Source organism: Rhinatrema bivittatum, chromosome 1, assembly GCF_901001135.1.
Source record: "Rhinatrema bivittatum chromosome 1, aRhiBiv1.1, whole genome shotgun sequence".
NCBI classification, from domain to species: Eukaryota; Metazoa; Chordata; class Amphibia; order Gymnophiona; family Rhinatrematidae; genus Rhinatrema; species Rhinatrema bivittatum.
Genome location: NC_042615.1, coordinates 745,132,808 through 745,204,896, shown reverse-complemented (window position 1 = coordinate 745,204,896; position 72,089 = coordinate 745,132,808). Strand labels below are relative to the sequence as shown.

Below are 72,089 nucleotides of genomic sequence, written 5' to 3'. Positions count from 1 at the left end.
TTATTGAAAATTGTTCTGATGTACTGGACTGCTCCACTAAGCATATTTACAAAAAAAACCCACTCATCTAAGACCTATGATGATTATATTAGTTGGCGTATCACCCTACATGCTATCTAGCATTATAATATATGCCTATGTATGAGGTCTGCTAAATGAGAGAAAAAATTATTTCTCACCATTGGTGTTTATGTCTATCCTTTAATCTGTGTAGTTGAACAGTTGTTATTGTGGTTAAATTGCTTTCTTTGACATTTGCTGAAATTGTCATGAAATGTCCTTATGCTGGGCAGACTGTATCTTACAACACACAGGTAGCTACATGAATATGTCTGAGGACTGTGCAGCCCCAGAAGACAGGAACTATTTTTTCTGAATCTGGGTAATATGACTGGAAGACTATGTTTAATTAGGTGCTGGGCTGGGCTTATCTCTGGTAGCATACTGCAGTACACTGTCCAGAAAAAGAATACATTTTAAACTATCTGCAAATACTGGCAAATATTTTAGACTTTTGTATGAGGCTCTAAAAAGGTCATTCAGGAGCAACATCAGGGAATATTACTTCACAGAAAGGATGCATGGTATAGCCTCCTGGGTCAGAATTTAAGAAAGCATGGGACAAGCGCAGAGAATTTCTGGTTATAAAGAAGTGAGGAAAACAAAGATCAACCGGTGTCTATAGCACTACAGCAAGAATTAGGTTGGTCATACCAGACAGAGCTTAAGGTTCTTATGTTCTGTCAAACTCAATGTTTCTAAAATGTGGCATGATATCAGTTGTTTGGCACGTGAGCAGTAGTCTTCCTTCACTCATCTTCAAAAGCACATGATGTTATTGGTATATGGAAGAGCAGATGATGTACCATTAATGAGAGGGGAGGGGGAAACAATGGATCTGATATATACTCCACAAACATACTAAGGCCCAGTAATCTTGTTTTTCTTAATCCATAATGCAAATATCTTTATTGAAGCCAGTACTAAATATCACAACAAATAAAATTACCAGTCACCTTATTTTGAATGCATTAAATCCATAACTAGTATGATCTCACTTTTCTTTCGTAAAGACCTATATGGACCTATATATATGACTATACTTTCATAATTTGAGTTTATCAGAAAATAAACCAGAATGTTTGCCTTAGATAAATGGAAATTTTATTAGGGATTTCTTTTGAGGTAACACGATAATCTTACTGCTGTAACTGATTATTTATCAGGGGTCAGAGATTCATAAAGGATTACAAACAGAAAAATACCTTGCGCTAATAAAACCAGTGACACACTAGCATAGCAAACCAACAGCTACTTGCATGTTAAAGTACCAATGTGGCATTCTGAACTAAACAATGGTAGGAAACAAATACCTATACCTTCCATGCAATATCTGTGTTAAGCTTTTCTGCAAGTAGCTGGAGGATCATCTGTGGCTGTGTTTTGACTGAAGAGGTGCTCATTCCATCGGGTGTTAAACTAGTACATTTGTGAAAATGTTACAGCTCCTGGAGGAGATCTACAACAGCTTTGTCCCATGCTAGAGGCAGGCAGTGAGGTATCAGAGTGTTTGCCAAGGTTCCATGTGGTCTCTGTCTCAGGCAGCAGGTCCTGGCCTCCAAACCTAGACCTTGCATAGGGCCTAGGCCAAGGTCGTGGTGACCTACCATGTCCTAGACTTACGCAAGACTGAGGCTTTGAAACCAGCTGACCCCAACATCTAGTCCTAGGACGAAGCTTTGGCCTTGCATAAGCTAAGGCTGCAGTTGGTCACCATGACCTCAGCTAAAGCTCTGTGCAAGGTAACGTGCAAAGCCCTGGCTTGGGCCGGGGCCTTTGCCTCATCTGCGGATCCCTCATGGACCGGGTAAGTGGCGGCTGTGTAGGATCTTGGCCCCGACATTTTTCCGGGTGGGGGGGATGGGTGGGGGGCATGAGAGGTCCTGGAAGGGCCTGAGAGGTCTTGTTTCTGTTTTGTTTTCTGTTTTGTTTTTTTTGGGGGGGAGAGAGTTTCAATGTTTATTTGTTTGTTTCTTAAAGAAACAAAATAAACATTACACAAAATAAAATTCATGGGAAAAAAGCCCCCCAAAAACAAAATGAAATTATCCCCCTTTCCCATCTGTAATGGGCATTAATTCTGTGAATCCCAGGTAGAAAGGTACCTTGCCAGCTCTGTTTTTGCAGGTACATAATCCTTCCTTTGCTTCCAGGATATCTCTGCAAATAAGTGTTTATGTGGCCTCACACCACGCATTTGTTTGTGTGGTCTGAAAGTTCCAGCTTGTCAGCATATGTGCCGAGAAAAGCAGGTCTAGTGTCCAACTTGTTTCCAGAGACTTCATTTTGTATGCCACATACAAAGTCAGAAGATTTTATAGAGCCTTGCCTCTACAAACCAGAACCTGTCAACTTGGCACACGTTCCTAAGGATATAGACCTATACTTAAAGTTGTTTTGATAGATATTTCTAAGAAAATTTCTACATTCTATTGCATTTAACTGTAGTGGATTTTATAACTTGGAAACTTCTATACTTCAGTAATTTAATAGACCATCATTTAATATTTTCTGCTATTGCAGCTTTTTTCTGTATTATTGGAGATACAATTCAAGATCAGGAGAAATAAAATAATTTCTGGTGGAAAAGCTTTGACAACTACTTCTTGCTGAAAGCCTTCTTTTACCATTGCTTATTGGTATTGGCTGCAGGCTTTGTCAGCAGTTGAGAATAATGCTAGTAATGATTATAGTTCATGAATTCTGTTGTTGGTCGTGCTGTTGCATAAAGCATATTTCCATGAGTATTTAAAATCCATAAGCAGATCAGACATCTTATTAAATTACAATACAGAGACCCATATTCAAGAGGTTTCTAATATGTAAATGATGTCTTGAATTTTGGAAATGTGGCAAAATAAAGTAATTATAGAATGTCAGGAAATGAGGTCATTATAGTAAAACAAATGCATTTGAATGTTTTCTACTAATAAAATCTCTAAAATCTATTCCAGATTCAATACCCTTGATTCAGAATTGACGGGTAGGTGTAAAATTAATTCCCCACTGCTCTGCAAGGGACTGCTTGATGTCATTAATGTTGCTTTAGTATCCTGTTCATCTACACACGAATATGACTATAACTCCACCTACAAAGGATTTGAGGAACAAAGCCAGCTAAACCTACAGCAGCAACTCAATACAGTATAAAAATAGTCTGGGTATAAATGAAAACACCTTTCAAAAGAGAGTCCCATCTACTTTATAAACTTAGTTTCTCTACAGTACTCTTACTTGGTCTGTTCGTACTCTTACTTGGTCTCTTGAGACCTTTGGTTGAACCAAATAGTGAGTGGATCAGAATGCTAGTCACTTCTTCCATTTCATAATCAGAAATATTTGAACTTATCATGTCTGGTCAAATACATTTCCTCAAATGAAAATGTTCATTTTTTTTTAATTCTGCAATCACTAGTTACAATGGAATTTGTTATCAGTTTTATCTCAGCCCATGGGGGTATTTAATGATGAGGAAGGAAGGAATGGTTATGTCGCAAATATGGACATGACATTCCATGTAAATCTAAGTAAGCCTCCCTATTTACAAATACCATGCTATCTTTTCTGTAAATTAGCATGACTCAGTATTTTCCCAGTCAGATATAAATTCCAAATGTGGAACAAGGATTTCTCATCTGCTCATCCATAAAAAAGGTTAATGAACTTTGCAGTCATACAACAAAGCTTCATCTTAAAAATAATTGTATTTAATGAAGTTAGTCATTAACCCAGCCTTTCAAAACCCGGTGTTCTAATGGCACATGCTTGCTAGCACTTGTTTTAAATAAATCATTTCTGGGATTTGCATAGTACACAATAGAAAAGTGATACCCTTCAACTGCAATCCTGACAGTAACAAATAACATGATGTGATGCATACCGATGTGACCAGGAGTTAGTGGTCCTTCTCAGCACTGTCTGAGATAGTTTATCACAAGCTGTCATGTGGAAAATTGTGCTGGTTTTTCCAAACCCTGCTTATCTCTACTCTGTGGAGACGTAAGGGAAAGTGGAAACAACATTTTCAGTCATAGTGATAAATATAGGACGTGCAGAGGCAAAATTTTGTTTCAGTTCATTTATTCATTTTGTAGGTCACCAACATTCATGTGGTTTGTTTCAGCCTAAAAGAAAAATTTTCATTTCTTTCTTTCACTTGTCCATTCATGTCTCATTAAAGTCAATGGGGGAAGCAATACAGCCTATTTTGAGCTCCAGAATTGGGGTTTCCTAATCAAATCAAATGGAAGTTGTGGGAAGACCTTATCAGAAGGGGGAGCAGAATATGTCAAAGTGGCGCCAAAATGGCTCAAATAGCCCAAGGCACCATAAAAGGCCAAAACAGTACCAGCAATGGCAGAAGTTCTTCAAGGCACCATGAAAGGAGCAAAATAGCAGTAATAGTGGCAAGAATACCTCAATACTCCAAAATAGGGGCACTGGGCACCAATAAAAGTGGCATCAACCCTCAAAAGGCAGCACGAGAGGGACAAGGTGGAACCAAAAGTGACATAAACATTCCAAGGTACCATAAAGGAAAAATGAAGCAGGAAAGGTGTCAGAAAACCCAATGCAATGATACAGGGTCAAATTAGGGGCGAAGACCTACAGCAGATACTCAAAGCCCTGGTTCTAAATATCTGAATGGGCTGGTCAGTCAGGACAGTCATTTCCATGATGCATCTCATCACTACTTTTGATGCTGCCTGCCTCTTGCCCTGGGATAGTGATATAGAACACCACCCTCTACTACATGGTGGCTTGCTGCTGCAGACATGTGGCTGGGGCTTCTGGTCTGCCACCTGACTGATTGAAGGAGCTGTGAAGTCAACTTAGGAAAAGTCTTTCCCTTTTCTACAACTTTGCTGCTGCTCCTGTTACGCAAGCCATCAGCAGCAGACCAACGACGCAGCCCTCTCACCTTCTTACACAGACTCCAGCTCCTGGTTCCTCCTTGCTAGTGGTAGTGGGCCACCAGCTCTGATCTCGGGCCGTCCCCGGTGCCTCCGGCTCTACCATGGTCCCCAGTGTTGTAGGTCAGGATGCCATTGCTTGTTGGGCCTCTCCGTGTGGTCTGCGGAGAGACACCACCTCCCACGCCGCGCCCCTCCCTAGGCGCGCGTGTATGCACATCACTGATCCTTATGAAGGGCCCACGGCGGGAACCTGGCCGCAGCCCCAGATGATGACGTCAAACTCTTCAGTGTATTTAAGCTCAGGCCTCGTTCCATAGCATTGCCTTTGCAACAGGTCTCCTCGCTACTTAAGTACTCGTTGCTGCTAGAGAATCCTCTCTACTCATTGTTCCAGACTTTTGTTGTTCCCGGTTCCTGTCTACCTCGTTCCTGCCCTATCTATGTTTTGGACTGACTCTATGGATATTGACTTTGCTTTGCTTGACTATGCTATTGCCTATCTCCAGACCCAGACCTCCGACGCAACAGCTCCTACTTCTGCTTCTGCTTTGAATAGGCAGAGGGGGTCTCCATGCTAATACTGCTACCTCCCCTGGATGTCAATCTAGTACATGGTGTTTCTGTATGTGTTGTTGCAAACCAACATTTGTAACATGCCTCAGTAAATTTCCTCAACTGTTGGCCTTACTATAGTGAATGCACTGAACAAAACACAGATCCTCCCTCATTTTGAAGTGCCTCTACATCACAATGTCTTCCAAGATCTCCTCTCCCTCTCTGGATCTTTGGAAGCTGCTGCCAGGGGCATCATTCACGTTTTCTAATTATACTGTCTGCTCTTCTTAAGTGATGCTCTCAGCCACATCTGTATCATTTGCCTTCTCCATCTCCACACTGAAAGGTAAGATGCCACTGACTAAAGGCACCAAATTCTCTTCGGATACTAGATCTTCAATATGAGATTCAGGAAATCCAACACAAATAATCAATACGGTAGGGCATAAGCCTTCCAATTATACTTATCTTGATATTCAATCCATTATTATTTGGCTTCTTATAGATGTTTTACAGGATATTCCAATCTTTATTTGTGTTCACAATTGTGGTTTGGGCTTTCACAGTACTATATTTTGCCATTCAGGAAATCCAATACGATTCTTCCTCGGAATCATTTTTTGGCAATACCGTCTCCATTACCTGACAAACAATAATCATGGAGGAGCTCAGTGCTAGTGTTGGGTGCTACACTTCTGCTGCCTCTACTTCTGCTCATGCCCCTGCCGCGTCCTATTCAGACTATCTTCCAATAGCTTCTTTACAGCAAGAGAGAGTGAAGCAAGCAATGGTGGCAATGATCTCTCAATGTTAATTTCTTATGTCTTAAGCCTTCCGCTTCTGGCTTTCTGTGGCTAAAAAAAAATCTATTTCTAGCTTAGGGGCAAGACTCCCTTGCTTCTACTGCCAGTGCTTATGCTTCTAGCAGGGTGGGCTGCCTCTACAGGAACACCCATTGCTCTGCCTCTGCCATTCTTCTGTTATAAGGGTTGTCCTGGATTGACCATGATGACTGTGGTATGTGGACCTTATGGGATTGGAAGTGTTGCTCTCCAGTTCACAAAGCTTAAGGTCCTTTACATCAAGATGGATCTTAATTGAGGTTCCAATCTCATTCTATTTTTATGGCTTGGCCATGAAGGGTCACTGTTATGCAGGAACAGATTTCCCTTAGCAGTGATCTCTACTCTGTTGAAGGACTTTAAGAGCTTTACTAAGTTGGCTTTGATTCAGGTTGGACAGTTATTTGAGGCTTTCTGCAGGGGTTGGGAGGTATCATCTTGGTGATTTAATATTTCTATAATTTATCTTTCTACAGAAATGTTTGAATGAGTGGCTATCCCTAAATTCCCTGAAAGTTCAGCTAGCAGCTACCTACTGTTATGGAGCTAAGAGCCAGGGGTAGAAATTGCCTCCTATCCTAATATTTCTTGCTTACTTTGGGGGATAAGAATATAAGAACATAATATTTGCCATACTGGATCAGACCAAAAGTCCATCAAAACTTTACAAACATGGCCAATCCAGGTCACAAGTACCTGGCAAGATCCCAAAATGTTGATAGATTCCATGCTGCTTATCCTAGGGAAAAGCAGTGGATTTTCCCAAGTTCACCTTAATAGTGGTTAATGTATTTTTCTTCCTGGAACTTGTCCAAAATGTTTAAACCCAGCTATGCTTTTATCACATCTTCTGGTAATGAATTCCAGAGTTTAATTATCCATTGAGCTAAAAAATATTTTCTTCTATTTGTTTTAAATGTATTACATAGTTAATTAATTACAAGTCCCCTAGTCTTTGTAATTTTTGAAAAAGTAAACAACCAATTCATATTTACCTGTTGCCTCCACTCATTGGGCCGGATTTTAATACCTATGTGCAGGCGTACATTTGTGCGCGCGACCTGGCGTGCACAAATGTATGCCTGATTTTATAATATGCACGTGCAGCCGTGCGCATGTTATAAAATCTGGGGTCAGCACGCACAAGGGGATGCTGGCTTTCCCCATTCCCTCCAAGGTTGCTCTGAAATTGGAGTGGCCTCAGAGGGAACTTTCCTTCCACCCTCCCCCCCCCACCTTTCCCCACCTTTCCCTCCCTTCCCCTACCTAACCCGCCCCCCAGCCCTACCAAAAAACCCCCCTAACCTTTATTTTATAAGTTGCACCTGCCTCTGGGCAGGCGTAGGTTGCACGTGCTGGCCAACTGTTGGCGCACAATCCCCCAGCGCAGCGGCAAAGGCCTCAACTCCGCTCGTGACCGGATTTATGCACGTAGGGCTTTTAAAATCTGCCCCATTGTTTTTATAGACCGTTGTCATATCTCCCCTCAACAATCTCTTCTTCAATCTGAAGAGCCCTAAACCTTTTAGCCTTTCCTGATAGGGAAATCGTTTCATCACCTTTATTATTTTGATCACCCTTCTCTGTACCTTTACTAATTTCACTATATCTTTTTTTGAGATGCGATGTCCAGAATTGTACACACTACTCAAGGGGCAGTTATACCATGGAGTGATATGGAGGCATTATGCTATTCTCTGTTTTATTTTCCATTGCTTTCTAAAAATTCCTAGCATTCTATTTGTTTTCTTGGCTGACACAGACTGACTGAGCAGAGGATTTCACCATATTAACCACAATGTTATCTAGATCCTTTCCTTGGCAGTGACTTCTAATGTAGAACTTTAATTTGGGTTGTTCTTCCCTTGATGTCTCACTTTGCATTTGTCTACATTAAATGTCCTTTGCAATTTGGATGCCTGGTCTTTCAGTCTTACAATTTCTTTAAATCATCTTTTGATTTAACAACTTTGAATAATTTTGTATCATCATCAAATATGATCATCTCAATTGTTCCCATGTCTGGGTCATTTATAAATATGTTAAAAGCAGTGGTCACAGTACAGATCCTTGGGGCACTCCACTATTCACCTTTCTCCATCAAGAAAAATGACCATTTATCCCTGCTATCTGGTTTCTCTCTTTTAACCAGTTTTGTCCCATTAAATTATGAAAAGCTCCATGCTCATTAATTTTGTTCTTTATAATAGTTTCATCCAATTTGTCTGGCACTAACATCAGGTTTACTGGTCTGTAGTTTCCCTAGATCACCCCAGAGCCCTTTTTAAGTTATACTTTTAGTAGGTATTAAATTTTATTTTTCAGTTTTTTCAGCATTCTGGGATGTATACCCGCTGGTCTAGATGATTTGCTACTCTTTAGTTTGTCAATTTGCCATATTACAGGTTCACTGAGATTTGTTTCAGCTCCTCTGAATCTTCTCCTTAAATATCACTTCTGGCATAGGTATTGGCCTTATATCTTCCTCAGAAAAAGACCGAAGCAAAGAATTCATTTAGTCTCTCTGTTATGGCCTTGTGTTCCCTTAGTGCCCCTTTTACCCCTCAATCATCTAATGGTCCAAATGACTACCTTGCAGGCGTTTTGCTTCAAATGGACCTAAAAACGTTTTTATTATGAGTTTTTGCTTTTGCAGCAAGCTTCTTTACAAATTCTCTCTTTGTCTTCCTTATCAATGCTTTGCATCTAACTTGCCAGCGCTTATGCTATTTCCTGTTTTCTTCATTCAGATACTTTTTCCAATTTTTGAAAGGTGTTATTTTGGCTAGAATAGCCTCTCTCACCTTACCTTTTAACCATACAGGCAGTCATTTGGCCTTCCTTCCAATTTTTTTAATACATCTTTCCTTAGCTTCCAAGAAGGTATTTTTAAACAACGCCTATGGCTGATGTATACTCTTAAATTTTGCACCTGTTCCTTTCAGTTTTATCCTATTTTCCCCATTTTATCATAGCCATCCTTCTGAAAGTTAAATGCTATTGCAGTAAATTTCCTTAGTGTGCTCCTTCCATTTATCAAGTCAAATTAGATCATGTTATGATCACTAATGCCAAGTGGCCCAAACACTGTTACCTCGTGCACCAAATCATGTGTTTCACTAAAGATTAGGTCTAAAATAGCTTCCTCTCTTGTTGGTTTTTGTACCAGCTGTTCCATAAAGCAGTCATTTATTTCATCTAGAAGCTTTATCTCATTAGCATGTCCTAATGTGACATTTACCCAGTCAATTCTGGGATAATTGAAATGACCCATTATTATTGTATTGCTAATTTTGGCCTAGATTCATAAAAATGCTATAAATATAGTGGAAATAGCACCCATGATAAAAAAAAAATATGTGTGTGATTAGGCAAATTGTAGAGTTACCGCATAGATAAATATTGCAACGTTATCACATATTATTTGTTTTTTACACATGTGGTATATTATCACAGGTCATAACACAAAAACACACACCTGCAGCTGTTATTGCAGAGAGAGAGCGAGAGAGAGAGACTCTCTATAGGGCGGGTTGGGGAGGGGGTGTTTTTACATACACGGTTGGAAGAATGAACTGCAAATTACATTTGACTGATGAATTTGAATCAATGAAAGGTACCAACAAGAGGAGCTGATTACAACAAAGTGGTCTCCTCTGCATTGTACAAATCAACTCCTCTCTCTCTCCCTTTCACAAACTTTTTCCCTGCTAATGTGGGTATAATGCACAGAACAAAGGTGTAGTTAAATTGTGTGTTACTCTATCGCATTCCACACTACCAGATCCTCATTTCCATTATCTCCTCCCACTTGCACACTCAATGTAGCATTTGCATTGCGATCTTTATTACACGCGTTAGGGACTTATCACAACGTGAAAAATGATCCTGTTTGTTAGCTCCCCTAATTTCTGTTAGCATTTCATTACCTGTCTCTTTATTCTGGCAAGGTGGATGTTATTATACCCCCACTGCTATTCTATTCCTTTTCTCACATGAAATTTCTATCCATAAAGATTCTTAGTGCATTTTGTTTCCTGCAGAACATTTATCCAGTTCGACTCGGTGACGTGTAAGGCATCAAGTGTTTGGCTTGCTGACACCCTTTATTCAAATTGTCATAAGAATTATGGTGTGTTAAAAACTGTATATGTGGGGCTCTTTGTATTTGTGTGTTCAGTTTGAGCCACATTTTGTGCCCTTTTGCTAGCTGCAAGTCAAAGAAGGTGCAGCCTTGGACAGACTTTCTCAAAGCAGCCCTGCCATCTTTCCACCTGTATTGGTAGAGGCCTGGGCATTCTCCATAAGTCTAGATTGGTGTAGCAGAATGAGGAGGCAGAAGAAATTGTCTTACCTGTTAATTTCCTTTCCTTGAGTGCTAAAACACCAGTCCAGCACCCTCCAAGGAAGTCAGGGCCTATGCTCTTCTCCCAGATGTGAAGCCACTTGTTTTGGCAGAAGTTGCTGTTCTCACTCTGCAAGAAAAACCTAACGTTCTGTCTACTTCTGCTTTTCTGTTCTTATCTCAATCATATTTTTTCTTTCTCCCTACATGGAAATAGAGAGGTGATTTTATCACGGAGGTTTGCTGACTGTTAAAAAAAAAAAAGGGGGAGGAGAGGGAATATTTATTTTCCTTTTATTGCTTTAACATAAAAATACTGGCATATTGCCTCTGCTTCATTTATGTATTTAATGTATTTATAAAAACTTATATCCAGCCACCTCCAATACAATTGTTCGTGGTGTGTTGCAAACAACATTCATAATTAAAATACTAAAATCATAACATAAAATGTACATAAAAGCTTTCTAAAACAATAAAGTTTTCAGGCTTTTCCTAAATTCTTTTAAGTCAGTTTCTAATCTTAGCATAACCAGGAGTGTATTCCACATAACAAAAAGAGCTCTCATGCGAGTTGATTATAAACAATACTCACTATTTGGAGGCAGGGCAAGCATCCCTCTCCCTTTTGATTTCAATGGTCTCGGGTACATAACTACTGCAGTCTCACCAATCAGACCCTTTGGGGTAGTGACTCTCCTGCTTCGGTGGCTGTGGTGAAAACTGCAACTACTGGGGTTTCAGGTGTCAATAAGAGAGTCACTATTAGATGTTTCCAAAGTACCAGTTGAGAGAGGAGAAATAATATTGCTCTTCTTCCTGCTGGGTATTCTCCAAGGAAATATGAGGCAGAATCCACCCAGATAGAATCCACTCAGGAGGAGAGAGGGAAGACAGAGACTTAAGAAATATATTCAGATGGAATCAATATGATTCTTAAACTTAATTATCAAAAATTATGAATTTATTGAAACAATTGCAAGTTAGGAAAAAAAAACAGCAATCTGGTTTTGTTTTGGGGTTTGTTTTTTTTTGCTTAGATAATGAATTAACAACACTGTTGAGAACTGGTTCTCCTAACTCTATAATAAACCAATCAAATATGTATATTTTGTTATTATCTGTAGAATTTTCTCTATAAAGAATATATTATCTAGCTTTATGTAAAGAAATGTGAGTCTGTGTTTCAATTATGTTTTCAGGTACAACAGAACAAGATCACCATTCCCAGGTTGTAGGTAGGTAAAGGAAAAGTGGTGGTTTTTTTCTTCTCTGTATGTCTATGTTTAATCTTGTCTTTTTTCACTGGCTCTTTCTGTAAACTTTCCAATCTCTGTAAGCCATAAATTTCCTGTATTGTGTGCTCGTTTCTTATATCTTTGAAACAATTGTTTATGTTTGCTCCTTTAGTGTTTCTTTACTCTCTCTCTTTTTCTCTTTCTCTGTCTCTCTGTAATATTGTTAGTTCCAGTCTAGCTAGACATTTGCAGTGAGTGTACACTTAGGGGTAGATGTTAAAAGGTTGCGCGCGGGCGTACATGTGTATGCGCTACCCGGCGCGCACTCATGTACACCTGATTTTATAACTTGCGGCTGCAGACACATGCAAGTTATATAATCCAGGGTCAGTGCGCGCAAGGGGGTGCACAATTGTGCACCTTGCGCGCGCCGAGCCATGCTGCCTTCCCCAGTTTCCTTCCCCCTATCCTGACCTTTCCACCCCTTCCCCTAACCTTTCCTCCCTCTAGTCCTACTTTAACACCCCCCAAAATTTTTATTTTACTTTTTGCGCCTGCTTCCGGGCAGGTGCAAGTTGCCTGCGCCAGCAGCCTGCTGGCATGCGATCCTCCAACACAGTGGCAATGGCCGCTCTGTCAGAGGCCACTGGCCCCATCCCGCCCCATCCCTGCCCCATCCCTGCCCCGCCCCAGGTTTGCCCCTCCCCACCCCAGGACTGCCCCTTTTGTAAAGCCCCGGCACTTACATGCATCCTGGGGCTTTATGCGCGTCGCCGGACCTTTTCAAAATAGGCCCTGTGCGCGCAACCTTTTAAAAATCCGGCCCTTAGCTTGAACTTAGTGGAAAGGAATCTTCATCCCCTCAATTGCTAGTAGCATGCATAGTTAGACAGAGCAGAGGTGGCTAGAGTGATTAGAAGGCCTCTGATTGACACTTCCTGAAGAACTACAACCAGTCTGTTTTGAGAGCATTGTCTCCTGGCACAAACTGAATTGCCTCTCTATTCTTTAATTAAAACAATAATGTGTTCCTTCACTACACTGAACCCACTTCTCTTCTGAGAGTGTACTATAGATATTCCCTTAAGGCCAAATTTTAAAAGCCCAGCGTGCACAAAGCTGGGGGATATGAGTGTGGCTGGGCCATGCGTACACCGAGTGCATTTTAAAAACGGCCCAGCCATGCACATATCTCCCGATGTGCGTGGAAGTGCCGAGCTCGATAAAAAGGGCAGGCTGGGGGCGGGGTCTTAGCGGAGCAGGGTGGGGCGGGGGCCGGCCAGGACAGCAGCCATTAGACCCTCTCCTGGGGAAGTGTGCACGGCAGCTGGCCAGGTAAGTTAAAAAAAAAATAGGGTAGGTTTAGAGGTCAGGGAGGAAAGGGGAAAAGGGAGGAAGAATAGGTAGAGGGATAGGAACGTTCCCTCCCAGTTCACTCCTTAATTGGAGCGGACTGGAAGGGAACTGGGGTAGGCTCAATTGTGTCGCCATGCATTTTATACTAAAATTCCCCCCCTTGAGTGTGTGAATAGTGACCTGCCCACACATGCGCACACCAATATAAAAATCAGGCACACACGTATGCATGGGTATTGTATTTTATAACATGCACATGGTGACATGCATGTTATAAAATCGCCATGTCCATGTGCGTGTGCTGGAAACTGCATGCCCATGGACGTCTGCGTACATGTTTAAAAATCTACCCTTGAGTGTATGTCCTTATAAACTTATTGGAACTAGGCTAGCTATTTGTGTAAAAGAAAAAATAATTGAATCTCCCTACTCTAGAGTTCAGAGGAATTAAAAAACTTCATGTGAGAGAAAAAAAAACCTCTCATACACTCTTCCCTCTTACAGGCCGATACAGTACAGGGCGCTCAGCCGAGCGCACCATTTAGCATCCATTTGGCCACGCATTTTCAATATGCGTCTATTATCCCTAATACTGTAAGGGGTAATAGCGCCTCAAAAACGCGCAACCAACCTCGCAAAAACTAATAACACTCATCACATGTAAATACATGTTGATGAGCTTGTTAGTTAGTCACCCGGGATACTGAAAGTAAAATGTGAGGCCAAGTTGCATATTTTACTCTCAGAAATTAATGCCTGTCCAAGCAACCTGGAAAAGTGTACAGAAAAGCAGAAAATACTGCTCTGACTTACTATCCTAGTGATATTAAGTTGGAGGAACCAAAAATAAAAAAAATAAAAAATAAATCTGTCTGTTTTCCTAACCCGTGGCTGTTAGTGGGTTTGAAAACCGCTGCCGATAAAATTGATAGACGGTTGTCGGACCCGCTGACAGCCACCTCTACCACTAATAAGGAGATGCTAGGGATGAGCTGTCATCCCTAGTGCCTCCTTATTAGCGCGACACCTAATTTAAATAGAGAATCACGCACCTAGGAGAGGTGCCTGGGCGTGCGTTGGGAGAGCAGGCACTCATCACGGAGTGCAGGTTCTCCCACACTTTTTTCAGAATTGACCTGTTAGTCATGAGTATGCTAGGTATGTGCAGAGGGACGCCATACGTTGCATTCGGGATACGTATTCGTCGGGGGGCAGATACGTTGCATATGTCCGTATGGTGCCCCGATACGGTTATACGTCTAATCCTATTCATTGCCCGGCTAAAATTAAAATTTACTACAACCCCCCACCCTCCTGACCCCCCCAAGACTTACCAAAACTCCCCGGTGGTCCAGCGGGGGGTCCGGGACCCATCCCCTGCAATCTCACACCCTCGATACAAAATGGCGCCGGATAGCCTTTGACCTACTATGTCACAGGGGCTACCGGTGCCATTGGTCAGCCCCTGTCACATGGCCATCACCGCCATCTTGTGCTCCTACCATGTGACAGGGGCTGACCAATGGCACCGGTAGCCCCTGTGACATAGTAAGGGCAAGGCTATCGTTGCCATTTTGATTCCTGGCACCTGACGGCACGAGTGCAGGAGATCGCTCCCGGACCCCCGTTGGACCCCCAGGGACTTTTGGCCAGCTTGGGGGGGGCCTACTGACCCCCACAAGACTTGCCAAAAGTCCAGCGGGGGTCCGGGAGCGACCTCCTGCAATTGGGCTGTTTTGCTAGTATTCAAAATGGCGCCGACGCTACCTTTGCCCTCACTATGTCACAGGGGCTGACAGTCAGTGACATTATGAGGGCAAAGGCTAGCGGCTGCCAGTACTCAAAATGGCGCCGGTGCTAGCCTTTGCCCTCACTATGTCACAGGGGCCGACCGTCAGCCCCTGTGACAAAGTGAGGGCAAAGGTAGTGCCGGCGCCATTTTGAATACTGGCAAAACGGCCCGATTGCAGGAGGTCGCTCCCGGACACCCGCTGGACTTTTGGCAAGTCTTGTGGGGGTCAGGAGGCCCCCCCCAAGCTGGCCAAAAGTCCCTGGGGGTCCAGCGGGGGTCTGGGAGCAATCTCCTGCACTCGTGCCATCGGGTGCCAGGAATCAAAATGGCGCTGATAGCCTTGCCCTTACTATGTCACATGGGCTACCGGTGCCATTGGTCAGCCCCTGTCACATGGTAGGAGCACAAGATGGTGCCGATGGCCATGTGACAGGGGCTGACCAATGGCACCAGTAGCCCCTGTGACAAAGGCTATCGGCCCATGATGAAACTGGCACCAAGGGTGTGAGTGCAGGGGATGGGTCCCGGACCCCCCGCTGGACCACCAGGGAGTTTTGGTAAGTCTTGGGAGGGTTCAGGATGGTGGGGGGGTTGTTTAAATTGTTATTTAGGTGGCCGTATAATTCGGCGAATATTCGTGTATTCGTGGGGAATCGCTATACGTTTCGCTTCCCCATGAATACTACGAATAGTGCAGTATATGTTGCGGATAGCCAATATGGCGAAAACGAATGCACACCCCTAGAGTATGCACATTTTTACTTTGCTCACTGAAGTGGATGATGGTAAGTATTCCACGTGTATGGTCTTTTGGTAATATCCCTCTGTCACCAGTTCCTTTATGCTGAATTTGTTTTTACCTTACTACCACCATAAGTCACAATTTCAAGCTCAGTCAGTATTCTATTGCTCTTCACTGCCAATTGTGAACTTTCATTGGTGTCCTCAAGGATTTTCTCTTAGATTAAGAAAAATTCTCAGTTTCACACTGTACTTTAATACTCCAGAGTATTTTAAATTAGATAATCCCATATTTCTTCCTGACATAAATTTAACCTGACAAGCTATGCAGATTACTTTAAAGATGAAGTCACCTTTTTAGTTTAAAGCCCAAGGTTGATACACCTTAATTTAATATATTATTAATACCTTAGAAATGATTATATCTGATCACAGTTAGCATCAGTAATCAATTTGGATTCTCTGTTTATCTGGGCTAAGGAATTTATCATCTGAAAAAGGTGTTTACCTTCTCAGATAATTTTTTTCCCTTATTTAATATTTCTTTATTTGTTCTTTTCCAGGGAAAAATTGTTCCTTTCACCCTGAGCTGTCATTTATTTAAATCAGGGTTACGTCTCAGTTTCACCCCGGCGAGAATGGGAGCTTTGCAAATATGATACGTTTCACTCGCACTTTCTCTCACTCAGTGTCAATTCTATAAAGATTGACATCTATTCATGTGGGTCAATCATCATTTAGAAATTAACTGTCCTATCCTGAGCCTAAACCTTACCTTTGGTTCAGTTCTCTGTACACATTTTCACTAAATCACTCAAATTGATTCTCATATGATCATGTGCCTGACCTCTCTATGCTTAACTTGGTGTTTTTGCTGACATTTTAGAGCAGTGTCAGCATAGAGATCAGGTATGACACCTTCTGCTCTCTCACTGGGTTCTAATTGACACAAATGTCCAGTCAGCTTAGCATGAAGCACAATTTCCAGAGCTCCTAGGTTCCAGAATGGGCTATAACAACAACCCCAATTAGCTGACAACTTTTACTGAAAGCTGGGGCTGGAAACCCTGAAACCCTATACTTTGATAGCAAATTTTACCATAACTTTTAATTTTAACGCATTTTCTCATCTATTATATTTAACAAAAATAAAATGTTACCCTCCCCCCTTCTTTATTTTAACCACTGTGTTACAGTAGTTTATTTGTAACACCAAAGATTCTCTAAATGTAACAAAATATGTACAATAACCATCATTTTAAACTGACCCCGAAATTTCATCAGTAACTAGTGAAGGTCGTTCAGTATGGGGGTTAAGAACATAAGAACAAAAGAACATGCCTTACTGGGTCAGACCAAGGGTCCATCAAGCCCAGCATCCTGTTTCCAACAGTGGCCAATCCAGGCCATAAGAACCTGGCAAGTACCCAAAAACTAAGTCATACCTTCTATTCCCACTAATTACCCTTGCTACAGCATGTTGCACCATGCATATGACTGGTCTTATCGAGCAAACCAATAAATAGACCAATGCAGTAATCTATGTGATTCAAAACAAGTATCTGTGCTACTACCCTAAACAAGGATAAAGGCAACAGGGCCTTTACAGGCTTCACCAAGTAAAGTTTATAAATGCTGTTTGTGCCACATTTTTATAAGGAGGACCAGAGATAACTCAGAATCCAAAATAACACTCAAATTCTGAATCTCTTCCAAGACAGGCATAGAATTACATTATAACTTAACTGTCAATCATCGGGTAGGAAATTCCTATCTACCCATAGCAGCTTTGTCTTAGCAACATTTAAAGCAAAATATTTATTTGCCAACCAAACTCTAATATTATTTAGACACTGTTGAAACTGAATCAAAGAAAAAAAAACAATCCTTTCCCTAGGGAGAAAAAGCTGGCAATCATCAGTTTAGATATAATATGACAGTCCCCTTGCCTTAAGAAAAGCACCAATAAGTTAAAAAATACCAGTGAAAGGGCTGACTGCTGAACTCAAAGATTACCTGCCTGACTGCTGAACTCAAAGATTACCAAAACAAAAAAGCATCATCTAATTGTACCATTTGTTTCCTCTCTTGCAAAAAAGATCCAAACCATTTTAGCATTACTCCATCTACGTATTTATGTACTTACCTGAGGGCCAGATTCATTAAGGCTTTTCTCCCATTTTGTGACTATGGGAAAAACCCTTAGGGGCAGATATTAAAAGTTACGTGCGGGCGTAGATTTGTGCATTCAACCCGGCACGCACAAATCTATGCACGATTTTATAACATGTGATATCTCAGATTGAATGTCGGTATAAAAATTAAAAATAAAAACATTGTATTAGTTGCTCCTGTCTCAGGGCAGGCATAGGTTGCGCACGCCACGTACGTACGAGCATAACCCTTTTAAAATCCGACCCAAAGTGAATCAGGTACTGAGTGAAGAGTTATCACAACACACCATAGCAAATATGACAGACACATCCAACTGCACTATTAACCCACCTACCCCACATTCAAACTGGGAGTACAATTCACCAGAAAGAGAGAGTAGTACAATTCTTAGTACCAGTGATGATGACATGGAGAATGGGTATGTCCTCTGTCTCCATTTGCTGGTAGACTGAGTAAACCCATATATCTGGACTGATGTAGGAAGACTCAAGGAAAGGAAATTAACAAGTAAGATCATTTCTCCTTCCAAGGTATTGAGTACAGTTTTGACTTCCAACTGGGCATGTGTGGATTTTTTGACTGCCAACAACAGGAGTGGGGACTGGGGACATTGAGGCCAGTGGATTATAAACTGTACCCTGAAAATAATTATTTCTTGCTTATGTGGAATAAGGTCCCTAGAACATTCATATTTTCTCCCCATTTTGAGAACCCATAAATACACAATACTTTATGGACTATTGTTTTCTTCTTATGCTGATCCCACCTTCAAACCAGACTTCTTTCACATTCCAAGAGGGAATTAGACATAAATGAAAACTCACCATTCAGGCTCAACAGTAGGAACTGAGCTTCTCCCAGACTCTGCTTGTTTTTATCTCACTTGACATTTGGGATATGGATAACTCCAAAAGGACTACCAATGTTTCTGCCTATTAAGAAATGAAATGAAGCCTAAAACTAAGATAAGTAGTAGTAGTAGCAGAAGCAGCAAGTCCAACTTGAGTGCCCACTCATGAACTGGCATAGATGAACCCCCTTCTCAGTCCTACAGCTAGATAATGATTTGTGTTTTGCGCATGGCAGATTATCCCTTGGCAAGCTCACCCAGTTGAAATCATTTTTCCCAACTCTGTTGATTCAATTTTGACGTCTATGCAAATTTTTTTTATTTTATTTTTATTAAACTTTAATCAAATTACATTGAAAACAATGTCTTCCAGAAAAATACAGAAATGAAATCATGCTAATCATTACATCATGTAGGAAATACCCTTATTATCCAAATATTATAAGAATAAATGGGAGAACTCAATTATTAAAGCAGATCCAAGGAAATCTTAATCATTAATACTTAGTTACAGCAATGTGACATGCACCTAATTTCAATTTGCCCAACCCCCTTGGAGTTATATTAGGAGTGAGAATCTAAATACAACCGTAATTGCTCAGGCTCTGACAAAATATATCTATATTTTGATATATTAGAATACATCTACATGAAAATCTTAGGTAAAATTTAGCTCCTCTTGTGGTTGCTTCGTTCTTCATCTTCAGGAAAGATTTCCTTTTCTCTTGAATTTTCTTTGTGTCATGTCAGGAAATACTCAAATTTGTTGTCCGTAGAAAAGCTGACTCTGGTTGCAAAAAGATAAACGCAATATAGTGACTCTATCTGATAATTTTATAAAAGACTCTAACAATGTTGCAATAGACTCTATCTTAGTCTCTTAAGATCCTTCTAGTATATCTCTTAAATTATCAGAAGATGTTTGGTCTTGATCTTGTTTTCTCCTTTCTTCCTCTTTTGATGGGAGATAAAGTATTTTAGAGATTACCGGAAGAGAAGTTTCCGAAAATCCCAAAATATTAATTAAGTAGCTTTTAAGAAGGTCCTTAGGTGTCAACCATCTGGACTTGGGGAAATCCAATAACCTTAAATTGGTTCGGAGTGGAGGTAAGGTTTTCTTGAATTCTTGCCTTTCTTTTAGTATGAGGCATTGTAAAATTGTAGAAAATCTTTCAAGGAAAAAAGAAGAGAAAGGATTTTCCAGAAATTTCCTCGGAGCCGAATTGCTTTCATGTTCACAGTGCAGCAGCCAATGTACGCACATTTTAATATGAAATGTTGAATGACCTAGTGAAAATTCAGGCAACTGTGTGGCCAGATTTATCTGGCAGGTTGTGATGGTGGAATCAACTAGCTGCTGGTTTTGTTTGACAGGCTTCAAGTAATAAAGTAACTAGAAGGCCTAATGGAAATATTTACATTTACATAGCAGGGTCTGTCTAGCAGGTTATGCAGGGGGCCTATGAAGCTGGATGTTTCGGCAACAACTATCATTGTTGATTATCACAGAGCTTTGAGGTTAGTCATGAGAAAGGCAGGATGTTGGAGGGAATTACATGGAGATCTTGTATACTACTCTACAAAGATGGTGACATACAAATGAAGAAGAGAAAAAAAAATTGTTCTGAATAAGGAGAAATATTGTGCCAGTAGTCACGTTCTGTGACTGGAAGCTAGGATGTACCCAAGCAGTGTAGCCAGAATAACTAGGCAGACCAAATGGACTAGATAGTCTTTTTCTGGCATCATTTACAAAATGTTACTATGTTACAATCTCAGTTACATGTTTTGAAACTTTACTTTGCTCATCAATCAACAAACAATTCTTGCTAAGGTTTCACTTAGATGGATCAGTCAGCAAGAAAAAGACTTCTTGAACAAGGGATGTCTCAGAGGCCAAAGGATTTACAAACAATTCATAACTTGCACAGAATACTCTGCATTAACAGCTAGTGTTTATGTATGACCTTTGCTCTAATTAAAAGATAAACATTTTTTAGCACAAAAAGTGTTATATTCCTGCACATCCCCACTGGGATACAGTCAGTGATTTCTGCCAGTAGATGGGAGTAAAGAGAGTCCTGTAGGAAATATCAGTTTTGATTAGAGATTGAGTTTGGGTGGATCTTGGACCTGGTCTGTCCCCTAGGGGAGCAGAGAAATGCTGCCCCAAACTCCTAGAGGAAAGAAGAAAAACTCAACTCTTCATCCGCATGTCTGAATATTTCAGATGATCTCATGTGTACCTTTGGAATAAACTCAACAAAGCTCTTGACATATCTAACTGAAGACATATGAGCAAACTTCATGTAGGAAATCAAATTCTATGAACTCAGTAATCATATTGGCTTGGGAAAGGAGCACAGTGTTGTGTAGAAGACCATATCCTACTTGAAGTAACAAACCGGGTAGGATATCAGTGGAAATTATGTTGGAGGAAAAGAAGGATTTTCCTATCCAAGTCATACCGTCATTGAAAAAAAGTCAGCTTCTATCAAAGAGAAGCAGAATGGCTATATACTCCATTGTAAATATTGATCTACTATCTACTTTCAAGTAAAAGAAGAAATCTTGGGGTACATAAATCCTGGGTGCTGCATTTTAGATTTTATATCTAGAGTTAACTGTTAGTGTCTCCCCTCTTGGTAGGGCCCTGAAGATTATTCTCCCCCTTTCCCACAAAGGATAGGAACTTTTAAGCCTATTTCATGTGAAAGAGTGAACCAAAGCTACATTTGTATTGCCTTTTCCTTCTTCTGCTTCACCCCTTCAGTATCTTCTTTATTACAAAACCGTAGAGTTGCCCTGTCCCATCAAACTAGAAAATATTGCCACCTCAACAGATAAAATGCCAGTACACTCCAATGAATCCTGACTGATCAACGTGTTATTCCATAAACACAGAATTGGAAAAAGCCTTAGAGAAGAACTTTTATACAACAAACATGGCAACATATACATGTGTATGTGGCCATACGTAGATCTACGATAGTATTTTATAACCCACATGTATCACATATGCGAGTACTATAAAATATGCATATCTCTACACCACAATAAAAGGTTAATTTTAAAAGCCCGATTCACCAAAATTAGGGGACGCATGAATTATATCAGGCTCGTGCGTGCCAAGCGGATTTTAAAAGTTGCCCAGATATGTGTGTAAATGCCATAAGGCACAAATCTCAGAACTTCTCAATAAGGGGCAGGGGTATGGGCATAGTATGGGTGGGGCATGGGAGGTACATGGGCACTTCAGGACCTTCACCAGAAATTTGTGCGGAAAAACGTAATACAGCACGCGCCGAGGCCCCCTGCCGTGTAACTTTACTTCCGCTATGGATGGTGTATCAGTCCGAAAAACTAAAAATAACGAGCCATTTCGGAGTGGTTTCAAGGGTCTGGGGTAACTGGGGGATGGAGAACCTATTTGTTAACCTTATGAACTGGGAATAAACTGGTAGAACTGGAAAACACATCAGAAAGCGTCCCCTTTAAAATCCCCTACTTACGAAGCAGGATTTACGCGTATAGGTGCACGCCCACTTAAAATTCTGGGCACATGTTTGCATGGCCAGGCTATTTTATATCATGTGTGTATATACATGCATAAGTTATAAAATATTCACGTCCCCGGGTACAGGTCGGCGAACGTGCACACATGTGTGCCTATGCGTGCCCATGCACCAGTTTAAAAGTTACTGTCCCTATGCACATGTGTGTACTTACAAATGAATACATGCAATGCACTGAAAATGAGTATTTCAATGCATTAAACATACATATTATTCCTCCCTATTTTAAAAATATATGTGCATATTTTTTACACACTAAAATAAAGTAAGATTTACTCATTTAAAATCTGATTTACACGTATAAAGCGGTGCATTTCAAATATGAACTGGTAAATTAAATTACTAATTTACCAAACACTCCAACAAAAATTACAGGGGGAGAGAGAGAGAGAGAGAGAGAGAGAGAGAGAGAGAGAGAGAGAGAGAGAGAGAGAGAGAGAGAGAGAGAGAGAGAGAGAGAGAGAGAGAGAGAGAGCACCTTGCTATAGTGCTGCCTCCCTAGACAGGTATTTGTATCCCTATGGGGGGCCCACCTAGTAACTCGAGGTGAGGGTTAAGTATTAGTGTAGGGGGGTAGGGGCCACTTTGACATTCAATGTGAGATGTACGAACAGAACAGTGGTCTCTTGTGAAGATTTGGTGGCTTTCGGAGTGAGGAAACTCACTCCAAGATGAGATTTGGGCAAGGTTATCTCAACCTAGCTTGAGGGACTCTCTACCTGGGTGACATCAAGCTAGGTTGAGAGAACCTTGCCCAAATCTCATCTTGGAGTGAGTTTCCTCACTCCGAAAGCCACCAAATCTTCACAAGAGACCACTGTTCTGTTCCTGGTCTTTGTTGCTCAGTTCCTGGTTTTCGTCTTTGTCCTGTGGTCAATTTTCAGCTTTGTCACATCTTCGTCTTATGGTCAGTCTTCAGTTCTTCAGTGTCTTCCGTGTCTTGACTGCCCTCCTGTGCTGCTCCTCGTTTCTCTGCCTGCCTATCCATCCTGCCTCCCTTAGGACAGGTCTCTGGTTCTGACTTTGGCCTGTTGACACTTGACTACACTTGAAATCCGCCTGCCATTGACCACTTCCTGACTCACAACTACACTTGAACTCCACCTGCCACAGACCAGTACCTGACTAGAAATCACGTCTGAACACTTCCTGCCTTGACCACCACCTATTTCCGATTATGCCTGAACCTCATCTGCCTCAAACCCTGGCTGTGACCCGACCATTTCCACAGACATCTAGCTTGTCAGCAGAGGCTCCCACCTAAGGCCTGCTGGCCCCTGGCACCTGAGGGCTCAATCTAAAGGGTATAAGGGCTGGTATATGTGAAGCTCCAGTTGGGCCTCTACCACAACTAGCTCTACCAGCCAACAATTGGGACATGCTGGGCTCCTCCCTACAGGTAGCACCAACTCTACCTCGGTCCAAGAGTCCACACCTGCAACAGTTTGCCGAGGCCATGGCCTCGGCAGATGCCACCTCTCTCCAGGCCTTTCCGGGTCTCATGCACAGGCTCCAAGATCAGCAGTGGTTCCTGGAACTCCTGGCAGCTTCCATGGAGCGACTCACCACATGCCTGGATGTAGCCTCGGTTTCAGCTGCACCATTACTGGCTGCACCATCTGCATCTGCTGCAATGAATCATCCTATTCCACAGTTGCCAGCTCCCCTGGTATGTCGTGGATCCCAGACAGTGCTGTGGATTCCTAAATCAGTGCTACATGCACTTTATGCTCCAAGCAGCATTCTTTTCCAATGACACCATGAAGGCCACATCCAACCTTCCACATCCCCGACTGGGGCTGGCTTCTTCTTTGTGATCAAAAAAGATGGCTCACTTATTAATCCATAGTATTGACTACCACGGATTAAATTCTATCAACAAAAAGAAGCCATTATTTTCTGAACTTTTTGACCAGCTCCAAGGGGCTAGGATCTTGACCTCTGAGGAGCCTACAATCTGGTCTGGATCAAACCTGGAGACAAATGGAAGACAGAGTTTAATACATGTAATGGACATTCTGAGTATTTAGTAATGCCCTTTTGGCTGTGTAAGACCCCCTCATCTTCCAAAAAATGATGAATGAAATCTTCTGGATTTACTTTTCTGTATATCTTGATGACATGCTAATGTTCTCCTGGGATCTCAGCACCCACTTTTGGAATGTACAACTAGCTCTACAGTGACTTCAAGAATGCCAGTTATTCAATAAACTTGAGAAATGCCTGTTTGAATGAGAGAGACTACCCTTCCTGGGGTATATCGTATCCAGAGAAGACATCCACATGGACCCTGTGAGGCAGTTCCCTATGTTCCTCCTTAAACCAGTGCAGGACTAGGCTAGGTGCCTGGTCCCCTTTAATTCCCTTTGTGAGAGAGAGCTCTATGGGCAGGGCCCAACAGGGGAGAACTAAGAGCTGTGACCCAGGTGAGTTAGTCAGACTAGGCCTAGGTCTCCAAGAGGAAGGCAGTTCCTGTAGAAAATTGCTGTTCAAGTACTGAGCTGTTACGAAGCTGTATGAGTACTGAGGGAAGCGGTATTAACTGTGAGTAATTGGAGTACACTGTCCTGAAGGTAAAGGCAGTCTATTAATGTGTATGTGTTAAAGTGGCAAATAAAGATAAATGTGAAAAAGAGGATGTGCATTCAGACAACAACCAACAAGGACTGAACTACACAGTCTGGGTAAACAAATAAGTGTGGGGGTAGCTTGCTTACTGCAGTAGTTACTACCCTAAACCAATTAAGCCTGATACTTCACTTTGAATGCATATACTGCATTACTCTCTGCTTCAATGGCAGGGGGAAATATGGAAAAGAGGGTTTACTTTCAGACAACATCCAACAAGGTATTGATCTGTGCAGTCTGGGTAAACAAGCATCGGGGTAACTTGCTTGATGTGGCGGCACTGGCGGTTACTACCCTTAACCATAAAACCTTATGATTTACTTTTGGTGCAACTTCAACATTACTCTCTTTATCAACGGCAGGGGTGGCAGGAAATTCGAATCAAACAGTTACCAACAAGGGCCCTGAACTTGGTGGTCGGTGAAACAGATAAATATGGGAAAATAAGTGTGGGAGCTTGCTGGGCAGACTGGATGGCCTTTTTCTGCTGTCATTTCCATGTTTCTATATTTCTATATATGTTTTAAGCAAGGCTGGAGTCAATCCAGGTTTATGACAGGAAATCACTGCTCGGTCCCACATATGGTGTTAGAGTGGGATTTGTTTTCTCTAAACCTAGTACAGAGGAAAACCCAGTCTCTCAATAAAGTTTGGTGTATGTGTGGCCTGCCAGAAGCAGTTTGGAGGCCAAACAGCTTGCAGAAGAGAGAGGGAAGTGTTTGTTTGGAATACAGAAAGTTGTGAAGAGGACATGTGGCTCTAAAACAAAGTATAGAGGGCAGGATTGCACAAAGCATTGTGGCTTGTGAAAGGATGTGGCTCAGAATCTGCACTAAAGAAAAAAAAAGTTTCATATAGAAAGGAAACTGTGAGTGGGTCTGGTTTCAGGGACAGCGATAAAGTACTAAGTTTGAACCAGCTACAGATAGAAGCTCTGCTGGAGGTAGATAAGGACTTAAAGTGATTAAGTTATTAGTGGTTATGCGGACTTTTTTTTTTTTTTTAATCTTTTTTTGCCTTGAAAAAGAAAAGAGGAAGAAACACTAGTGCAGTAAGGATGCGCTGAGCAGGATGTAGCCTTGGAAAAACAGCCAGAGTGGGCTGTGAGTGTGGTGAATGGGAACACGGTGAGGCCCTCTTCCAGCAAGCAAGCTACTCTGCATTTCAAGGTCTGCAGCCAGAAAGAAGACCTGGAGTGGAGCAGCCAGGGTATTGCAGCACCAGAATGCAGCAGTCTGAGAGCAAGATTGAAGATAGTTGGCAAGCATTATTCCAGAGAGCCCTGGAATGACGGAGGAAGTTACAAGAGAGCCTCATAAAGCACCAGCTTGCCTTAGCCAGAGGAAAAAAGAGCCTGGAAACAGGCTGGGCTGTTGTTGAATCCTGTTTAGAGACGAGCTTACATGGCCAGGGAGCTGAGGAAGCTACTGCAGAGAACTCAGGAGAGGACCAGTAGCAGAGTGGCGCTACAGAGGGTCCAGATGAAGATACAGTAGTGTGTCCAAACACTACCAGGAATCCAGAGACTACTCCTGTGAGAAGCACTGAGAAGGGGACTGTGAAGAACCTTGAGGGAGTGGTCATAAGAGCCCTGTGGAGGGCGAGGGAGACTGCCCAGGGGGAGGCAGTATTAGAAAATTGGAAGTCAGCACTACAGGAGGTCCTGAGGAAGACCCTGTAGAGTGCCCAAACACTACCAGGAATTCAGAGACAACTCCAGTGAGAAGCCCAGAAAGGAAGGGTATGAAAGGTCCAGTGACATAGGAGATGAAGTGCCAAGAGGGTGGTGCTGTGGAGACCCCAATGAGTAAGGCTGCAGAGAAGAACCCTGAGGAAGGAACCACAGAAAGCCCAGAAGGTGGCTCTGTGGAGACCCCAGCAAGTGAGGCTGTGGAGGAGCCAGTGACTGGCGCAGTCAAGTGGCCAGAGAACCTTGAGGGGATATCAGGGTAATCACTGATCAAGGCACTACAGCCAGTCCAAGAAGTTCTGCTGGGGTAGAATTTGAACCCAGAACCATCAAGAGATTTGGTTAAAGGACTGGGGGTGCAGGTGGTACATTGGGTGGTGGTAGGGTGGTCTAGGGTTACCCTTGGAGGTGGGGGTGAGCATAACCCTAGAACCCTAACCCCAAGCCGAATTGGTGGGTGGCCAGATAAGAGGGGTTGGGGAAGTGAGGCACTCCCCTGGATGGGATCCAGGGGGAGTAAAAATGCTCAATCCAACAGGACCAAGCTGAGGGGAGTATGTGAGCAGTGTTCCTATATTCCCCCTTAAATCAATGCAGGATCAGGCTAGGTACCTGGTCCCCTTTAATTCCCTTTGTGAGAGAAACTCTGTGGGCAGGGCCTAACAGGGGAGGAATAAGAGCTGGAACCCAGATGGGTTAGTCAGACCAGGCCCAGGTTTCCAGGAGGAAGGTAGCTCTTGTAGAATATTGCTGTCCAAATACTGAGCTGTAATGAGGCCGTATGAGTACTGAGGGAAGCGGTACTATGTGTAATTGAAGACACTGTCCTGAAGATAAAGGTATTTGTCACTTTAACACATGTGTATGTGTTTAAAGTGGCAAATAGAAATAAAGTGTTTCAAGGAAGGCGGAAGTCAGTCCAGGTTTGTGTCAGGGGATCACCACTCGGTCCCACAGACCCCAAGAAGGTTAAAAGCATTCAGGACTGGCCCCATCCTGTAAGACTGCAAGCCCTACAGAGGTTTCTGGGGTTTGTCAAATATACTGCCACTTCATTTTGAATTACTCAGCTATTATGGCTCCTATGCTAACACAAAAGTTTGGCCTCCAAAGATTTACCAGCCTTCCAGGAACTAAAAGATGCCTTCTTAATGAAGCCCTGACTTCATCATCTGGACCCTACACATCCATTCATCATGGAGGTGGATGCCTCCACCTTGGGTGTATGGGCTGTACTAAGCCAGTACTCAACTAAGAGAGTCCTTCATCCCTGTTTGTTCTTCTCAAAGAAGTTTTTGCCCACAGAACGTAACTACAGCATCGGAGTTAGAGATCTCCTTGAGGTCAAACTAGCCCTAGAAGGGGGCCTAACATAGTATCTCCATTATATAAGACCTTAAAAATCTTGAACATCTCCACCATCTCCACCATCTCCACCATCTCCACCATGCCCAATGGTTAAATGCAAGACAAGCTCACTGGTCTCTGTTCTTTGCATGCTTTGATTTTGAACTTAGATATCATCCAGCTCTGAAAAACCTATGGGTGAATGCTCTCTCACTCTGCTTCGATCCAGGATGTCCCACAGCCTCCTAGACACATCATCGACTTATCCAGGATTCTATTAGCTGCTTCCATGACCATCCTTCCAGGGAAGATGGTCATCCTTATCTGAATCTATGAAAAGGTTTTGAAATGGTCCCATGACTCTCATGTTGGAGGTCACCCTGGATGGGCCCAAACCCTTACACTGCTTCAACAATTTTATTGATAGCCTCAAATGAAGCAAGATGTTAAAGCATATGTGGATTCATGCCCTACCTGTACACAGCATTAAACTCTGTCTGGGTGACTCTAGGGACTGTTACAGCTATTGCTAGCCCTCAAAGAACCTTGGCCCCACTTATCGACCAATTTTATAGTGGATCTCTCCCTTTCAGATGATGCCACTGTAATCGGGGTAGTTATTGATCGCTTCTTAAAGATGGCCCACTTTGTCCCACTTCTACCCTGGAGCTAGCACTGCTTTTTACTCTCCATGTGTTTTGCTTACACAGCCTACCCACACACATCTTGTCCGACTGGGGAGTTCAGTTCATGGCAAAATATTGACGTTCACTGTGTAAAACTTTTGATATTCCCCTGGACTTCATAACAGCTTATCATCCACAGGGAAATGGACAGTCTGAATGCACAAATCATATGCTCAAAACTATGCTCCAGTCCTACATCAATGAGCATCAGGATAATTGGGCTTCCCTTTTACCCTGGGCAGAATTTTCACATAACTCCCACGTCTGGGCCACTATAAGTTCTTCACTATTTCAATTGGATTATGGGAGACAGCCCTCACCACCTCTGCTACTCCCCATGGCAGTACCCTTTCTGGCAGCCTAGTTATCGACTCAGGAACTCCAGAACCTCTAGTCCCGCACCACCATCCTTATTGAAAAAGTAGCAGAAAAGGCAAAGAAAACCAAAGATGCTCACAGGAGGCCCGGACCTCAATTTAAGGCAGGCAAGATTGTCTGGCTGAGCACCCGTCACATATACCTGAGGGTGCCTTCTATGCGCCTCACCCCACAATACAATGGATCCTTTAACATAACTCGCCAGTTAGGGCTAGTGACCTATCAGCTAAGACGTCCGCCCACATTGGGCATACACAGTATCTTCCATGTATCATTGCTAAAGTCACTAATACTTTCCCAGTTCTCCAGTCATCTCCCAAACCTCAAGAATTATCCACAGAAGACTGCATAATCTATAGAAGATATTAGAAGTAGAAGAAATTCTGGATTTAAGACAGAGGGAAAAAGTGGGAATACCTTCTCTCCTGAAAAGGGTATGGGCCCGAGAAGTACTTGGTAATCTACTTCCAACATTCTGGATCCCAATCTACTAAGGGAATTTCACACCTTGCATCCCAAGAAACTAGGGCCCTTAGGGAGGAGGCTTAAGAGAGGGGGTACTGTTGTGTTTGACAGTCTGCGGGCCTACCCCATGGACCTACGCACTTACCTCCAGCCCCGAGTCCAATGGGAAGAAGGCCAACACTGGGGACGGCCCCTGAAAGGATGCACGGCAGGCCCTCATGCTCAAACTGCTTTTGCTCCCTGCGATGCCAGCCCTCACGCGCTGTGACTTTCCTAGACGTGCATGCACGACACTTGGCCAGATGTAAAGGAACCGCAGTGGGAAAGTCTATGTGATCCCTATGGATGACATCATCAATGCTGCCTCATAAAGGGAAATTTCCCTGCATCAAGACGCCTCAGCAGTAGGTCTACTATTGCAAAGTAAAGTACGTTGCCTCAGCATTCTACCTGTGTTCCTGGTCTTTGTTCCTATGTTCGTAGTCTTCATCTCTTCAATTCCTGGTCCTTGTTCCTCAGTTCCTGGTTTTCATCTTTGTCCTATTGTCAGTTTTCAGCTCTTTACCAGGTCTTCATCTTGTGGTCAGTGTGCTGTTCTTCAATGTCTTCCATGTCTTGCCTGCCCACCTGTACTGCTTCTTGCCTCCCTGCCTGCCAACCATCCTGCCTTCCTTCAGACAGATCTCAGGTTCTGACTTCGGCCTGTTGACACTCGACTACACTTGAACTCCACCTGCCATGGACCACTGCCTAACTCCAGACCACATCCAAACGCTACCTGCCTGTCTCCAATTACGCCTGAACCTCACCTGCCCTGGTCTCTAGCCTGTGACCTGACTATTTCCACAGACATCCAGCTCATCAATAGAGACCCCCACCTAAGACCTGCCAGCCCCGAACACCCAAGGGCTAGGGATGTGCAGAGCAAAATTTTATGTTCATATTTTTTATGTCCGAAAGGGGGTCCCACTTGCGGCCAATATGGACATAAAAAAAATCCAATGAGTTGGGTATATGTACATATGTGCAAAAAAAAAATTTAAACCCCCTCACCCTCCTTAATCCCCCCCCCAGACTTACCACAACTCCCTGGTGATCGAGCGAGGAGTGAGGACGTCATTTCTGCAATCCTTGGCGAGAAGCATGTGACGTCGGTGGCACGTCGAGTGACGCGGCGTCACGTGATTCCCGGCGAGTTCGCGCCGGACGGCTCGTTCGGCCCAAAAAGAACTTTTGGCCAGCTTGGGGGGGCCTCCTGACCCCAAGCTGGCCAAAAGTTCTTTTTGGGCCGAACGAGCCGTCCGGCGCGAACGAGCCGGGAATCACGTGACGCCGGCGTCACTCGACGTGCCGCCGACGTCACATGCTTCTCGCCAAGGATTGCAGAAATGGCGTCCTCACTCCTCGCTCCACCACCAGGGAGTTGTGGTAAGTCGGGGGGGGGGGGGGGTTAAGGAGGGTGAGGGGGTTTATATTTTTATTTTGGCTCAACAATCGCGATTTCCCACATATCGAACATATCTATGTTCGATATGTGGGAAATCCGATCGTTTATGTCGAATCAATTTTTTAAGTAAAAAAAAAATATGAGTTGCGTTTTACTAATGCGGTCAATCCGAATGCACACCCCTACCAAGGGCTCTACCTAAGGAGAAGAAGGACTGGAATATGTGAAGTTCCAGTTGGGCCCCTGCCAAAGTCAGCTCCACCAGCTGCCAATGGAGACCTGCAGGGCTCCTTCCTACAAGTAGTACCAACTCCACCTTGGTCCAAGTTTCCACGCCTGTAACACCTGTAAACTTGTCCTAGCCAGATAAACTTATCAAATACATTTAAGATAGCCGTATATATTTAGTAGCACAGCTGCACCAGTAAGTTAGCCAGAAAAGTGTATCCTGCTGACTAGCCGAGCTCTGCAGAAGCTGAATATGGACTTCCAATTTCTCATCCTCACAGGAATAAGTGAAGATTCATTTCTTCAATAAGCTTCACAGGTCAGCAAGGATCTCTGGATCAGAGGCTCCTACTTTCCTTTTAGATGGTAGCATTAAGTCCATGGATCCTTGGGAACTCAGGCAAAGGATAAAAATAAACCAATTTCCAAAAGGTAACTCATAATGAGAAAGAAGGGTGGCTAGAACATCTCCTCCAAACAAAAGGGTTAAAAGCTGGACTCAATTTGTTTTTAATTTTTTTGTTTTTTTTAGAGTTGTAATGATTCATTGTGGTTATCTATTTGTATTAATGTCATGTTGCATTATTTGTTGTTTGTTTATACTAATGTCATGCTGCTTGTTATGTTATTATGTATGTTTCTTTTTGCCTCCCCTAGGAATTTTGATAGGTGGGTTATAAAGTTTATAAATAAATGACTGAGAAAAAGCCATCTTTTCTTCTAGTCCATACCGCAAGTTTCTTTCCAAGAACTCTAAAAGTCTTTTTCCAAAAAACAAAATAGAAATCAGGAGCAAGCATGATGGCATGCTGCTTCTGGAAAGGGCAACTCAAAATCCACACCTATAAAATGGTGCCTGGAGTTGTTATAACCCAGGATTCCATCATTACATTCTCCCTCATGGGGGAGCTATAACCCAACTAAACCTAATTCATTTCCCTACCCACTTAATTAATTGGTATGCTCTTTTACAGGAGACTCAGAGTTCTCTACACTTATGAATCTTTTTTTTTTTTCCTTTGGGGTGTGGTTTTTGGGGTTTTTTTTAAAGAAAATTGTTAACTTTGCATTAACATTTAAAGATAACATGCTAATCCCCATATCTTAAATACCCTCAGTTTACAATAAAATACAAAATCTGATTTCAAATCTTGAATCACCACCTTTCAGTAGTCTATAGAGCAGATGAAATTCTAAATCTCATTATTTCCACTTTTCAGTTTATAATCCCAAATTCTACCTCTTCTCTACGCATATGCACAGTGTCACACTGTGCTCTAAATGGGGGATGAAATCATATACTTTTGCTTTTTCTCAAAGTTTCAGGCTTTATCATACAAAAATCATTTACAGCAATTCTTGATCAAAATGAATGCATTGTGAAAAATAATATAAAAACATAAGAACATAAGAAATTGCCATACTGGGTCAGACCAAGGGTCCCATCAAGCCCAGCATCCTGTTTCCAACAGTGGCCAATCCAGGCTACAAGTACCTGGCAAGTACCCAACATATATTTATATATATAAACAGGGAGGTATTTTAAAAAGCACAATAGATATGAGAAGATCAGAGGGCTTATCACATGCTGATTTACATCAAAGTTTTAATCAAATTTATACCTGAATTCTAATTAGAAATCACAACATGATCCAACTGGTATGGAAATAGAGTACTGAATAAAGACCCAGCAATGAGCTATAGCCATTTATGTGACTAAAATGTGTGAAGATCCTAATGTACGGAGTGTACCGCAACCTAATGCCAGTCAGGAAGTTGGGAAATGAACAATCATGGCATTTGCTGAGTTCTGATGTCATTAAAGTAGTCTTTGGAGATGCGTTAAATGACAGGGAAAGCATTCAGTGGCATTGTTTTAGGAATACTTTCCAGTTTAGATTTGTAGAAGGGATGTATGTTGGAAGGTGTGTAGTTGTGAGATGCAGATGAGTTGTAGTGAGGTTATGTTGGAGAGAATGGAGGGTATGACTTTATGAAGGGGTAGAGTGTGTGAGGAGTTGGCTGGGATTGTAGGGGGATGTCTGTGGGTGGGTGGGTGTGAGTGATGGAGATGAGTATTTGGGATTGTTGGGGGGATATATGTGGGAGGTATAGGGCTATGTTTAATGTGTGTGGGGAATATGGAATAGACTTAGTTTTTGGGTACTTGCCAGGTTCTTATGGCCTGGATTGGCCACTGTTGGAAACAGGATGCTGGGCTTGATGGACCCTTGGTCTGACCCAGTATGGCATATTCTTATGTTCTAATATCTATGGGATAGAGAAGTGGGATGTGTATGTATTTATGGGTGGATAGGGGTTGTCTGGAAGGAAGGAATTTGTGGAGGGGTTATATTATATAGGAAGTTGTAGGATATGATTTTGGGGGATATGACTATGTGTTTGAAAATAGTAGATGTGAGAAAATGTGTGTGGGGGGGTTGTGAGAATAGAGGTCTCTGGGGTATGGGTGTGTATGTATATCTGTGTGTACTTGTCAGAGTATGTATTGTAGGGATGTGAATCGTTTTTTGACGATTTAAAATATCGTCCGATATATTTTAAATCGTCAAAAATCGTTAGAGCCGCGATACAATAACAATTCCCCCGATTTATCGTCAAAAAATCGTAAATCGGGGAAGGGGGAGGGGAAGGGGGAGGGCGGGAAAACCGGCACACTAAAGCAACCCTAAAACCCACCCCGACCCTTTAAAATAAATCCCCCACCCTCCCGAACCCCCCCAAAATGCCTTAAATTACCTGGGGTCCAGAGGAAGGGTCCCGGTGTGATCTTTTACTCTCGGACCTCCGGTGCTTGTAGAAATGGCGCCGGCGCTACCTTTGCCTTGTCATATGACAGGTCAAAGGTAGCGCCGGCGCCATTTTGTTTTTGTCCCCCGAGGTCAGGAGCATAGGATATCGCTCCCGGACCCCCGCTGGACCCCCAGGGACTTTTGGCCAGCTTGGTGGGGCCTCCTGACCCCCACAAGACTTGCCAAAAGTCCAGCGGGGGTCCAGGAACGACTTCCTGCATGCGAATCGTTTTTCCGTACGGAAAATGGCGCCGGCCGTAGACAACACGATTCGACTGCAGGAGGTCATTCCGGACCCCTGCTGGACATTTGGCAAGTCTTGTGGGGGTCAGGAGGCCCCCCCAAGCTGGCCAAAAGTCCCTGGGGGTCCAGCGGGGGTCCGGGAGCGATCTCCTGCCGCGAATCATTTTTCCGTACGGAAAAACGATTCGCATGCAGGAAGTCGTTCCCGGACCCCCGCTGGACTTTTGGCAAGTCTTGTGGGGGTCAGGAGGCCCCCCCAAGCTGGCCAAAAGTCCCTGGGGGTCCAGTGGGGGTCCGGGAGCGATCTCCTACACTCCTGACCTCGGGGGACAAAAACAAAATGGCACCGGCGCTACCTTTGACCTGTCATATGACAAGACAAAGGTAGCGCCGGCGCCATTTCTACAAGCACCGGAGGTCCGAGAGTAAAAGATCACACCAGGACCCTTCCTCTGGACCCCAGGCAATTTAAGGCATTTTGGGGGGGTTCGGGAGGGTGGGGGATTTATTTTAAAGGGTCGGGGTGGGTTTTAGGGTTGTTTTAGTGTGCCGGTTTTCCCGCCCTCCCCCCCACTGGACCCCAGGTAATTTAAGGCATTTTGGGGGGGGGTTCGGGAGGGTGGGGGATTTATTTTAAAGGGTCGGGGTGGGTTTTAGGGATGTTTTAGTGTGCCGGTTTTCGATTTACACGATTTTCACGATTTTCACGATATTTAAAAAAACCCAAACGGCGACAATCCAATTCCCTCCCCCTCCCAGCCGAATCGTTAAGACGAGCGATCACACGATTCACATCTCTAATGTATTGTGTGATTAATTTGTATGTGGAGGTTAATGTGTGGCAGAGTACATTGCAAGGACAGTTGTGAGAGGTTAGTTGTTTGGATGGTATGGCTATGTGCGTTTAAATGGTGGGGTATGCTTGTTAGGGCAAGATTGGGGCAAGTGTATGTGTACAAAGATGCCAGAGTGTGGGTGGATGAAACAGAGAAGCTGCATTGTTTATTCCTCATGACTCTGTGAAGGGCCAGGGGTGTGGGTGTGCTAGAAGCAGGTCTATATGTGTGTGAGGCTTTATGTGTGTAGGCTGTAGGAATGTGTGGGATGTGTATGGGGGTATGTGTAGGAGTGCAGGAATGTCTGTGAAGTGTATAGGGAAGCATGTGTGCATGTGAGAGGTGCGTGTGTAAGAGGTATGTGGGGGTGTTTGTAAGGGTGGTGTATGCAGTGTTTGGGAGTGTGAGGGGGTGAGATACGTGTATACTTTATACGCACCTTTTTCTGCTGTCCTGTCCTCTGCCAGTTGCTTCAGTTATTTTCTCTATTTCTCTCTTTCTATGCCTGTGTTGCTCTGGGCAAAAACTGGATGGGTGAGGAGGGGCATTTGGAATAGAATGCTGATCAACACTCCAACTTCTAATGTTTCCCATAGAAAGCACTGGGGACTTTTTTTTAAGCTTGGTACTCTGAAAATAAGAAAGTAAGAACAAACTATGCCATTGACACACTCAAATCATTAGCAGCCTAGTTTGCACACTTACTACCACAAATAAAATAGGACTGGCCAGACTAAAAGAGACACCCTGATACAATACACCAACATTAGCTGAGACACTATAAGGGAAAGAGACAATCCTGAAGTACTTGGGGAAAATTTAACAGAGGATCAAATCCTAATAAGACTCAGTACTACAACTAAAATCAAAGAAAAGAAATAACAAAAAGAATTCACCCTATCTGACGTGCAACCTTTGATCGTTGCTTCTGCAAGAAAGAGTATTCATTATAGAAGGCTGTTGCTTTTTAAAGTATTTCTCAAATTCTAGTGTTTTTAAATGAGTTTATTCATTTTAATGGAAAGTGCATTTTAATGCATTTGCAAGAATTCTTTTAACCTGGTAATATATTTATTTATTTTTTAAATCTACAATACAATGAAATGATTTTAATTAAACAATAACATAAGTCAATTATCTTTAAATATTGGAATGTGTCCTTTATTTTAATCTATATTTATCCCTTTCCCTCTCTACGCCTCTCTATCTCTGAGAATATATATTGCATGGGTTTTAAGGCCCAAATTTCTAGAACCAGTACAGAAGAGGGCATTGTAATAGGGTTTTTTTTTTAAATAACATTGCATACATTTATAGTAACATCAATAATATCTTTCAGCCACTATAGCGGGAATTGAAGATCTCACCTCAAAGAGTAGCTAATATATTAGATATAACCTTGTTCTCTTTGAGATCTCCTGTTGCACTGGAGGTGGACCCTTGGGCCGAGGTGGGCTGACTCAACTCGTAGGTAGGGACCTATGGGTCCCCACCGTCAGCAGGCAGAGTGGGCTGTTGAACAGAGGCCAGCTGGAGCTTAACCAATACCAGCCCTCGTTCCCCGCGGGTTGAGCCTTTTGGTGCCAGGGCTGGCTGGACTTAGGTGGGCCTCTGCATGTGGTTGATGAGGAGATCGAGATCAGCCCAGAGACAGAAGGAGAGAGATGCTACAGTCTTACACTGGACAAGGTAGTGTCCTGGAAACTCGGGCGCCAAAGGAACGAAGACAGACAGGGGGTGCCCAAGCAAGAGCAGGCTGAAGCCTGAATAGACCAAGTCCAGGAAGTAAGCTGAAGAGGCATCGAGGAACAGGCCTGAGTCAGGGCTGGTGGCAATCTGGAAGCAGTGGCAAGCAAGGCTGAGGTCTGATAATGGAGATAGTCAAGTGTAGTTGAACGATGCCGAGGACTGGGTCTGGAGAGAGGCAACAACGTAATCAGGCAATGCAGAGGTCTGTGTCTGGAGAGAGGCAACAACGTAGTCAGCCAATGCAGAGGTCTGGGTCTGGAGAGAGGCAATGACGTAGTCAGGCAATGGAGAGGTCTGGGTCTGGAGAGAGGCTATGATGTAGTCAGGCAAAGCAGAGGTCCGGGCTTGGAGAGAGTCAATGGTGAGGTCAGGCAAAGCAGAGGTCCGGGCTTGGAGAGAGTCAATGGTGTGGTCAGACAAAGTAGAGGCCCGGACTTGGAGAGAATCAAAGGCGTGGTCAGGCAAAGCAGAGGTCCGGGCTTGGAGAGAGTCAACGGCGTGGTCAGGCAAAGCAAAGTCAAAATCCGTATAGGCAATCCAAGGAAAGATGCAAGGCAGGAACATAGGACAAAGAATCAGGAACCAGGATCAGTGAGGAACAGGAATACAGGAGTGAGACGAATCTCTCAGGAGGCATAGTGGACTCGACCAGTGAGGAGACCTATTGCAAAGGCAACACTAGGGAGTGGAACCTGCGCTTACTGAAGCTCTGCTGATGTCATCATCTGGGGCCGTGGCTTGGTTCCCGCCACGGGCCCTTCTTAAGCATTGGCAATGCACGTGTGCATGCCTAGGGAGGGGTGCAGTGCCTAGTAGCAGCGTCTCTCCGCGGACCACGCGGAGAGGCCCGACATGAAGCGATGGATGTGGTGGCTGGTCCAGGAATGCCAGGGACTGCAGCTGAGCTGGAGGCACCAGGGGAGGCCCGAGGATGGAGCTGGCGGCCCATCGCTGCCAGAGACGAGGAACCAGGAGCTGGAGTTACTGTAGAGAGGTGAGGGGGCCATGCCATAGGTCTGCTGCAGACTGCACGTGTAACAGTACCCCCTCTTTACACCCCTCCCTTGGAGGTGTGTAAAGAGGGGGTACTGAGGTGTGTAAAGAGGGGGTACTGAGGTGTGTAAAGAGGGGGTACTGAGCAAACCCTGACCTCCCTTGGAGGTCAGGGTTTGCTCAGATGGGCACGTTGAAAATGCAGGAGGAGGATTTTGTCCAGGATGTTTCTAGCCGGTTTCCACGAGTTTTCTTCGGGGACATAACCCTCCCAGGAAAGGAGGTATTCCCACCGGCGGCCCCTATGGTGGACATTGAGGACTTCCTATACCTTGTAGGTTGTATCAGTCTCAGCCACCAATGGAGGTGGTTCAGGAAGGCCAGGTTTTTAGAAGAGATATGTGGAATGTATTGCGTATTCCCAGCATAGGAGGCAGCCAAAGCTGGTATGTAAATGGTACGATGTGTCGGGTGACCAAAAAAGGTCCAATGTACCTTGGAGCGAACCTCTGAGAAGGTATCTTGAGTTGGATATACCGAGTGCTCAACCAGACTTTCTGGCCAGGAAGAAATTCAGGAGCCGAGTGTCGGAGACTAACAGCAGATCTCTTGGCCCGGGAGGCAGCTTGATGTAAGCGAAGGTTTGTCTGTTCCTATAAAGCCTTGAGGGCATCAGCTGTAGCCTGAGCAGCAGGGGAAGGTACTGATAATGGTATGGGCAACAGTGGTCATGGTTGCTTCCCATAGACGATGGAGAACGGTGATGGCCTGTAGCAGTGGTGATGTGGGAGTTGTGAGAAAACTCCCGCCAAGGAAGAAGTTCAGACCAATTGTCTTGGCAGTCATTAATGTAGGCGCTGAGAAAAGCCTTTAAAGAGTGATTCATTCGCTCAGCTTGTCCATTGGCTTGAGGGTGGTAAGCGGTTGTTAGACTGATGTTAATGCTGAATATTTGTCAAACAGTGTGCCAATATCTAGCAACAAATTGTGGACCTCTATCAGAGACAATGTCCTTGGGTAGGCCATGTAATCTGAAGATGTGACGAAAGAATAGGCATGCCAGTTCAGGAGCAGATGGTAAGCCCGGTAGAGGGACAAAATGGGCCATCTTTGAAAACTGATCTATGGTTACCCATATAACGGTATGGCCCTTAGATGGAGGCAAATCCACAATGAAATCCGTAGACTGGTGGGTCCACGATTCCTCGAGAGCTGGAAGTGGTTGAAGAAACCCCAGGGTTGACCAACCGGGGGTTTTTGTTGTGCACAAATGTTACAGGATTTGACATATGCTTTAGCATCAGAGACCATAGTGGGCCATCAGAAGAACCACTGGAGCAGCGCCAAGGTTCGTGCTCATCCTAGGTAACCAGCAAACTTCGAGTCATGTGCCCACTGGAGGACTCTTTCTGGAAGTCGTTGGGGCACAACAGTCTTCCCAGTATGGACTGGTGAGTAGCAGATAATCAAATATAAGCTGGATCTATTATATGGCCGGGTTCTTCTGGAGTGTCTTCAGGCTTGAAGGATCGTGACAGGGCATCTGCCCGGAGGTTTTTCTCAGCTGGATGGTAACGAAGTTCAAAGTTGAATCTAGAGAAGAATAATGCCCATCATGCCTGACGGTGTTGAAACATTGGGCATGGTTCAAATGTTCCAAGTTCTTGTGGTCAGTGAATACAATTAATTTGTCTTGAGCACCCTCTAACCACGGGCACCATTCTTCAAGGGCCAGTTTGATGGCAAGTAACTCGTGATCTCCGATACTATAATTTTGTTCCGCAGATGAGAACTTGTGAGAGTAGAATGAACATGGGACTATGGATTCAGAAGCGGTGTGTTGGCTCAGGACCACCCCAGCCCCAATCGTGGAGGCATCCACTTCTACCTGAAAGGGGCAATTCGGGTCAGGGTGATGAAGGCAAGACCCCACCTGGAAAGCTTCTTTAAGGCGGTGGAAGACTGTGATGGCTTCCAGTGTCCAATTTCGAGTGTCTTGGCCCTTGCGAGTCAATGCGGTTAGAGGGGCAGCCAAGGTTGAATAGTATGAAATAAAATGGTGAATAATTTGGGAATCCTGAGAACCGCTGGAGAGCCTTAAGACCCAAGGGTTGCAGCCAGTCTCGGATTCCTTTTAAGTTGGCAGGGTCCATAGAGAATCCTCGTTGGGAAATAATGTACCCGAGGAAAGGCAGACTGGATTTCTCAAATAAACACTTATACAACATCGCAAATAAGTGATTCTCTCGAAGACGTTGGAGGACGGTACTGACATCAGTGTGGTGTGTGGCCAGATCTTTAGAAAAGACAAGGATGTTGTCCAAATACGCCACAACCTTGATATACAGCAAATCTCTGAAAATTTCGTTCATCATTCATTGGAAAATTGCGGGCGCATTACAAAGACCGAAGGGCATCACCAGGTATTTGTAATGCCCGTCTCTGGTATTAAAAGCTGTCTTCCAAATATCATCAGGATGGATTTGTACCAAGTCGTACGCCCCATTTAAGACCAACTTAGTGAATATGGATGCTCCATGCAGGCGATCGAATAGTTGCGAGATCAGTGGCAGAAGGTACTTGTCTTTAAGGGTAATGGAGTTCAGGCCGCGATAGTCGATAAACAGCCTGAGAGACCCAACCATCTTGGTAATAAAAAAGAATCCTGCACCAGCAGGAGTTGTAGAGGGGCAGATGAATCCCTTCGCAAGATTTTCTTGAATGTACTCCGTAATGGCCTTTGTCTCTGGAAGAGGCAGAGGATAGGTACGCCCTTGGGGAGGCGTGGTTCCAGGTAGGAGGTCTATGGGACAATCAGACCTCCAAAGAGGTGGGAGAAGGTCTGCTTTTTGTTTGGAAAATACGTCTTCGAAATCCGCATATGGAGCGGGTATACCTGAAGAAGTGGCAGCCAGAGAAACCACAGGTGGTGGTACCACTTTACATAGACAGGACTGGTGGAAGGTGGAACCCCACTCCACCAGTTGCAGTGAACCCCAATCAAATTGTGGAGAGTGACTTTGGAGCCAGGGTAGTCCTAAGACCACCGGATGAATGGATTTCTCTAGTACTAGTAATTCAATTTCTTCCATGTAGAGAGCGCCAGTGCGTTATTGAACTGGCTCAGTGGTGAGGAATATGTGACCGGGTAATGGTTCCCCATAAATAGAAGCTATGCACAAGGAGATCTCCAGAGGACGGGTTTTTATACCCAGGAGTTGAACTACATCCTTGAGGATGAAATTACCTCCTGCTCCGGAATCCACAGAGCAAGAACTGGGAAGATCCAGGAGTCCCAGATCAGGGTGACCGGTACAGACAATTGAAGGTCCAGAGATGTTGCACCCAAGTTCAGGACCCCTACTGAACCTAGGCTGGGACATTTCCTGGATGGACAGGGCAAGTCTGTAGATGGTGGCCAGGTGCTCTGCAATACAGACACAGACCAGTTTGTCTCCGCTGGAGGCGCTCTTCCGGGGTCAGCTGCCCATAGCCCAGCTGCATGGGCTTTTCCATCTTGGCCACAATAGATACCCTACCCGAGGCAGGACTGGTGGTCAGTGGTGAACGGGATCGAACCCGAGAGGGCTTCTTGGGCAACCGATTCTCCCGGTGATGCTCTTGGAGATGATGATCAATTCGGCCCGTCAAGTCTATAAGGTCCTCAAGAGTGGAAGGGAGCTCCCATGCAGCCAGCTCATCCTTCAGCTGCAAGGAAAGTCCATCCAGGTACATAGCTCATAGGCAGTCTTCCTGCCAGACGAGTTCAGAAGCCAAAGTCCTAAACTCAATAGTATAGTTAAAAAGATTTCTTTGATCTTGACGAAGGTGTAACAAACTAGTGCTTGCCACAGCATGTCACCCTGGATCATCAAAGGTCCATCGAAACACAGCCACAAACTGAGACAACTCCCTTAGGAGGGAGTCCAATCGTTCCCATAGGGGAGAACCCCAGGCCAGTGCCTTCCCTTCAAGATGAGTCAAGATAAAGGTGACCTTGGTTAATTTGTCCTGGAAGACGGAAGGCTGCAGAGCGAACTGCATATAGCATACGGGTAGTATGACATAGTGAGGACAAAGATAGCGCCGGCGCCATTTTGAATATTGGCAATATGGCGCGAGTGCAGGAGGTTGTTCCCGGATCCCCGCTGGACTTTTGGCAAGTCTTGTGGGGGTCAGGAGGCCCCTCCAAGCTAGCCAAAAGTCCCTGGGGGTCCAGCGGGGGTCCGGGAGCGATCTCCTGCACTCGTGACGTCGGGTGTCAGGAACCAAAATGGCGCCGGCGCTACCTTTGCCCTGTCATATGGTAAGGGCAAAGGGCCACCGGCGCCATTTCTATTAACGCAGCCGTGGCCCGAGAGCGGGAGATCACGCCGGGACCCCCCCCCCCCACTGGACCCCAGGTAATTTAAAACATTTTGGGGGGGTTCGGGAGGGTGGGGGATTTGTTTTAAAGGGTCGGGGTGGGTTTTAGGGTTGTTTTGGTGTGCCAGTTTTCCCGCCCTCCCCCCTCCCCCGATTTACGATTATTTTGATGATAAATCGGGGGAATTGTTATTGTATCGCGGCTCTAATGATTTTTGATGATTTAAAATATATCTGACGATTGTTTTAAATTGTCAAAAAATGATTCACATCCCTAAAAAAAATATATAGCATATAGCATAAAATGAAATAATGCAAACAGTTCAGTGAAATTTAAGTGAATGTTTGTTCTTCTTTACAAAATATGCCCACAAAAGGAATATGGAAAAAAGTAAATGATTATCTGCTCTAGGAATGAAGGAAAATAAAAAATAGAACTGTATATTTGTTGGACCAAAAACACACTTTCAGTTCCTCAGGAAGTAAATGGGATGGAATTCCTGAATAACTATGTAACAAGTAATATTCCCTGGACTGAAGCATTTTACCTCCATTTCACAAAGTAGTTTCTGACACATTGGTTAGTATTACACACTTTGGTTTCCTGGGGCTGGATATTCAGCTGTATCCAGCTAAGTAATTTAGCCGGATATAACATATACTACTAAGTTATAAAGGATACTCAGCAGCACAGCTATTCAACTCTATGACTGATCTATCTTATCTGATTAACTTAACTGGATAAGAGTGAATTTCACTACTTTTCCAGTTAAGTTAACTGGATAAGTAGCACGGCCCTGATCCGCCCACTACATTCCCACTTTTTATGCTGCTAAAAGATAGCTGGATAAGTCACTTATCCAGCTATCTAGCAGCCACTGATTATATCTGGATATTCAGTAGCCCACTAGATAGCCATATTCAAAATGCTATTTATCTGGCTAGTTAGCATAAATATATCTGGCTAACAAGGTATATTCAGTGGTGCGGTCCCGCCACTGAATATACCTGGTTATCTTAAAGTTAGCTGGTTATGACTATCCAGCCCTATGGCCCTACCAGAGTTAACTTCATTGATTAAGCAGCTAACTCCAAATATTAGAGTTAGCCACATAACTTATGCAGCTAACTCTGCTGCGCCTGGAAATGCCTCTGGCCCCTGGAACAACTCGTTATGCAGCTGGAATTTAGCCGCATACAACTCTTGATATAGAAATAAGGATAATTAAAAAGTTATCTGTTTAAATGGTATTTAAATATCTATTAGATAAATGAGGCTTGACCGACGTGCTGCAAATGCGCAGTAGAGAGCAGTTCTACTGCGCATGTGCGGGCGAATACGTCGGTCAGAGCAGATCGTCAGCTCTTTGAAAACATGGTGGGCAGCGGCGGCGAGGAGTGGTGGCGGCGGCGGCGGCGGCGAGGAGCGGTAGCGGCGGCGAGGAGCGGTGGCGCCGAGGAGCGGTAGCGGCGGCGCACATGAGGGAGGGAGGGAGGGACCTCCAACAGAGATCTTCCATTTGTGCCATCCGAAGGGGTTGTGAATGAGCTGAGAGAGGGGGAGTGTCTGAGGGGAGGGAGGAGGGAGTGACTGAGGGGAGGGGGGAGAGAGGAGAGGGGAGGAAGGAGGGAGTGACTGAGGGGAGGGAGTGACTGAGGGGAGGAGGGGGTGACTGGGGGAGAGGGTGACTGGGGGAGAGGGGAGGGAGTGACTGAGGGCAGGAGGGGGGAGGGAGTGACTGAGGGGAGGGGGGAGGAGAGAGGGAGGGAGAATAGAGGGAGGAGGTGGGAGAATAGAGGGGGAGGGGAGAATGAGGGGGAGGGGGAAGGGGAAGGAAATGGACCAAAAAAATTTTTTTAATGTAGCCCGTTGTTACGGGCTTAACGGCTAGTTTACTTTATATTGGAAACCACAAATGCTTGCATGAAGAGGTGCATCTTCAATGCTTTTTTAAATGATATTTTACATGTAATCGAATGAAGAGGTTTAGGAAGTGAGTTCCATAGTTTTGGACCTGCAATTGAAATGGTACATTCTCTGGTTTATACATGGTGGGCCCTGGATCTTAAACTAGTCCCTGTTTTCCCACCATCAGGCACGGCTAAAGGCAAAGCTCAAATCAAACAATTGTGTTATTTCTCTGAATTCCTTCTGGGCAGAAAACACCTTCCTGATTGGTTATTTGCAGATTTCACTCACTTCCAAGATAAGAGCAGCAAGGCTTGTGTGAGCCTATACAAATTAATCTTTTAAAGCCAGGTTTGTATAGTCCTAAAGGAAACTAGGGGTGGGCATTCATTTGCAACATATTGGCAATCCGCAACGTATATGCCATATTCATTGTATTCTTGGGGGTCACGAAACGTATGGCGAACCACCACGAAATGTATGGCGAACCCACACGAATACAATGTATCACTAATGAATAAACCCCCACCCTCCTGATCTCCTGACCCTCCCCAAGACTTGCCAAAAGTCCCTGGTGGTCCAGCGGGGATCCTGGAGCGATCTCCTGCACTCGGGCCGTCAGCTGCCGGTATTCAAAATGGCGTTGATAGCCTTTGCCCTTACTATGTCACAGGGGCTACCAGTGCCATTGGTCGTCCCCTGTCACATGGTAGGAGCAATGGACGGCAGGTGCCATCTTGTGTTCCTGTGCCCCTGTGACATAGTAAGGGCAAAGGCTATCGGCGCCATTTTGAATACTGGCAGCCGATGGCCCGAGTGCAGGAGATCGCTCCAGGACCCCCGCTGGACCACCAGGGATGTTTGGCAAGTCTTGGGGGGGGGGGGGGGGTCAGGAGGGTGGGGAGTTGTAGTTAATTAAATTTAAAGGGTTGGGATGGGGGTTTTTTGGGAAACAAATACATATGTAACTAATGAATGGATCAGGGTCCCCCAAGAACAGATGCAACGGATTTGGGTCCCGACGAATACGAAAACCGAATGGGACGAATCCGTCCCTGCTGCACATCCCTAAAGGAAACATTTCTGCATGCATCTTTTATGTGTCATTTTTACAGAATAAAAGACAAAAATAGGACAGAATCACATATGTAGAATTAAATTTGTATGAATCAAAAAACCAATAAAACATTTTTCCAGTGAATTACTTAAATAAATAACAAAATCCAACAGGTCACTGGAACACAAAAGGGAAAACCTCAGACAGCCCACCAATAATAATGATTTAAAAAAAAAAAAAAAGTTAGACTATGGACAACTAAATGCCATCATATGTTAAAAAAAAAATCCTATTGTACAATTTTAAATGCAAAATTACATTTATAATCCACAACTTTAAGGGTTAAAACAATTGAAAAATCAGAAGTACTTATCTCAACAATAGTCTGACTTTCCAGGATAAAACATCATAGGCCAAAAATGATGATTCAGATTCACACATAGAACATTAAGAAGTGGTGTTCAAACTGTTGCCCTCAGATGCATTTGCTGCTACACTTAACCACATTTTACTAGATGCTGCAGCAGGGCAAGAAAATTGAGATAAAGTCAGTGTACTCCCAAAAATACAGTCACACATTTAAAATAAATTCTGTCTGTCATGATTTAACAAGATATGCAAGTTCTTTCCACATGGGCAGCCTAATAGCATCCAACTGGTGCCTATGAAACACTGGTTGTCCACACAAGAAATTCACCCAATCAAAAGCAGGCAGATCATAACATAATCTGTATCTAAAGGTCTTGAAAAAAACATACAAAGATAATGCCATTCACTACATGAATTCAGTTAATCTAATTGTACAGCATGCAAACAAAAAATAAACTGATGTTCTTTGAAAATAAGGAGGCAATTATGATCATGACTGCATGGATTTGCTTTCACACAATCACAGTGCACCATAGATCTTCTAAACTGTGGAAAAACTGTAGACAGTGTTCCACAGGAGGTGCTTCACGTTGGGCATTTTTTAATATAGCTTTTGTATTCAGGCAGATGTTTCTGGAGTAATTCCCCACATAAAAGAGCTGACTGGGACATCTAATCACATAAATTATAAAAGTAGAGGAACAAATAGAACCCATTGTAGGCAAAAACACTTGATTTCAAAAAAGCCATTGAAAATAGGAAGGCTGTACCACCATTAAACAAAAGCTACAATGATCACAGGAAAGATGACCTGTGGATTCACCACTTTCAGTGGTGCTGACAGAGACAAGGACAGCACCAATAAATCATGCAAATTGTGATTGCAATGTGATAGGGAATGTTTTTAAAAACAATCATGCAGAGCAAAAACTTGTCAGTATTTTTTAATAACTCAGGAAATCTGTATAGACAAATTAGAATACTAAAGGTCACAAACCACACTCTTTGTGGTCATAGTATGGCTATCAGGTTTAAGTAGCAAAAGCACACTCCTATCATAAAAAAGAGCATACTTGTATGCTTGCCAGACAACTGGGAAAAGATATCTACATTGCAACTGGATGGGTTGCTGGACCCGAGGAAGCATGGATTCACAATGGAAAGGTCCATTCAGACAAATTTGATGTATTTATTTTTTTGATTGGGGTGACTGTATGGGGTGACATGGGAGAAAAAGGCAGCCTGGTGCGTGTGTGTGTATGTGGGAGGGGTGACTAGATTAACTGTATGGGGTGACAAGTTACCTCCACACACACCAGGTAGAATCTCTCTCTCTAGTCACCACCCCAACTAGTCTCTCTCCCACCTGTCACCCCATACATTCACCCGTTGCTTCCCCGCTCACCAGTCAGCCCCTCTCCCTACCCCACACCCAAACACACAGACTCACACCAGGGTAATTCAAAGTATGCATATCCCAAAATGCCATGTCCCCTTTCCTAAAATACAAAGGGATTGGCAAATTCTAAATATGCATTTGCAGTACATGCTTTTGCTGACTAGAACTTGATACTATTATTGCATCACTTTTGGTTTATACTTGTTACCAGGCACTGGCCATCCCCACACAAACTCTACCTTGCAACCTTGGCAACAAAAATAAGTAACTAAGGAGAAAGCCAATGGGAATGCAAACCATACCTCTAGCTAATGAACTGCTCCGCAATTGACAATTTTTAACTTATTGGTAACATTTTTAGTTAGTGTGCACTAAGTCCCGTTAGTGCGCACTAACTACAAAATTAGGAAAACTAGTTAGTGTGCACTAACTTTGAAATTAGGGAAACCCAAAATAAACACTTCCCGAACCATTTAAAAAATGAAACGACCTGAAACGAAAGTGGCATGAAAAAAAAACTAGTGCACATCCCTAGGGGATATCATACAGGCAGCTAAATATTTGAAAAATATTAAAGCACAAGAAGACCTTTTCCAATGGAAAGGAAGCCATAGATCTAGGAGGTTACAGCTTGAAGCAACTAAGATATAGATACAGGGACAACATCAGAATGTATTTTTTTCACAGAGGGTGGTGAATTCATGGATGTAGTAGAGACAAAGACAGCAGCAGAATTTTAAAAAAGCATTGGATCAACACAGAAGATCCCTTATTGATAGAAAATGGAAACAAAACATTGGGGAGCAGTGGTTCAACCTAAAACCACACTGCATGGGGCAGCAGTTACAATTAAACAAAAAGCACTGGAATAACCTGAACAGAGTGGCAGTTTCAACCCTAAAAACCTTTCTGGGCAGACTGGATGGACCATTTCACTCTTTTCCCACTGATATTTACTGCTCCTATGTTACATCACACTGGCCACCACACCCATCCTACCCACAGCTATCAAGTAGTGCCAACAATAAGTATTCCTGTGGGGATCATGGGCCTCGGAGCAAACAGATCCCAGCAGCAGCTGTAGCGATTCTGGAGCCAGCATCAGATGGGAACAGTGTGAGTGTGGGAAATGTGCCACTATGGTTAAGAAAGAGGAAAAAAGGATGCAAAGGGGAAGAGGAAGGTATGGAGGGGTGACTATAAAAAAAGAGGGGAAGATCCCACTTATAACCTGTTGTTTCGTAGATCTTCCCTATGATGGCTTTGCCGTTTAATTCAAAGCATCTTATTTGTTTTTTTTCTAGTATGTTTTACTGTCTGACGACTGTAAATGCCAAGGAGCAGGGCCTCTCTCTCCACAGAGCTCTGCATATGTCTGGAAGTGCTGTGCAAATGATTAATAACAGCAGTGAAATAAGGAGGGGATGTATGGAGGAGTGAAAAAGTGAATGGGATGTTATTAAGAGGGATGGAAGTATGGGAGAGGAGTAAAAGATGAAAAAAAAAAAAAGGAAAGCCTGGAAAAGTAGACAGCCGGGAAAGAAAAGGCACCATTTGAGAGAGGATGAGATAAGCTACAGTGAGAATAGCAGAAGAATGGAGTAACAGAAGAGTTAAAAAAAGAGAGTTAAAGGAAAAATATCTAAAAATTTAGATATACAGAACAGATTGGAGAAATAGTTAATTTTAAAGAAACATTTTAAGCCCCTAGATTTTCAATAGAAATATATTTTTCATATATAATAAAGTGCAAATTTATGTAAATGTGCTACACAGTTGTTTCAGACTCTTGTAAGCTGCAGAAGTTTCTAACCTTTGCCATAGAATCTGCCTCTAAGCCACTGAGGAAAACTGAGGGCTTTTGAACTTATAGGGTCTTTTGATAGCTTACTCAGGTACTTAGGATGGATCCAATTTATCCAGTCAATGTCATTTATGACTTTGACCGTTTAACTGCCAAATGGTGTTACCCAAGAGGATGTTCAATGACTTAAGGAAAGGACACCACCATCTTAGGTGTAACCACCCTCCTCACACCCACCTTTGCTTGCCCATGCCCGCCAACCCCCATCCCAATTTCCCCTCCTCCATTTGTAAGAGACGGCTGTCAAGATCGTTATTTGAAAAGAAGAACTTTATTGGACAGACATGGCTGCAGCATAGGTCAATTGCATGCAACAATTCAAATACTGGATATCAATTACTAAACATATTCTCAGACCCCAGGGATGACCATGCCCTTGCCTGCTGAATTTTAATTCACAACTGCTCAACAGTATCATGCTACAGCAATGTGCACCTTTGGGGATACAGGGCCATCGAAGCCTCACCCCTCAGGTTATCCTACAATTTGATCTGTGATTACCGAAGATTTTCTCAGAGCTGCCACAATGCCCTGATCTATAAAAGAGCAGGTGTCACTTATTATGCAGACCAACACAATTTTGGGTAGTGAATAGGCCAAACCTGGCCGTCAAAGCCGAGGACTTGACAGGCAACGTCTCATTCTCACCCACCTATGTAATGTAGGAGCAGGAAGTCCACTCACGCTATTTGGCATTCTATGCCCAGCCAGCTTTCAAACATTGTATTTGCCGTGCACCCCAGGACATGGTCAACCCTGCCACTAGCCCATGGTGGCAACACCTCACTAGTCGTGGGCTCCCCACCTGTCACAACCAGCTTGTTTCCTGCTCCGAGCACTATTTTTACCACTCATGCAGGGTGGAGAAAACTATTGCTGCTCCTATGAAAGAAGGTCTGTGTTAGTAGAACAGAGTCTGATTGTTATCAGGCAATAAGACACTGTATAATTAAGAAATAATTAATGGGAGTTGAAGTGTGTGAGTGAATAATCAAACAGGGATGAGCTCATATCACCTGAAGCTTTAGTTCAAAGTGATTATGAAGCCATTCGCATTAGATTATCAACAACTCTATATGTTCATTTCCTTTCATTATCCTTATTTCCTCTGCTTTCTTCTTGTTCCCCAATGCATAAATTTACAGAAGTTTTTGTTTCTTTCCCCCACCTGCCTTCCACAGTTCTGTTCTGGCTTTGCCTCTGATAGTAAGTGTATCCCATAATAAGATAATCAGACAGTGCTAAAAATTGTTCAGCATGTTCTCAAGTTACCAGCCATAAGATGTCTCCCATGACCTGAAAAAGTTTTAACATAAAAAGGCAATTGGGATCTTCTTTACTGTAACACAAAAGATATTTTTACTTTGCAGTAGTATGGTGAGAAGGGATAAGGATGGAGGTTAAAGTGGTTCAGTACCAGAAACATAAAATAGAGCAACACGAAGCAGAGCAGAGCAATCAGGAATGTATATTATTAAAATCTAAAAATCACACTTGAAAATCTTTATTTGCAGAATGTTATTTAACCTCAGTCTGGAGATGTGTACAGACCTCCAATACAAAGGCAAACCCTTCCCAAGGTTTCATCTCCTTATCCCTCCCCCCAATTCCACCGGTGTTCAGGTGACATTTATGGCACATTCTGAATAAGGCAATTTTCGGGAGAGGCAGGAGGGAGGGAGCTAAAGCAGTGAATATCTGTGTTCCCCTCTGTGGAGCTGCCTGTGAACGTTATGGATTTCTAATCCTATTTAGGCTATGCACCATCTAATCAAGCTTATCCCCTAAAACAAACTGTGAGCCCTCTTGGAATAGGGACCTACTGTACCTGAATATAATCCGCTTTGAAATGTCTGAAAGGCAGAATATAAATCAAAGTGTATATCTTCAAAGGTTTGAGTCCAGGTGGACTTGCAAGTATTGGGGGAAAGGATGTGATCCTTAATACATTTCTGGAACGAGGATTTATTGCTGCAGTTGGAGGAGGAGGACTGGGCGGTGTTATGGGAGTGGGCCCATCATAGCTCCATTTGCAGACGGATCGCAGATCTTATGTACTGATCCTTCACTGGACTTATTATTATCCTGTGCTTCTTTCACAAACGTAATCCTTCCTGCTCTGCTTTATGCTGGAGGGGATGTGGTGTAAGGGACTCCTTTCTGCAAAAATGGTGGACCTGTTCACATGTGCAAGACTTATGGGCTCGGGTCTTTGTGATTTCACAAATTTCAAGACAAAAGTTTCATGCCTCTCCGGACTTGGCCTTGCTGGGCTGCTGGGATTGTTTTTGATCCCAAGGAAGCTAAAAGCTCTAATGGTTCAAATGCTGCTAGCCAAAAGATTTACAATAGCTCAATCTTGGAAGGGAATAGAATACCCCTCCTGGATAGACTCAAGTTTTTGAAATAGCTCACATATAGGGTATTTTTTATCAAATTACATTAGGGCTCTAATGCTCACAATAATGCCATAATGCCATAATTAACGCATGGTGAGATGTTACATGTGATAGCGTAACACATTGTGGTGGGTTTTAATGCTGGAAATAACTATACTTTTTTTTCCTGATGTTATGCCCGCTAAAAATTGCAAATCCTGTTTTTGGGGAGAGAGAAAGAGAGAGCACACGCTATCAAACTAGGTCGAGAATACAATGTACAAATTTCATCTTTGTGAACCTTTCCTCACTCCAAATCATCATCAAATCTTCACTGATGTGTACTGTGCTGCTCGTATCTCTGACTGTGCATGTAAAACTGCCCCTCAAAACCTAGGCCACCAACAAAACCTTACCCCGAGTTACTAGTTGCCCCTCCTACAGTGGTATAAATAGTTTACTTATAGGCGAGGCTTGTAAAGAGTCTCTCTCTTTCTCACTCAAGCTTTTGTTTTCTTACATTGCCGATTTGGGGGCCAATGCTATACAGTGTGCTCAGCTGAGCGAACTGTTTAACCCACTGTCGGACGCGGATTAAATAGGCACTAATCCACCCCCTAATGCAATAGGGGGATTAGTGCCTATTTAATGCGCGTCCGGTGGAGTGAATGAGTTAGTGCTCATCACATGCAAATGTATGCGAATGAGGCTATTACTCATTCACTCCAAATGCAAAAAGATAAATGTGCATCTCAGACGCACACTTATCGCTCAGATATTAACGCCTCCTAGAGCAGGCATTAATAGCTGAGTGCATTGAAAAGAAGTACAGAAAAGCAGAAAAAACAGCTTTTCTGTACTTCTTTTTTAAAGTAAAAAAAATAAAATAAAATAATTCAGCAGACCGCCGAGTTATGAAGACTGACACCAGTAAACTCGGCTTCAGTTTTCATAACCGGCCGTCTGCCAGTAATGAAAATGGCCACCGATAACCTCGGCAGCTGTTTTCATTACTGGCAGACAGGCAGGTTATGAAAACTGAGGCCGGGTTTACCGGCATCGGTCTTCATAACCGGCAGCCGCGGTGGACCCCCTAATTTACATATTGCATGGCGCCCCCTTTGCGGGCACCATGCGTGCATTATGAAAGTGGGCGCTGAAAAGTCAGCGCCCACTTTCCGTGAAGATTATTGCATCGGCCCCTTGGTGTGGGGCCTACTTCAAACTACCATGTCCTGGATTTGTACAATGCATGGTGATATGCTATTCTAAAATGTGGACCACTATTGTTTTCATGTACTATCCTTTCTTTCAAGCTCTGTTAATCTTTGCCGGATTTGTATTATTGAGACTTGATGCTGGAATGTCTGTTTGCCTGATTAATAAAATAAAAGTAAAAAAAAAAAAAAGGTTTGAATCCTGCTTTACAAAGCAACTTATGATTCTTAAACATTCTGTTCTCTGTTAAAATCCTGTCATTGGAAATATGTAGAAAACTATATATTTTCCATAACTTTTCTATTATCAGTATGTCTTCCCTATACCATCTATTACCAAAATATCTATACAATCTGTGCATGCCACCACAAATCTAACCAACCTAAACATGTGCAGATTTGGAAACCAAAGTAACCACCTCTTTATATTAAAAAAAAAAATCATAATACAAAAATAAATATATGAGTTGCAAAATGACTGGCGTAGTGACCCTTTCTTGTTCTACTCCATTAAAAACATTTTGAGCTGGAGTCTATAACATTTTGCACATGAGAAGTTGCTTACTTTTCCTGGGAAGACTGCTCTACTTACATCAACACCCTAGCCAGATTTGACAACTTAAAAGGTATCACAACAGTACTGTCCCCTGATGTACTCATGCTCTAAGACAGGGGTGCTCAAACCGTTCCTTTGGCCCAAGTCAGTCGGGGTTTCAGGATATCCCTAATGAATATACATGATAAATATTTGCATACATAGGAGGTAGTGCATGCAAATAAATCTCATGCATATTCATTAGGGATATCCTGAAACCTGACTGGCTGGGAGTGGGGGGCCCGAGGACCAGTTTGAGCATCCCTGCTGTAACAGCATGTGCTTCCCTGAACTTCTACATCTCAATAAATGCTGAAAACGATGATGTGCTGAACTATAAAACAATTCTTAACTTGGAAATTCTTTGGTTTTGTATAAACTGAGGAAAACTTAGAGAAGAAAATGTAAACAAATCTTGAAGACTCAAAATCTTCCATAAAGCATATTACAAAAAAAGAAAAGGAAAATTCCAGTAAAGTGGAATTTTTTTAAAAAGTATGGGGTAAACACCTAGGATCCCTTTCTGCGAAGAACTGAGGGAATAAACAGAGAACGACTGGGGTCCTATGGCTTTCTGCAGGAATGAAATTGGGCAGACTAGATAGACGTTATGGTCCTTATCTGCCATCATAGTCTAAGGTTCTTTGTTTATTAGCAAACTAAGGCCTGGATTCATCATTCATTGCAGATTGATGAATCCAGTGAAACAGGGGATGGGGGGTGAAGGGGGGAGCGGGCCTGCGAAAGCCCGCAACCTTCACACCACCGCGGTGTCTTCGCTGCCAGCTTTCGCACCGAATAGCGCCACTGTGAAAGGTGGTGCTATTCAGTGCACTACTGCCGACGATAACGTTGGTAACGTTATCGCCGGCAGTGAAGACACTGCCAACTCCGCCCATCCCCGCCCCGACTCCTTCCCTCCCCTTAATTTGCATTATATCGCATGCGAAAAGGCCCTTTTCACATGCGATATGGCCTTATCGCGTGCGTTAGGACCCTAACGCACGTGATAAAGCTTTAGTGAATGACCCCCTAACTGTAGTTCTGTATATGGTATGTATGTAATACATTATGACTCTATAAACCTGAATTATTAATTTAAAAAATGTTAATGAATTGGCTATTATTAATTTGTTACAGTATATTTGACTTTGCCAAAATATAGCACATAAATAAATGTTTATCCCTTTAAATAATGAATTTGAAACTTAAAGATAAAGAGGCAATAATTTAAAGCTCTTTACATAGGTCAACACATGTATACCCCAATAAAAACACATTTTGATTATTGCCATCCTACTCAATGTGAGTAAAAGTGTGCACGCTATCCACAACGCACACACACACACACACACACACACACACACACACACACACACATATTTACCCACATTGAAAAAGGAGACGGGATCTGTATACATGGAGATTACATTTTCAAATCTGTGTGTATACTAAATAATATAATGCACAATTTGGACCTTCTTCTATGCAGGTACAAAGTATGTGGTTACTTTGTGTCTGCACTGTGACTGTTTACCGCACCAGCTATCACTTTCAAGTGGAAACTGCAATGAGTTTCCCTTTAAAAATGTGCTTGCAGTCCGTCAAGCCCTCTAGGCAGTATCATTACTTTTCCTTCCCATGTATTATTTCATTAGGTTACTTTTTACCCTTCCATTTCTAGGTTCAGATTTAAGCACAGGAAAAAAACAGAGCAAAGTGAAAAGACTATCTAGGTATGTTTGTGCAGTTTTGAAACAGCACATCTTTTGCTCAAGTGTTTATTTAATTTCCAACAGCTTCTGAAAGGGGAAAATATCCCACAGAAAACTTGCACTCAGACTTTTGCCCCTGCACACAGGGAGGATAATTTTCAAACAGGCTGCACCTGCTAAAGTCTATAGGTCCTTTTCACCTGCAGACTTTAGCCTGAATTTTCAAAGTAGATTTATTCACATAAACCAGTACCAACATATATACACAAAGTTAGACCTGCTTAGGAACAGATCTAGCTTTGTTCATCTATATTTATATGCGTACTTTCGAAAACTGAAAGTATGTGTGTAAATTATATCCCCGCCCTAACTCCGCCTCTCAGAACGCTTCTTTATAGTGTGCGCAAAAGTATGCAAGGTATCACTTTTGTGAATACTTTTATACACACAACCCCTTGGGTAATTTAATAGGCCAATTTACGCACATAAACCCAGGGTTTATGGATGCGAATCCTTTTGAAAATTAACCCCTTAATGAAAGGACTGGGCAAAAGTCCCACAGTCCTTTTTTTGCACAATTTGGCTTCCACAATTTTTCCTATAGAATTTTAAAATGGAGTGCAAAAGTGATGGTGGCCCTGAATTATTTTTTTCCCCTCTAAATCAATCCAGTCTTTTACATCTGGCTTTAGTCCTGCGCATTTATCGTCAATCTTAAATCTACTAATAATTTAAAACAAATTGCATTGACTTATGGTAGGTATGTAGATGCACAGGCACGCCTAATATTTTTGTCTACCCTGATGACGTATCTAATGAATATCAGCATTACATGAGGAATCGCAGGCATTTTCCATACCATAGTACATGTCCATGTGGGACCTTTTGAAGATGCTGTGGAAATATATATATACATAGGAGGATTTATGCATGTAAATGGGCTTTTGAAAATTGTTACTATATATGCCAGTTTTCCAACCCTCTCCAGGAGGCACACCTAACCAGTTAGGTATTCAAGATATCCAAAATGAATGTGCATAACATAAATTTGCACATATCAGAGACCCAGAGTATACAAATCAATCTCATGCATATTCATTGGGCAATCCTGAAAACCAGAGTAGTTAGGTGAGTTCTCCGGTGAGGACTAGGAAACATGGATATATGCTATGTTTATATCATAACTCCTTTGAAAATTCCATCTTAAACTGATAAATTGAATAAAGACTAGAAGACCATTCTGCTTAACAGTTCTTTCTCTGTGGCCATCCAAGGGAAGGCAAAAAGTATTGTGTATATGTATCCAGTTCTGTAGTATTGAAAAACATGAATTTCCAACCCCAGCTATGATAATGAGCTCATCACTGCTGGATTACTGCTTTTTCCTGGCAGGGAGGAATAGCATCATACCCATCATTATTTTTCCTTCTAAAATATCTGTCCAATTTACTTTCAAATCAGTTTAGGGGCTCATTTAAAAACTGCAATATTGTTCATGCCAGTGTGAGAGCTCACTTGCCCTGAGCTACACTAAAGTGCAACCCTTACTGCCAAAAGTATTTACAGTTCAGCGGTAAGATAATGCTTCACAGCACTGTACTATTGAAAAACAAACTGTGGCACTATAGGGACTATGCACAAAAATATGTACTGACATTATTTTAGCATGGAATGTGCTACTTTTTTGTATGCCTGCTCAAATGCAGCCTTGTTAGCAGGCATGCAAAAATATTGTGCACACTAAGCCAAAAAGCATGTGTGTGTTTATGCTGCTTATCAAAATCTTGTGCTAACCAGCCCAATGTGAAAGGGCAATTATCATAGGAGATTTCACCCCTCTCACCCACCCTAACAACATCTCATTTTCCCCAAACACGAATCAGTGTACCCCCAAAGGATAAGTGGTCCTCATAAATAGACTAACATGCTACTCCCCCCCCAAAAAAAAAAAATTGTTTTTAAAAGCCCAATATAGTATAAATCTACCCACTTCAAAAAGCGAGAACTTTGATGCAAACTGGACACAACCACTACTATCCCTCCCCCCCAAAAGAAAATCTCATATCCAGTGATGTAGGCCTGGCAACCCATTCCCCCAAGACCCAGTCTCTCCCTTCATAGGCAGCCTGGCAGGAGGAAAGTAAGATCCCTCCATCTCACACTGCAGCATTCTACCGAATGATGCCAACTAGTGACGTTTCACCAAGCTTTTCATCCCTGTGCCACAATACTTAGTGAAAAAAAAACAAAAAACCAATGGATACCATGATAGAAAATCTAATACAAAAACAAGAAACCACAGTTAATGCATTATACATGTCTATTAGATGAGCCCCTCATTGTACAGAGTTATATTTGTTTGCTCAAAACAGTTCCTTATACTTCTTTTACAGGATATAATCATTGGTCTCATTTTTTGGAACTTTGTTCCTCATGTTTTGTTGTGCTCTTAAAAAATGTGGACCAAACAGTGAACATAAAAATAGAAAATCCATGCACTTATTTTAGTAAAGTTTTGACTAGGGGCTGGAGTAAATCCATAGTTTCATCTGACTTGATAAATTGTGGATTTTTGTAGTTGGTGCATTTTTTATTTGTATACAGTTTAAATATTGTTTCAAAAACAAATATGAAGGTGTTCAATTTAAAAAAAAATGTATTTTTTTTTGCATATTCTGACATTAGTATTTATGCAAAATTATGCATTTTGCCACATGATTGCAGCAGAATTTTGAAAAATATGCCACAGGAAACTGGGGGCTCTTTCCAACACTATATTTTGCTAATAGTTGCTAACCATGAAGAAGATTGCATTAGGGGACCAAAGTGTTGAAGCTTGGATGTACTGTATGCATTATTAAATCCATACCATTATTTTTGCACTTCTTGGTCAAAATACAACACCATGCATATACTGTGTTTATTTTGCATATCATCTAACCTATGGAGTGCTATAATGCTTTCTTTCATTTCTCAGGATTGTATAAATCATTATCAATTTTGTAAGCTGCCTGCATCTTTTGATTCGACAGACATCTCATTCATTGTGTTTACTAAGAAGGCGATATTCAGTGGTACTGAGCCAGATAAGTTAGGCCAGGTCTTCCCAAACGTTTAGCCAATGTGACCCCATTTTAGTACTTAAAAATTCTCAGGACCCTAGAGGACGACCTAAACAAATTAGCAGGGATGAAGTCCCCTTCCAACACTCGCCCTCCCCACACTCCAGTCAATCCGTTCTCAACCTCCATCATTTCAAGAGGACCTCCTTTCTCAACCTCCTCCCTTCCAGCTGACTCCCTCTCAAACTCCACTCCTCTTACATCCACCAACTCCTCTCATCTCCTCCATCCCTTTTCACGCCTTCTCAGCTGATCCCCCTCACCCCCAAGCCCTTCTTATTACCCTCCCATGGGTCCTCTAGCATCCTCCCCTTCTCTTGGGTAGGATCAGTAAGGAGAGAGAGAAAGAGTGGTGATCTCCACATGCCCTGGGCACACTCAGCCCTCCCCTCCCAACTGATTCCAAGCCTGGCGGCAGCATTAGTAAAGAAAGTCAGCACAGGGCCTGTGAGCCAGTGTAAGCTCACAGGACCTGCGGCAACCCTGATTCCTCCTCATGCAGGGCTACAGATATTCATGCAATGGCAGGGCTGCTGCAGGGCCCGAGAGCACGAGCTGGCCTCACGCTATCTTCTGGCACCTGAAGAGCATTGCCATCTGAGGCACTTGTGACCACAGCTGAAGGCTTTGTGACCCCCTTTGGGGTCCTGACCCTGATTTAAGACTTATCTGGCTAAGTAGTGGCAGCTGAATATCTGACCCTGCTGATTGGCCACCACTTAGCCAGATAACGAGTTATCCGGCCCAATAGTTAGCAGGCTAAGTGGCAGGTGGGGCGAGGGCATTCTGGGGAAGACCCAACTTAGCCAGATAAGTTATCCAGCTATGTCTGTTCAGCCTCACCACTAAATATCTGGGCTAAGTTAGCCGGATGTTTAACCAGCTAACTAGCCGAGCCGCACAGCAGCTCAATATCTACCTCTAAATAAATAAATAAATAATGGCACACGGTGGGCACATAGAGAAACTGCCAAGACAAGGAATTAGGAAACAAGTATTGCAAAGAAAAGGAATTTTCCAGCCTTTAAATGCAGGCTAACTTGCTTTAGCAGTACATCAAGCATGACCCTGACTTCAAGACTTTGCTTTGGGCTTAGGTGCAGAGTTCAAGCGATGTAATCTGAGAAATTCTAGTTATTCAGAAAATCCAACTTTAGACTCAGTGTTCAGCTCTCAGGCAGCATCCCCGGGCCCGCAGTCAAGTAAATGAAAAATCCAGCCTTCAGGGATAGTCTGATAGCTGAAGCTTCAAAATGCAGAGAAAACTCGCACTGGGGGCTGCAGTAGGTGTTCAAAACTATCTCAGTAAAAAAGTAATAACCAAATGAGATAACCACATGTGCTGCCCTCCCCCCCCCCCCCCCCCCCCCCAGCTCCTTGGCCCAGACTATGAAGTACTCCAATGCTTAGGGTAGGGAGTACCACCTGAGAAATTATATTTACTAATATGATTTATCTCCAGGTTCATAGCCTGAGTGGGGATGAGACAGGGTCCTGGCCATCCCGATACAATTCTTTGCCCTTCCAAAAAAGCCTTTCACTTGTAGCACCACAGACCAGATAAAATCATCACATCAGAATAAAACAGTAGTGGGGAAATATTCAATCCCAGGCGTGCGCAAATACCTGGAGATACGCGTGTGGGTGGGCCGCGCGCAAAGCACATTTTCAGAGCAACCCAACCACGCACATATCTCCCGGACTCTTAGGAGCTGCCCCGGTGAAGTGTGCACCGGCAGCCGGCTGGTGTGAGGAACTTACTTCTGCTCCTGAGAGCAGGTAAGTTTAAAAAAAAAATGTAGGTGAGTTAGATGGGGTTTAGGGGGCGGGGGCGGAGAGGGGAAAAGGGAGGATGGGTAGAGGGTTAGGGAAGTTCCCTCCCAGTCCGCTCCTTTATTGGACTGAGAGGGACCTGGGGAAGGGCCGATTGCATCGCTGCAGGCTTTTAAAGAAAATCCCCCCCCTTTGCGCATGTGAGTGGGGACCCAGGTGCACATGTGTGCCCGGGTATCAAATTTTATAATATGTGTGCGGCGACGTGTCCATGTGCACGCGTTAGGAAATGGGCGCATATGGACACCTGCACGGCCCTTTTAAAATTTAGTTCTAAATAGCCTTTTTACTAGAATTATACAAGTAGACAGTAAAAATCCTACCAGAACATTAAATGAGAAAAGTAAGGTAGTGAAGTATAGTATAAACTTGCAATTTTCTTATTTTAAATCAAGCAATGCAAAAATAACACTGGGTATGGCCTGTTAGCCAGGGCAACCAACAAACTCATATAGATAGTAAAAAAAAAAAAATAGAGAACACTAACAGAGAAAGGTAGGAGAGGGGGCGGGGAAAGGCAGTGAAGTACACAACTTCAAAAATTGTCCTTACCTCTGAGTACTCAAAAAAGGAAGGGAGGGAACAGATAACTGGTGGAAAAAAAAATCAATATAATGACGAAGTCCCTCTTGGTGGTGGAGCTGGCTAGATGACAAACCAAATAAATATGCACTGCAGGGTATGGAAGGTCTCTCTCTCCTGGGGAACTTCCTCAAATGGTTTACTTGGTACTAAACAGAAAGCGGGCCTGGTTTCAGCCTCTTACAGAAAGACCACGGTCCATCAGTATCTCTGCCAGCAAGGGTTAATACTTAACTTTGGCTGAAAGGCTGAAGCAGTTAAGATGAGATATTGGATTTGTGGCAAAAGGCAAGGAAATAAACCTTCTCTCTCCTGTGCTAAGATACTGTGAGTTAGATATTAAATAAGTAGGCCGGATTTTATAAGATACGCGCGTAGCCGTGCGTATCTTATAAAATCCGGGGCCGGCACGTGCAAGGCTGTGCAAAATTGGCAGCCTGCGCGCGCTGAGCCGAGCAGCCTGCCTCCGTAACCTCTAAGGCCGCTCCGAAATCGGAGCGACCTCGGAGGGAACTTTCCTTTCGTGTCCCCCCACCTTCCCCTCCCTTCCCCTATCTACCCCACTCCCCAGCCCTACTGAAATCCCCCCCACCTTTGTTGTGCAAGTTACGCCTGCTTGAAGCAGGCGTAACTTGCACGCGCCGCCTCGGCATCCCCTAGCACAGGCCGCAGTGCCGGGGGACTCGGGACCGCCCTCCCGACCTGCCCCCGAACCGTCGCCACACCCCTGGACCCGCCCCGGACTGCCCCCTGACCCCGGACATGCCCCCTCCCGCCCCTTTAACGAAGCCCCGGGACTTATGCGCGTCCCGTGGCTTTGCGCGCGCCGGTGGCCTATGCAAAATAGGTGCGCCGGCGCGCGAGTGCCTTGTGTGTGTAAATCCGGAAGTATTTACGCGCACCGGGCTTTTAAAATCTAGCCCTGTCTGGGTAAGTTTATATTACCTAACTCAGTGCTCCAGACCGTAAATATCTCTGGAAAGGAAGTCTGTCAGTCTCTCAACTCCTGGCTACTCTGTCTCTTGTTGAGATTTTACATGTAGCTCAGCTTTAGAGCAAGAACAGCTGTCTGTCTCTAATTTTTCAGAACAAAGACGTCTGTCTCTCCTTCTTGATAATTAGTTATTCAGGAGAAGACTAGATTTCAGAGCTGCCAGATGATACATTCCTCTCTTTCTGGTTCTTGGCTTAAACTCCTGGCCATCCCCGCCCATCACACAGAGCCAGCTAAATTGTGCCTTTTCTTCCTTAAATGGTCTTCCAGCATTTGGCTTCCTCCTCTGCTGGCTATGTAGTGCTGTTCTCTGGGCAGGCTAAACACTACAGTACAGCCCTTCTCCCAACTTGTTAACACTGTGAGTGCTGGATGCTGGCTCTTGCAGAATGTAATTCACAGGAGAACCCACAGGGGTTTTGACATTTTTATATTCCTTCACCATTGCTGCGGCAACTTGCAGGCTCTGTAGGGCTGGAGAAACCTTTTTACCAGGTACAATACACATCACTTAGATCCAGACGTAGCTCGGTCCACATTGTAAGGTTCCAGCACACGATAAGCTAGTGGTGGAAGGAACTGGGTTTATAGTAGCTTGCTACACACACAGCAGCTGTTGAGTTGAAGGGGGATGCCAGCAAAATGTTTTCACGTTATTCCCTCTTCTTCTCTGGCTGGCAACTTATATTTGGGAAATTTTGCCCACGCTTCTCACTCAGCAGTACTTTATTAGGGATTTATTTGTATAAATGCACCTTACCTGTGTAAGTGGGTTTTTTTTTAATTGCTATAATATATGCCTTTGAATGGTCAATAGGTTTTATCCACATTAAGTGCATTTAATGTGGGTAGATGGCTTTTGAAAATTACTATGATAGTATCTTATATTTACATGCGTAACTCCTTTGAAAATTCACCTGTATATTTTCAGCTGAAAAATCATAAAGTCCTAAAAGTTAGGCTTCAAAACTTAAACCTGTATTCATTTGCCTAGACATAGCCCTCTAAGGGGGATCCTTCACTAAGCATTTTTTCCATAGACACAAAATGGAAGAAAACCTTTAGTAAATGACCCCCTAAATTAGTGCCTAGTTCTGAAAATCACTGCTAAGTTCTTAACTTTGACTCCCCACCATAACTCTTCCCCCATAGCCATCTACATTTTAAGATTCTAAATTTAGATTCCTAATGAAACTAGAAGCCTATTTTTAGGTACTCAGCATTAGTAAATTGTCTAAAGGGCAATATAGCAGCCTATCTCTAAAATGTAGGTGCCTAAACTCTTTTAAAATTGGCCCCATCATATTTATTGTCACAAACTATAGTTTATGCTTAGGAAACATGATTTATGCACACAATAGAGGCAGACAACATGGTTTCTATGATTAAACATTTTGAGGTTCTGTCATGATCCGCTATGCTGGTAGGAGGAGCAATCAGATAGGGGTGACAGTCTGATGTATTCCGTAGGCAGACTTAGCAATCTGTTGTTATAGACTGCCTGAGATAGTAGTAAGAGGATCCTTGGACAGGTGGCAGATGACCACGCCCCGGGAGAAGATCCCGAGAGGGACCACCGGCTAGGCTTAGAGTATGGAGACAGACACACACTAGTTCTTTTATTAAACAGGTCTTGAAACCATCAGAGATGGCAGTAGTGAGCTGAAGTGCCCGGTAGGGCTGAAGTCCCTCTGATAGTGTAGCAGCAATCTCTGAATGGCTGAGCTGTTGAGAAATTGTAGACAGTGAGTAGGCAGGGTATGCAGAGTTCATGAACAGAACTAGATGACAACACTCACATATATTGGTCTTAGGGAGCTCAGGAGCTGGAAAGGATAGGCCCTCGAGGAGCGAGTACCTGGTTCCAGGGAAAGCTCTGAGAGAGCGATGGTAACCCACAATGATGTAGATAATGATGACTTCCAGGCGGAAGAGAATCAGCAGATAGTCAGAAACGAGGGCCCTCGAGGAGCGAGTACCGGTTCCTGTCTGTAACCTGAAAGGCAAAGAGAGAGAGCGAGGCCCCCGAGGAGCGGGCACCTCTGGTAAGTCCGAGGAGGCAGAGTAGCTTAGGCAGGGAACCCAATCTGAACCTTAGCCCTTGCTAACTCAACTAGTAGCGATATCAGAGACCTTTAAATATCGGAAGTGGATGACGTCATCTCAGGGGGATGCCCCTGAGGTTCACACCCTTGCTGGTACTTCACTCAGAGCGTGTGTGTGCGCGCCCTAGGCTTCAGGCAACAGGGCGGATCTGCAGTGTTGAGCCAGCCAGGGACACCGGAGAGAAACGGCAGGGAGACACCGCAGCAGCCAGCTGTCCCTCAGACCTGGAGGGAGTCACCACAGAGGTAAAGGCAGAGTGAAGACGTCGGACAGCGATGGTCGCTCTTTGGGTACCAGGCTTAGGTTTTGAAGGATGCGCAAGGTGGAACTGACGAAGCATCTCTTTATCCAAGATATTGATCTGAGGCTCCCAAGAGATTATGTCGGGGCCGAAACCCTCCCATATCAGAAGGTATTCAAAAGTCTTGCCTCTTTTACAAACATCCAGAATCTCTTTGATCTTAATCTCTAAGTCGACTTCTGCATCGATGACAGGTGGATCTTGAGTTCTGGAAGAATTTTGTTTGTAGATATCAGCAGCAATGGATTGAGCTGCTGTGGATGTCACTGAGGAATTCAATGGAAGTGGCGGTGATAAGGAAGGTTCAGAAACCTCTTCAATTGGTGATTCTCCAGATGTTCCTGGATGAGAGTTGATACCAAAAAAATATAGTGACATATATGATGTTACAATCTTTATTAATTTCAAAAAGGGAAATTTCCAAAAGACTTTGCTTTCAAAATTTCACAATATTACCCCAAGGAATATCCATCTAAAAATTCCAACCCATAATCACACACCATAATCACACACCATTCATACTACTTACACACACACATTCTCCATAATATCTCCCAACATTAAAATTTCTCAAATTTTGCTCTTATTCTCAAAATGAATTTTTTACATGCAGATAAAGATTCTCATTACAATACAAATCTTCAAAATTAGTTTGTTCACAAGCAGAAAAAAATTCTATTTCTCAGATTTTTCTCTCGTTCTTAAAACGAAATTCCTTTAATTCTTCTTCATCCTCTCAACATGTTTCGCCTTTCCACAGGCTTCTTCAGGAGAATAAAGAATTTCCTGCTGCTTATACAACTTCAGCATGTTCTGTAATGTAATATTCCCATACAGGTCTCATAGACAGATACGTTCCCCGACTCTTACTCTTCAACGCGTCTCAAATGAGCTCTCACAAAACCACCGTTCTTGCAATGTGGCGTGAACTTCCTTTGCATGTTACCTTACCAATTCTAAAAAACGTCGCCACCTCCATAGTGTTCGAACACAGCCATCAAGTGAGCCACTCTCTCTCTCTAACACTATTATTATTATAATTATTTATTCAACTTGATTGACCACGCTTCGATACAGGTTCATCAAATAAATTATAAAACAATTTAAACACAACTAAAACACATTACATACAAATCCAACATAGTTAAAATGTAATTTACAAACTAATATCAAAGATATCAAAGAGAAAGACAAGTTAACTTAAAATAGTCATAATCAAGCTTGTTAATTATGTCCCTAAATCATATGCACAAAACATGAGCTAGGAGCATAAATTATGTTCCTAAAAGTCATGTGCATAAAACATGAGTTAAGAGCATAAAATTTGTGCTCATAAATTGTGTGCAGAAAACCTGCATAAAACTTGTTTTATGTACATAAATCTCAAGTACAGGACCCCAATACTATCAATTCCAGGCTCAGAACCATAGACTAACAATATGCACAGAAACTTTTCTTTCCCTTTGAACAGGAGTTAAATTATCACCATTAAGCAAATATGAGTTATGCCTGCTAGGGATGTGAATCGTGTGCCCGATTGTTTTAATGATCGGGTTCGGCTGGGGGGGGGGGGGGGGGGGGGGGGAATCTGATCGTTAGAGATGTGAATTGGAATCGGTTCCGATTCCAATTCACATCACTAATTTTTTTTAGTGAGGCCCGCGCCGATAAAAAAAAACCCCACCCCCGACCTTTTAAAATTACCCCCTTAACCTCCCCCACTCTCCAGACCCCCCCCCCAAACTTTTTACACATACCTGGTGGTCCAGGGGGGCCACGGGGAACGATCTTCCGTTCCCGGGCCATGAGCTGCATTAATAAAAATGGCGCTGAGGCCCTTTGCCCTTACCATGTGACATGGCAAAGGTAGCGCCGGCGCCATTTTGAATATTGGCAATACGACCTGAGTGCAGGAGATCGCTGCCAGACCCCCACTGGACCCCCAGGGACTTTTGGCCAGCTTGGGGGGGCCTCCTGACCCCCAGAAGACTTGCCAAAAGTCCAGCAGGGGTCCGAGAGCGACCTCCTGCACTCAGGCCGTATTGCCAGTAGTCAAAATGGCGCCGGCACTACCTTTGCCCTCACTATGTCACAGGGGCCGACTGTCGGCCCTTATGACATAGTGAGGGCAAAGGTAGCGCCGGCGCCATTTTGAATATTGGCAATACGGTCATCCAGTGCTCCTACCATGTGACAGGGGCCGGCCAATGGCATGGAAACCCTATCACATGGTAAGGGCAAAGGGCCATCGCGCCATCTTTATGAGTGGCAGCCGATGACCCGAGAGCGGGAGATCGCTCCCCGCGCCCCCCCTGGACCACCACGTAATTTTAAAAGGTTTTGGGGGGGGTGGTCGGGAGGGTGAGAGAGGCTAAGGGGGTCGGTTTAAAGGGTCGGGTGGGTTTTTTTTTTAATCGGGCCATCGGCACCATTTATATTAGTGGCAGCCAAAATGGCGCCGATGGCCCGAGAGCGGGAGATTGTGCTGGGACCCCCCCACTGGACCACCAGGTATTTTAACATTTTGGGGGGGTTTGGGAGGGTGGAGGAGGGTAAGGGATTGGTTTTAAAGGGTCGGGGTGGGTTTAGGGGTTGTTTTGGGGTGCCGGTTTTCCCACCCTCCCCCCAAATAATTCCCGTGCCCGATTTAACGATTTTTGACAATAAATCGGGGGAATTTGTATTGTATCGCGACTCTAACGATTTTTGACGATTTAAAAAATATCTGACGATTTTTTTAAATCATCAAAAAACGATTCACATCCCTAATGCCTACACACCTACCTCTCTGCATTGAGGAGTAACAGCTAATGCTTTGATTAACATGGAAGAATGTTGTCCCTTGATTAACATGTAGACATGTTAAGCTATGCACACATTTACTCTGCTCTGCGTACATATCTTTTGTGTGCAACACTCCTTGCTTTATCAGAAGTAAAGTTCTACAAAAAAAGATGTGTGCAGAACCCTATGCTGACATGTTCCTAAAGCTTTGTTCACCTTATAGTAGAGCCCATGTGTAAAGTTCATTTATAACACTGTGGTGCCTGTGTACCAAAGTGCATTAAAACAGATTTTAACACCAAATGTACTAATCTAAAATATGCAACATCAAGCCATTTTGTATGGTAACAGGTACTGCAGACATGGTAACCCTGTCACCCTAGCAAATTGATTAACCAGCCCTACATTGATAGAGCTAGGCCAAAGTATGGATTGTCAAAGAGCCAGCAGAAGGTATATAAAAAGATTTCCTCATCCTGTTGGTTTACTACTTTGGGGAGTGAGTAAATTGGAGTAGTAAGTGAGGATTGGGCCCTTGGAGGTGGGCAAGAATCAGGCTGTGGGGCAGATTTGGTAGAGAACTGTGCTATGGGGGCAGTTGAAATTGATAGAAATTTCTTTTTCTCTGCTATCAGTCTGGCCCAGTCTTGCTGCTCAGGTCAAAGCCAGGTGTATACATCAGGGCCTCCTTCGCCTCCAGGAGAAACATTTACTATGATGCAGAAATGACTCAGAACTCTTCTGTAGCAGCATGCAATAATTCTTTTCTTGGGAAACAGAGACAGAAAAACAATAAACATTACATACCCAGTTACATGGTTCTCTGCAGTTGATTGTGCTAATATAACCATCACAATAGGCAGCAAGGAAGATGGAGACTGAACTCAATACAGGTTGCATTCTATCTAGGTACCCTTACAATCCCAGCCCCTCCAATACAGGGGCAGGTGATACAGCTGGAGATTGTTAACCTCTTTCTGGTCTTGCTATCAGTCCTCCAACACCCCTTCTCTAAGGCTGAATGTTCAACCGATCCTTTCAAGGACATCACTTTGGCAGTCTCTGGTGGAAACCCACTCCTGTTGACACTGTGTCCTCAAGGGGAGAATCTTTTTTTTCTCATGTCTCTCTCCTCCATTTACCAGTCTCACATCTGAAAGGTTTTTCCAGTGTCCTCCCAGGTTGAGGACTCTGGTATTTCTTTGACCCATTACACCCTTTGCTGTCTGGGTAGACATTTGAAGAATGGGGCTCTCATTAGGATCTACCCCTTCAGTGTCATATGGACTCTTCAGATTCTCCTCCTTCATCTCAGCTAGTTGCTCCGCAATCTCATGTGGTGCTGAGACATCCTAGTTTTCTGCACCTCCACCTTCGTTTGCACCAACAGTGATACCTGATTGTTCCATAGTTTCACTTTTACTTGTGTTAATTGTGATACTCACAGGAGCCATCTGCTCAGGCTTTGTTGGAGTCATGGTATTCATTTAGGATGCCTTGTCAAAGTGCATACTCCTGGTTATTGTCACCTGTTCTATGCCAGAAAATAAGATTCTGTATCCCCAACCTCATTCGCTCCTAATAGTTTGCCATTTATGTCTCTGACAATCATCTTGGAGAACTTTCTATCCAGGACATGTATATAGGCCTTCCAGCCAAATGCCTTCAGGTGAATCTTGCGAGGTTTCCTCTTGTGCCTCATTTTGTGTGGTATCAATTAATTTGCCCTTACTGGCAGCAGGTTCTACAGATAGTTACAGCCATCAGTGCCTCTCTCTACAGAACTTGTTAAGAAGATTGGCATCCAGCAGCATGCTCCTTGCCATCTACGTCAGTGTGCAGCTCTTTTTCTCAGCTACACCAATATGATTTGGGCATAGGGCACTGTGATCTGATGCGTGATCCCTTGTTGCTTGAGATATCCTTGATTCTCTCTGTCCACATATTCTCCTTTATTGCCCACCTGGATGGTTACAGATTTGCAATATTTATTTTTTATTTTTTTTATTTATTTAAGTTTTTTATATACCAACATTCAAGACGGTAGTCCCATCATGCTGGTTCACAAGAAACAGGGGTGCAATTATAATAAACTTTACAATTTGAACAATAGTGCAGAAAAGCAGTTACATGTAACAAGGAAATCAATAACTTGGAGTAAGAAGGAAAATGGATAAATTTATTACTAATAATAATAATTTATAAATAATATAAGTGAATTCTTTATATTATATTATATTATATTATATTATTATTAAATAATTTATAAATAAATAATTTATAAATAATAATTTATTACAATAAATTTATTACTTGCCACTGTCATGTACTCCTTGATCTTTTCCAGTATTTCACTTATGTGTCTCAGGAGTACTTGGAGTAAACATCAAGGAAAGTCAGAAAGTATCTGTTTCCAGAAGAAACCCCTTGACCTCACAAATCTCTGTGGATTAGCTCCTGTGACTGACTTGCTCTGCTGTGGTTTGCCTCTAGCAGAGGTGCATATTGTCACTTTGCTTTTCAGACAGCACACACACATCAGGGTCTCTCTGCATGGAGATATCTTTAAATCTACCATCTGTCATTTATTGTGTCATCATCTGTGCCCTGGTGCATGTGCCATGCAGTTCTAGTGTGGGGATTGGGCAGGTGTTACTCACAACCTCTTGTGTCACTATGCTTGCCCCCTTCTTAATCATGCACCCATTGTTCTGGGAGGGAACAGTGAACCTCTTGATTCTCAAGCAGTTTATTGATAGTAGGCCTCTCTTCAGGTCTAGTATATACAGGAAATCTTTCATTAGTATTTTGTGCCTTCACTCAGCTATGGTGGCATATATAAGCTTGTCTTCTTTCCTCAGAACAGAAATGCATTTCCCATCTGCTAGGTCCACTTTATTTTCCACATTATAGTCAATGTCCATGATAAAAATATTTCTTACTTGTCACATGGCTGGTTGTGCCCAAATCAGTATGTCAATCTCCTCCATTACTTCCCTCAGGGAGTTTAAAGCTGAAATTTCAAAGCAATTCTGCCTTTCGTTCAGCTTCAAAATGGCTGTTTACAGTCTTTAATGACTTCTTTTTTTTCTGTGAGTTTCTGGTTCTCATATTTCCAAACTGGGCAGTTCTTCTTCAAGTGCTCCACCTCTCTGCAGCATAACATAGCTTGAGTTGAAACCTCACATAGGAGGCTAAATCTCCCTCTATATAGATATCTCTGCTCTCCTGAGTTGTACCTGCCCCCTAGCCTTACCCCCTGCTGTGTGAGGAATATTTTCTATTCTAGGCTGTGTTTGTCACAGCACTTGCTCTACAGCAAGAGCAGTTTGAAAATCTTTTGTCTGTTTGTCTCCCTCCCCCATGCAAAGCTGCTTTGTGGTAACTTTGTTTTCTTTAGTTTATCATTTCTGTTGACTAATTTATCTATGAGTCTCCCTTTTACATAGTCCAATGTTAGTTTGCATACTGATCTATTCTCTGGTCTAGTGCATTTATGAGGGCATCATAGTAAATTAGGCAAATTGCATAGTAATAGTGCAGATACATGAACATCTCTCATTATTTTCCCTATGTATCTCAATTTTTCTGTGATTTCTAATACTGCATTAACATGTTTAAGCATTTCATGGAACTCTTTCAGCCTCAGACTGTATAATATGTAAAGCAGAAAGAGTTTGTTGTTCAAATTACACCTCTCATGCAATCTCTTCAAATGTCCCTCATTTATTTCATGGTGATACACCTGCAGAGGTAAGAATTCACTTAAATGTAGGTCCCTAAAACAAGCTCCTAAATTTAGGAGTGCTATTCATTTGCCAAGATTTATGTTCCTAATTTAAGTGTCTAATTCTGAAAATCAGTGCTAAGATCTGAACTTTGTTTCCCCACTCTAATTCCACCACTATAACAAACCACTCTTTAGGAACCTAAATTTAAGAACTCTAATGAAACTAGGAGTCTAAATTTAGGCACTCATCCCTAGTAAATTGTCAAAAGGGCAAGGAGCCTAAATCTTTGGAAAATTGCCCCTGTATACATAGTTACATGGATCTATAGAGGTGAATGTATTGATGTGCCCAGTACAATAAATAGGGAGGAAGATGGAGCCTGAACTCACTAGTACATGTTTTACCCTATCTACGAAAGTCTTACAGTCCCTACCTCTCAGGTGATACAGCTGGATATGTTAACCCATTGCTATCTGGGCTAGAGGATTCAATTTAATTCAATTCATGGATGACTTCTTATTTTCATTCCTCTAACAGGAATGGAGAGGTAGAAGCAGCCCAGACTCAAAATATTATTTAAAATGCAGTTTAATTTTGTGCATTGACAACCCACCACCTTCAAAAATCCCTCCCCTTTGTTGAAAATTACCCCTGTCCCAACTAAAGATACCCCCCTGGTATCCAAACCACTGTGCTTATTTTAATTTTTGGGTCTGCTGGGCCACTTCTACATGTGGCAGGAAAGAGGGCAGAGCTCTAAGCAGACCCACAGGAGGTTTTGATTTCATTTTGAGTTGGGGTTTTCCCGACCACATGGCTCTTTAAGATGATAGCGACACCGGGCAAATTGGGTTGGCATCGCACGTTAGTGAGCATTTCCCTGCAATATTTGTTATTGCAGGTTTTTTCCACAATAAAATATATTGCTGGGAAACCACCACAGTATTTTCCCAAAAGAGGCAAAATATTGTGGTAAAGCCCTGCCCCCACTCCCCCATGATATTTCACCCCTACAACTGAAAAAAAATAAGATGGCTTGATAAATGATCACTTTAGATCCCCTAAGATTGTAAGCCTTCTACAGTACTTGAATGTAATCTGCTTTGAAGTGCCAAAAGGCAGAATATAAAAAATAAATAAGACTAAGATTAATAGTATAGCTGATAAATGTTCATCTGTCAGGAATGATTTTGATTTTCCTTTGATGCTTTTCATTCTTGAAAAAAAAAGCTATTTGTAACAATATGTGCTGCCAAACAGTGCAATGAATTGAAGGGTATGTTTTGATTGATTTGGATAAGACTCCCAGGAAGCATATTGACAATATCCTTCTCTTCGTGTCACTTTCATTTTGGATCTTGGTTCCAGTTGGAATATATCAAGAGCATCACTGAAATCAGTTTCAAATGGATTAGCAAACAGCTTCAGTTCATCAGTATTCACTGAAATCCACAAATCTTTGTTCAAATTCATCTGTCAGGCTGCCTATCACTGCAGAATATGACTCATGGTTCACTGTCTCAGCATGCCTGGTTGACAATGTTGTGAAAGGGACAACTTTCTTCATATTGAATCATTTCTAAATTAATTCTAACTTCTGAATGAATGACTGGGTTTGTTTATAGAGTTTGTTGACTAATTGATCTTTTCCTTCTAGTTTCATATTCAAATCTTCAAGATATTTGTTGATGCCAACTAGGAATGCCAAATAACACTGATCTACAATCAAAATACAGGAGACAAGCCAAGAAGAGCTGAGTAGCTACTGAATAAGGACTAAACTATGTACATGTATATATACATGCAGCAAATGTGAATTG

The 72,089-nt window shown here is 43.1% G+C and overlaps 1 long non-coding RNA gene across 1 annotated transcript; it reads right to left on the bottom strand.

Moving 5' to 3' along the window:
• Positions 1 to 19,213: 19,213 nt before the first annotated feature.
• Positions 19,214 to 60,381, bottom strand: LOC115082178. Its single transcript, XR_003854100.1, has 3 exons — positions 60,324 to 60,381; positions 35,646 to 35,836; positions 19,214 to 19,657 (listed from the first exon to the last, which is right to left on the bottom strand). It is a non-coding gene; the product is annotated as an uncharacterized LOC115082178 (long non-coding RNA).
• Between the last annotated feature and the right edge of the window lie 11,708 nt (positions 60,382 to 72,089).